This window comes from Varanus komodoensis, unplaced genomic scaffold, assembly GCF_004798865.1.
Source record: "Varanus komodoensis strain SLA01 unplaced genomic scaffold, ASM479886v1 scaffold14_1, whole genome shotgun sequence".
NCBI lineage: Eukaryota > Metazoa > Chordata > Lepidosauria > Squamata > Varanidae > Varanus > Varanus komodoensis.
Genome location: NW_025335438.1, coordinates 10,168,405 through 10,240,493, shown reverse-complemented (window position 1 = coordinate 10,240,493; position 72,089 = coordinate 10,168,405). Strand labels below are relative to the sequence as shown.

The 72,089-nt window shown below is 39.1% G+C and overlaps 2 protein-coding genes across 4 annotated transcripts; one reads left to right on the top strand and one right to left on the bottom strand.

The window, feature by feature from the left end:
• Nucleotides 1-13,897: 13,897 nt before the first annotated feature.
• Nucleotides 13,898-22,396, bottom strand: RPL7 (ribosomal protein L7). The gene is made up of 7 exons (XM_044423940.1): nucleotides 22,317-22,396; nucleotides 20,951-21,056; nucleotides 19,046-19,212; nucleotides 17,848-17,985; nucleotides 15,504-15,613; nucleotides 14,860-15,070; nucleotides 13,898-13,954 (listed from the first exon to the last, which is right to left on the bottom strand). The coding sequence occupies exons 1-6, from the start codon at nucleotides 22,328-22,330 to the stop codon at nucleotides 14,862-14,864; spliced, it is 744 nt and encodes a 247-aa protein (XP_044279875.1). The 5' UTR covers nucleotides 22,331-22,396; the 3' UTR covers nucleotides 13,898-13,954; nucleotides 14,860-14,861.
• Nucleotides 22,397-23,075: 679 nt separating this feature from the next.
• Nucleotides 23,076-59,316, top strand: RDH10 (retinol dehydrogenase 10). 3 transcript variants are annotated; one of them, XM_044423936.1, is made up of 7 exons: nucleotides 23,076-23,157; nucleotides 25,353-25,605; nucleotides 27,599-27,831; nucleotides 51,661-51,759; nucleotides 53,189-53,334; nucleotides 54,905-55,036; nucleotides 58,061-59,316. In XM_044423936.1, the coding sequence occupies exons 1-7, from the start codon at nucleotides 23,092-23,094 to the stop codon at nucleotides 58,182-58,184; spliced, it is 1,053 nt and encodes a 350-aa protein (XP_044279871.1). In that variant the 5' UTR covers nucleotides 23,076-23,091; the 3' UTR covers nucleotides 58,185-59,316. The 3 variants fall into 3 exon arrangements, with proteins under 3 accessions (XP_044279871.1, XP_044279872.1, XP_044279874.1); XM_044423937.1 differs by lacking the exon at nucleotides 23,076-23,157 and adding an exon at nucleotides 24,621-24,695; XM_044423939.1 differs by lacking the exon at nucleotides 23,076-23,157 and having other exon boundaries at nucleotides 24,712-25,605.
• The last annotated feature ends 12,773 nt before the right edge of the window (nucleotides 59,317-72,089 follow it).

The following is a 72,089-nucleotide window of genomic DNA, read 5'->3' as shown; positions in this document are numbered from 1 at the left end:
TGCCCCTAACCCTGCCAAATGTGGGCGGCCAACAATAGTTAAATTAACCTGTGCTAAGACAGTAGATACAGGGTCCTACTGTGTTTCACCATTTTTACCTTCTCCCCTTTTATGGGAAATTCAAGGCAGCTTATATGGACTTCTCTGCCGTTTTATCTTCACAACATCCCTGTGGGGTAGGAAAGGCCAAGAGTCAGTGACTTACCCAAAGCCATCCATTGAGAATCAGACTCTAATGGGGAGCTGAACTTTGGTCTTCTCATCACTCTACCCACCAAACTACACTTGATGATGATAATACAGATTTACCTTAGAAGTATGTACAGCTAACAAACATGAAACACTTAGAATGTTAGTATTCAGTAAATGTCTACTCTGTGAAAAAGGGTCCATTGAGTTACATAATAGGAATATAGAATATCAGCCTAGAATATCAGCCTAAATACATTGTGTAAAAGCAATGCATTAAAGAGAAGAGGTGCTTGGAGCACAATCCTGCCCGGATATATCTCAAGCCCCACATTCTTTTCTTTTTTCTTTTTTGAATAACTGTAATAGTTTTCATTGCAACAGATTGCAAGAGTAAAAACTGACACCAGTGAAAGCTTGGGCTTTTCCTTGAAAAGTAAAAAGATATTGGATAATCCCGAGATGACCCAATAAAGCAAACCTGTAACAGGATAGTGGAGGAAAGAATGGTGGAAGAGGTGATGATATGGCTTATGTGCATTAGGGAGGCAGTAATAATGTGTATTGTACCCATAATGGAAATGGTGTTCTGACTTTAAAAATGGTTAAAGGGGTACACTTTTAAACTTTATGGATTGAACACCTTAAAACTTTAGGGTGTAGTTAGGATTCGCATATAGCTGGGAGTTATGGTGATTATTTCAGATTAGCATGGGTAATTGTGTGTCTTATTGGGCATGGTGCATAGATAGGGTGATTTGGATTTATTGGTAATGAGGAATCTTGTAGGGTTGAAAAAGAGTTTAGAGATAATTGATTGGATTTAGGGAGATTGGAGTGCATGATAGGCAGAAATTATGTATTCAGAATTATTTTAAGTGGAATAAGTGGTGGACTTTGGCCATGGTATGCAGACAGTAAAAATTATAACGGAAACACAGTCATCCAAGATTTGGGTAGTGGTACAGGAATAATAATAGCAAAGGGTTTTGAATAGTAATAGGTTTTGCTACATCCTTTGTGACATTAGTATGTAAATGAAAAACAGTTTAAACCACATTCAGCAGCAGGCTCTGCTTGCATCAGCAACAGGCAGCATTTAGGTTAGATTTGCCCCTTATGGGTGTTTGGGAGTGGTATTACCTTCTGCCAGAGACAAAAGATGGTTATGACTATGCAGCATTTACAGCAATAGGATTTGACAAAAGGCCATTCAGAAGTTTGTGCCGTGTAGACTTGGTCTCCCTCTGCTGTGATGGCAAAGAGATCCTTGATAATACTTGCATGGCAGAGAAAAAATGTTTGGATAAGAGAATGGTAGAGCACATTTATATATTCATGAGAAAATTTGTGATCATAATACAAAATCAAAGTGACTGTTTTATAAATATTTCATTTTGAATCATTCTACTAATCACAAATATATGCTACAGTTAGCTCAAAACAAATATTTGGACTCCAACTGTCCATACTTTGCCAGGGCAGGCTCTGTTCACTATGCATACAGCAGAGTAATCCAACTGAATGCCTGTTTATTAATGGACCATTTATCTGTTTGTTTATCTATGTAAATCATGTTTCATTTAGACTGTTGGCTTGTAATACTGACAACAAGATTTGATTTTCTGTCTGTTAATATTTATTTAGGATCTGAACAGGAAAAAATCCTAAAGTTCTCAGTATTCCCCAACCAGTCATGGGTTGTAGGACTTTTCTGTCTAAACATACATAGGATTGTGCCATCAATGGTGACTTGTCACCCAGCACAAATAATATAAAATGATGTAACTTTAAGAGAATGCTTGATATAATCACTGTGCGAAATTAAATTTCTGATGCTGATTTATGTTTCTCCCTTGTGAACCTTCTCATGAATTAAACCCTTCCTCTGAGGCACTTCTGTAAGTCTAGCCATCATCAGGTGATGAGATGGTGATAACCAGAAACAGGGCTTCTTTTGAAGTGGTGCCTCAGCTCTGGAACTCTTTCCCAAGAAAGGTTCTGCTGGTGCCAAGTTGTCATGTTGGTATCAAGTGAAAGCTTTTTCATTCTGCAATCTATATATGCTCATATAGCACAGTCAGAAACCCTGTTACAGGAAACCTTTACTTGTGACAGCATTAAGTGTTCCCATGAATGGGGTGGGCTGTACTTTTCTACTTTCTCAAACATCTAGAGGATCCTGAAAAGGTAGAATGGAAGAGGACTCTTAAGAGTCTTAGGTTGCCATGTTGTGTGAACACAGTAAATAATGCTTTGGATTGTTATTAAGTAAATGATTTTATTTTTGTTTGCCTGTGTACAAACAGGCAAACAAATGATCTACATGAAAATAGATCAATGAAATAATTCCCCCCCGCCCCTATTTAAACTCCTATTCAAATCTTGATTTGAATAATTCATTCCTTTTAAAAAGGGAGACAGGGAAATAATCTTTGTGTATTAAAGATTCCCCCTCTGGGGATTTTGGTGGTTTTTGTGTTTTTCTCATTAGCAGCCATGCATGTACAACTAAATCAAAAAAGCTTTATTACTGTGAAATATTTCATTGTTTAAAATGCAAGTAACTAGATGTAAATTTTCAAATAAGATGTGTCTGTCAAAAAATGTTATAACATTGTTCTGTTACAGATTTGCAAGCACATGATGGTAAGCTCCCAGAGATCTTGTGGATTCCAGAATGGTAAGTAGTTTACTATGACCTGAAATTAATATGATAAACGTATACAATGAGTATGCATGTGTGCATTTCAGTGTTTAATGCCAAGGACAACTTGATTTCAAAAGAGGCTGTTTGTTATTTTATAGTTCAACTGTACTAGTGCTGGCGCTCCCTAACCAAACATTCCTCCAATAATTTCTCACTCCCAGTGATAGAGATAAACAATTTAGGATACAACTCTAAGCATGCAGGAGCATGCTGGGAGTTGGGGCAGGTGTACTTTGGTCGAAATTTGTATAGGATTGTGTTATGCCCCACCTGAAGGAGGATTCATCAGAAGAAGAACAGGAGGTACCATTCCTCATTGTTAAAATAGACCTCGAGCTATAGGAGAACCAGAGCTTTAGGGGCCAGGTGGCTCAGCTTGCTACTGCAGTTATTAACCTCCAGTCCCCACTAAATCATTTGCAGACCCTACTGCCTCCCCCACCTCTTACTCCAAAGCATAGATGCCCAGTGGCAACCTCAGAAAAAAAAATAATGGAGTGTCTGATAGGTTCTCTGGTTTCTTGGTGCAATGCCAGCTATATATGCTGTTCTAGTCAGAAGACTTCCAACAAATCAGGTAAAGCTGGGGCTCTACTGGCTCAGCAGCCAAATGAGCCAAATATTGTCTCCCCCAGAGTTCCCCACTCCCAACTGACTTCCCAGGTTTTGCGGAGTCGATGTAGACTGTCTGACAGTATCCCCCAAAAGAAGAGGCATCTAGTGCCTCTGCCAAGAAAAGAGGACAGTCAGCATGTATGCCATTACTTTGTGCAGGACAGAGCATGGCTGGTAGATGGTATCTTGGATGAGTTAGCCTGGATCGACCATCCAGCAACTTTGCAGGCCCTGATACAATAATGCTTGTGGCTTAATGGCCAACTAGACACCTGCTGCCAAGCCCGTTGAGCAACGCCTCTAGAATACAGATACCATGGACCAGACCAGGACAATGGGATGTGGGTTCCAGGTATTTGTTCCAACAAAAGAACCCATGTCGTTGGGGAAAATCCTACTCCTTCTGACTCGTGAGGTAAAGGAATGACCTCAACAATAGGTGCTCTGCTTGTACTGGGATTCTGCAGTACATTTCACCAGGAATTACCCTGTCAAGAAAGTGAGACCATGCTGGAAAATAACGAACCCCAGACATAGATAGGCTCCTTGGGCCAGGGTGGTGGCATCTGATCGTCTCCAAAAAGTCCAGTAAGACATCTCAGAAGTCCCTATCTGTGGTAGCCACTGCAAAGGACCACCATAGCCAGCCCTTACAGGAGGGGCTATGATAGACTCCAGGGTCTCTACCAATCTTATGGCTACAGAGTTCACTCACTGCCATCAATTCCCCTCATCCTTGCTGGATATACATAGTTGTGTATACTCATTGCCTATGGAACCTTCTTTGTTGGTGAACTATAAAGAGTATAGTTAGAGCCAACCATTCCTTCTTTCATCCATCCTCTTTATTCCTGTTATGACAAATGGGTGTCTGCACCTCCACCCTTATCATACAGAATAGGATGCATTGGTGTATATTCTGGAGGTGGACTGCCACTGCTTACATAATCAATAACTTCTCTTAGCCTGCACATGCAGGAATCCAGCCTTAAAGCTTGTATTTCTAGAGAATGAGAGGCCTCTTCTGAGTTTCATTTAAAATCCTTAAATCTGTATCAAGTGTTCTTGGCAGGCTGGGTAAGGCTAGATAAATTAATAAATCAACTCCACTTTCCAACTGGATACAGTGATGCAAGAACCAAGCAGAGAGAAGTTCAGAAATGGATCAGTAGCTTTTAAGATAAAAGGAGGAATAGGATTAGCTAACTGAAATGTACTTTACTCATCGAAGTTGCTTATAGATGTGTGAGTGTGTGTGAATGCATAGGGTAGTGTGGAGAGGAGATCTTGCTGGGGCTTTGCAGTTTAGCTTATACTTGTCTTGACAACAGTAGCAACACATGAAAACCTCAAGAGAAATGTTAGTCTTATAAACACTGAGATTGTTGCGATTCTTGTTTTCAAGGCACTGTTTGTGCTAAACAAGCAGGTTAGCATGTAACAATTGCTTTACTAATGAATAGCTTGCATAGGGATTCACTCACTTCAAGGCAACATGGTGATAGAGATTCAAAGCTTTGGTGGTCCTTGGTGGTACAGAGGACAAAGGAAAAGGACAATGTGGTTGCTACCCAAACCTGTTTCAGCATGGCTTCAGTTCAGCCCCATTTTTTAGGAATGCAGTTTTCTGAGGTCAAAGAGCAGGGAGGGGTGGATTTGCAGCAGCTGTCCATTCATAGAATAAACAAGAACACTTAATAAAAGCTATCAGGACATTATCAAAATTAAACACACTCTTTTCTACAATGGCTTTGTTTTTGTTATGCATGGGGTCATTTAATTGATTATAAAAGTGGTTTTCAAACTGTTTCTGGAGAAACTTTGGTTTCTAAGGAGACCTCTTGGATTTCTTTACTAAAAATCACAAACAGGAGACAAGATTCCTTTTAATACTACTTATCCACCCATACTGGTTGTCTCTAAAGTACACAGTGTTGGGAGGGTGCCCAAAGGTGCACTCAGAGTTTATACTGATCAGCAATGAGGACTAAAAGGTTTGGACAGTGTCTTGCATTATACACACTCTAGAACATTTCCCAGAATTCTCTGATATTTCATAGGAGATGTTCAGAAGTATCTCTCAGGTTGATGCGAGAAGAGGTCTCTAAATTTAGAAGGCTTGAACCAAAACCCATTGAGGGTACAAGTCCTATACATGTTTAGACAGGAAAGTCCTATAGCTCCCAGCATTCCCCAGCCAGCATTCAGCCCAGTTATGCATAGAATTGTACCCTTAGTGCAAAGAACCATAGAAAGTGGGGCTTCTGTGGAATGTTTACATAGCATTTGTCTGAAACATTGCCAGGTACCCTGGTGACTCATGTATTGTATGAAAAATCTCTACATCCGACCTCAGTTATTACTTTTATGTATCCATTGTGTTTCAATTTGATATCTGAAATGAAGCAGCAGAGATGGCACTGCTCGATCATCTCAGCAACAAAAATTGCCAGTCCTAGCATCTGACCACAGATTTCCAGAAAAGCAAATCTCAGGAAAATCATTTGGCAGTCACCTGTTTGAGAGCAGTTGGAAGAATGCAGTGATTAAGACTAAAAGGATAAAACAAGGTACGGCGGTTAAATTTGTGATTTTATGGAGTTATTTATTGTAGACTCTTCATAAAAGGAGCTCCAAAACTCGTCATGTATTAATCTACACTTCACCATTTTGGTGTTGAAATCAACATAAGAATTCTATGTAGTTTTTAGCTTTCTTTTTCCGTTTTACATTTTTGTTTGTTTGTTTGATCTTGAGAGACTGATCCTCATCTACTTATACCCAACTGATGTTTAAACCACTGGCTATAACAGCAACAGAATTACCCTTTAACTGCCTTATTGGACATACTGTAGCTCTAAGTTATTCTTGGACCTCTCAGCAGTTTTCAGTACCTTTGGGACAGACTTTCTGGGTTACAAGCTGGAGGTGAGGACTGTTGCCCCAAGCTATTGTATTTATGCTATGAACTTCCAGCATTGTGGAAGGTACTTGCATAAATTAAATAATAATCAATATAAATGTAAGCCAATAAGCATGCATTTTTGTTGCTCTCAAATCAATCAGACCATTCTGGTATGTTCCAAGAAGGCTGCCTAGAAGCCTCTAAATTCAGAGAAGTATGGGCATACTATCTAAGGTGGGAGGAGCACAGAGCCAAAGGTTGCCTCTCTACTTTTCCCACCTTGCAAAAGACTTAGATGGCTGCTTTTGCCATCATTGGGCTTATGCCATGGCTTGTGGAAAGGCTGAGGTGCCATCAGGATACATCATATCCTAGCAGGGCTTCCTTCCTCTCTTCCCTGCCCGTGAAACACTGAGTCAACTTGGCTCAAGAGGCACTTTAGCCATTCATAGTTTGCTGTTCTAGGTAGGTGGGACACTAATCTCAATAGGTAAACTTGTTCCTTCTGACCAAGTAACAGAACAAGAACCAGTCCAGGTTACCTACCTGGAAATGCCGTCTTCCATTAATTTCAGTGGGGTTAACTATTAAGTGGGATGCAGGTGGCGCAGTGGGTTAAACTGCTGTGCTGCTGGGCTGGTTGATCGAAAGGTCACCGGTTCGAATGTGCACAATGGGGTGAGTTCCCATTGCTCCGACCCAGCTCCTGCTGACCTTGCAGTTCGAAAACATGCAAATGCAAGTAGATAAAAAGGTACCACTTTGGTGGGAAGGTAAACAGTGTTCAGTGCACTTCGGTGTTTAGTCATGCCAGCCACATGACCACTGAGACTGTCTGCGCACAAACGCTGGCTCCCCTGGCTAGGAAACAGAGATGAGCACCCCTAGAGTCAGACATGACTGGACCTAACGTCAAGGAGAAACCTTTACCTTTTACCTGTAACTATTAAGCACACATCAGTATCTATGGTATTTGACTTTTTAACTTGATGTTCCATGTATCTTACTAGAATATACATCTGCGTATGGGTTGAGGGACTCCAATGAAAATATTGCAGTGCCAAGCCTTATCCAGGGATCTGAGAGATACTCAGTAATACCAAACTCCTCTCTTGCTGCTAAGAAGACACAAAGTGCTGCTGATCCATTTACAAACAGGTATAATATTGGATTTGTGTTTTTGTATGAAGAGTCTGTACTTTTTCACTCTTGAAGAGCACTGTGCAAGTTAAGTCAGAGAAGCAATACTTGGCATTTCTAATTTTATTTATTTATTTATTTATTTATTTATTTATTTATTTATTTATTTAGAGTTTTTGTATGCCATCCCATCGCTTAACGCCTCGGGACAGCTTACATAAATAAACAAACATTGTACAAAAATACAGATTATACAAATTAAAAACCCGATTCATTCCGGCTGCAAATTAAAACCTATAGTTAATATTAAATGTTATTAAAATATTGTTTAAATAAAAAGGTCTTAGCCTGGCACCAAAAAACAACGACGACGCCAGGCGGACCTCTCTGGCACATCCCACAAGATGTATTGCTATTATTATACTTACTAATGTTGCTATGGCTATTATTAACTTGATTTCTATATTTACTGATAGCTGGCGTTCTCTAAGCTTTACAAAAACATATAAATACAATATAAAATCCAGTCAACAGTTAAAAGCAACATAAAAATTACCATACAACATTTTAAAAACAGATTTAAAGCAAATGTTTAAAATCTACAATAGCTTATACAAATTAAATAAGGAGACCCATTTAAGCCCCAATGATTTAAGCTAATTAAATGCCCTGTGGTAGAAGGCAGCCTTAAAGATATCAAAGTTGGCACTAGTTGGGCCTCAGCGGAGAGCTTCTTTCATGAGCAAGGGCTACCACTGAAAAGGCTCTTCTTGTTGCCACTAACTGAGCCTTCCTTGAAAGTGACAAAGGCACACCACAGATCTTGACCATAGCATTCAGGAAGATTATATTGGAAGAGGAGTTCCATCAAGTATTTACTGATTTTCTATGTATGAATTTATTGTTACAGTAACAATGGGAAAGTAAATGCATAGCATGCCTGTCTGCATCCACAGTCTAATAGATGGACTAGTAACACCACTTGAGTAATGGTATACTTAATCCTTCTGCACAATATTTTGTAAAGATAAAGCAGCAATTCTGGTCCTTCTAAATCTATTTATGTTCCAAGGCTGATTGGCTATGATACAAAGAGATATATCGGTGAGGAGGGCATACCTGGGCAAATGGCTGTAATCATGTACTACCATCAGTGGTCACCACTTGAGAGGAGGGAAAAGCTGGGTGCTAAACCACTCCAAGAGGTGATCGTATCAATGCTTATCAGCGAGGGAACATATGTGCAGAACTACTTCCTTATGTGGATCATTTTGGGGGTTAGTACAGGGATGGGCACTTTTTTCAGCCCAGAGGGCTGCACACACACACCCCTTATCTAGCTAGATGACTCAGAGCTGGTATCAGCAAAAGGGATGGGCAACGGAGTAGCAGAGATAACAATCCTCCTTCCCCCGTCTTCCAGGTGGTCCACATACTAGTGGTTTTTACATATTTTTTATTGTTTTGATCATTTTAGCTCTTATAGTAATGATGACCCCAATTTGCCGCCTTCATACTTACTTCCATCTACTTCATCACAGTATCCTATTGGAAGCTTCTACAAAAGCAAGTAAGCCTTCCCATTCTAGTTGTTATTTGGCTAGTTGCATTTACTGTTACATGTTCTGTTTTCCTGAAAACCAAGTAAAGGCATGTCAGATGGAGCTTGTCACCCTGATCCTGTAGAAAGCAGGCATATGCTATTGGTCCATCTAGCCCACTGTTGTCAACACTGTAAGTGGCTTGCCAGGGTTTCCAGTAGGATTCTTTCCTAGTTCTACCTGGGGATGCCAGGGCCTAAGTCTGAGGTCTCCTACTTCCATCTTCTTCTTCGTTAGCTTCCTCCATTTTTTCCCCCTCCCATTTCGAGCTTTTGAAACAACACAGTCCTCAAATAAATAAGTAGACAGATACTGACATAAACCTGCCAGACAAAACTTGTCTTAGTACAATAGGAATAGCCTGTAGGCTCCTTTTCTTGTACACAGCAGTACAATAATGTGTTTTGCACAATTTTCTAACAATTAAAAAGCAGATACCAATACTGTATTTGCAACTAAAAAGCAGATACAGTATTTATATCAAAATATGAATACGTACTAGGACTAGCCCATAGCTGGACATGTGTGTCATTATGACAGAGGAAGTTGAAGATAGCCGAACTGTGGGACTGATATAACTTCTTTGGGTGTGAGGCTAAAAGAACTTTCCTTATAGCATTATGTGAATAAGTAATATTGTGTTTGTATTACTGCAAAGGCTATCAATGTTAGAAATATTTCTTCCCTTTTTTCTGTAGAGGAGATATAGCATTAGGGGATATTGGTAAAAGAGGAATATGCTCTTGGAAACCAGGCCCTCTGAAGACACCTGGGATGCACTGTGGAGTGAGAGAATTAGGTGTTGTAAGGTAAGGAAATTTGAGTGTACACATACAACCACTTTCTTCATTAGAAGTAGCACTGGCAATTATAGAAATAAAAAATAGTAAGGATTTTTACTAGGTTGTCCTTTAAGTGAATTTTCTTGAAATAAGGTTAAAATAAAGAGAGAACATGCCTTGGTCTTTGAAATTTAAGTGACTATTTATGGGTGTATCAACTGTGTTCATTTGCCAACACAACTTACACCACTTTCATATTTTCTTCCCATCTGTGCGCCTCTAAAATCTGCTCTGGAAAGGTTGGGGTATTATCAAGCAGATTTAGGAGAAGGTTAGTGCAGGGAAAAGGGACATCCAAATATGTGAATCAAGGTCTTCTCATGTGATGCCACTTTTCTTACATTCCACCTTTTTTTGCATGGGCATGCATAGGTAGACCTCCATATCTGCTATGCTTAACTTCAGCAGTTGATTTCATTTTTAGACATATATCAGAGATTATAAATAGAAGTCTGAGCTCTGAAAAGACAAATCCTGTTGAAAACTTACACCCATTATTATACTTAATTACACTTCTGGGATCTACTATATTTCTTGCCTGCAGTCACCAAATTAAAGGTAAAGGTTTCCCTTTGACGTTATGTCCAGTCATGCCTGACTCTAGGGGGCGGTGCTCATCTCCGTTTCCTAGCCGAGGGAGCCAGCATTTGTCCACAGTCTCCATGGTCATGGGCCGGCATGATTAAATGACTAAACACCAAAATGCACGGAACACTGTTACCTGCCCACCGAAGTCATACCTTTTCATCAACTTGCATTTGCATGCTTTCCAACTGCAAGGTTGGCAGGAGCTGGAATGGAGCAATGGGAGCTCACCCCGTTGTGCAGATTCGAACCGGCGACCTTTTGATCTACCAGCCCAACCGTTTAAACCACTGTGCCACCTGCAGTCTCAGTCACCAAATTAGGAGAAAATAACTATTTTAATAAGTTAAGGATGCAATCCTATACATACATACCTGGGAGTGCCACTGAATTCAGTGGAATTTAATTTCACTTAATATGCACTGCTAGCTCCTTTAATATCATAGATTGCATAGGAATATGAAATGTTGCAGATTAGGGGAATTTGAAGGGAATGTTATGGCTTACAAAATTGGCAGAACTAAATTTTTAGTTCTATTGTCCAGTGATGCTGAAAATGGTATTTCAGTATTTTATTTAAGATTGCAATCCCACTGTCTCCTAGCCCTATCAGCTTCAGAACAAGGATTGTTAAAAGGACTAGTAGGCATTTGGATGAGAACTATGAAGAAATACAGCAGTGGGGACAATCCTTTACATGTTCAGGCCAACAATCTTACAACTCTCAATAGTCACTAGCCACCAAAAGCATGATATGTTTTCCATCTTCCTTCACATTTGGGAAATTCCTTTATAAAGTAATAATTGATTGCTATGTAATAAATGTAATACATTTTACATCTACTGCTTAATATGTGTTCTTGTACATACATTTATAGGCTGAGGAAGTATAACCGCTGTTCCAGCCTAATTTCATTTCCAGGAGGGTCCAAATTCAAGTCTGGTAAATATGCATCTTCTACCCTACCTTCACCAGAATGCATCTTTGAGCCAGATTTTCCCACTACTTTACTGTGCATTTTCTTGAATATTTTCTGCTCTGTAAATCCATATCCATTGACATAAAAAGAAATTATAGAAGCTACTTACCATTATTCTGTATTTATTCCTGTTAAAAGATAACTGCTCATATGAACAAATCCAACTTTTTGCTAATAAATGTATGTACTTGAAAATGAACTAAATGAGTCATCTGAATAAAAATTAATAGAATTGCACAATTTTATCCTGACTACAAATATAAATTTGTAACTTTATATGTATCCCTTACTAAGATTATCACTTATGACCATCCAAACAGTAAGGTAAAATAGTACAACAGTCACCATACTGGAACAAGGAATCAATTAACAGCACACTCATATGTAATTTTATTTAGAAGCTCCATTGTGTTTGAGAAGGCTTCCTCTGTAGAATGTTTGTTTAGAATTGCAGCCTGGGTTTGAAGCACTTAAGCTGCTCCCCAGGTATTTGGAACTGCCACCAACTCCAGCCAGCATAACCAGTGGTCAGGCATTATGGGATTTATACTCCAAAGCACTTGGAGGATACCTGCTTGACTTCTCATCATAAACCCATCTACAGTCCACTGTGACTTAATTTCAAAATATTCCTTTATATTTAAGGTATCAGATATAATTGCTGATTGTATTTTATGCAACACTATCTTTTATCAGAGAGGACACACTATACTTTTATCAAATATTACTGTACAATCCAGAGGAGTCCTTTGTTCTTCTCCTAGGTTACCGTTTCACAGATCCTGTCAGTGGAGCTCCTCCTGAATACATTCAACGGCTTTCTGAACTGGCTGCTTTGGAATGTGAAACCATTCATCAAGAGAAAAGCCGAAGAACTAGGAAAAGCAGGAAACTTGAGATGTAGAGAACCTACTAGATGAAGCACAGGCTCCTTTGCAGTATATTGAATTGTCAACAACTATATACAGAATCTCCTTGCACAAATATTATGTTGATCAAAGAACCTCACAATGAATCAGTGATATTTAATAAACATTTTATATGCTTATAATTACATTGCTATTGTCCATGTAAGCACAAATTTAAACTTGCAATTAACAGAAATGTTAATGTACACTTCAAATAATCTTTACAAGTCTCTCTTCACTATGTACAATGCAGCACCCTGAACCCCAAAAGCTTTTTACTCTTTTTATATTATAGAAATTTGAGTACTATTCGGTTATTAAATAAGTTGCTCGTGTTAAAATACTCAAATACAGCAACTTGATTTCACTTAGAAGCAAGCAGGGCATCTTCCTGTTTCAAGGGTAACCTCTTTTAGCAACTGATGCAGAGGAAAGAGGGCCCAGCATAACCTATTATAACTTGACAGTTGCCATGCTGACTTTCAATATAGCTTTCCCCATTTATTGGTCTTTGGTGTTCCCTGCAGGTACATGGGTATCAGTATATGCACCACTACCAAAACTGACATCTTTAAACAGATGTTTCCATATGGTTCCTGTATGTGCTGGAGTATACTTGTTTGATAACCAACATCATGTAGGTTTCTTTTTGAGGAGGGTCCGACAGATACCTGGAATCTTGTTAATGACCGATTAAAAAAAAGTAACTGATGCTGGCAGGAAAACACTAAGATTTGCCCCAGACTGATCTCATTGTGTGGAACACCACCTTTCATTTATCAAACTTAACAATCCAGCAAAGATTTCATGCTGCCAGGTAGTGGTAGGCACTGCAATTTTCCTTCCATTTCTTGATATCCCATTGCTGCTCCTTAACCAAGGGAGGTTTGCAGTGGGGTAGAATCAAACACCCCACATTAACAGTTCTCAATCATACATATTTAGCTGAATGTACTGTTACTAGTCGTGAAATTGTGTCCAACCTCACGACTAACAACAACAGTGATTTAGCATTTTGTTCCAGGTTGTATGCTCAAATTGTAAGTTACCCAACTTAGTCAAGTGGATTAAGTATTGAACTGCACAACTGCTACAGTGGAAAAGCTACTTTAAAAGGTTTTAAATTTTTGGTAGATACAGTACTAAGTTGTTTTGCATGAAGCACTAAATCTTGCTTATCTTCTGTTTATGTAAGTGGAAGCCAAAACTTAGCTGCATTCTTGTGGACTGTGGAGTTTAGATACAGGCATTCCTTATACAGAAATTGATCCAGTTTTTTGGTGCTTGACACAATCAAGCTGATTCTAGGTTAATGTTAGCCTTACCGTTTACTGTAACTAGCTAATCAATTCTGAATGGAATGAATGAGTACTCTGCTTCACTGTCAACCAACGTAAGAGAAAGAAGGAAAAACACACACAATTTGCACAGAAGTTTCTTTTTTATTAACATGAGTAAGGAAGTCATCTTCTGGGCCCCCTAAAAGAAAAGATACATTAACCTATTAAGACAAGTACAGAACATACAGCATAAATCCATTTAACATATACTTCATCAAATGAGTTTGAAAATATTACTTCATATTTGTTGTTTAAAACATGTCATTCTATGAACAGCATTTGTGTTTATTAGCAGAACATTCTTGTCAAAATAGTCATCTGTGCCCTCTAATATCTTACTAGACATGAATTTAAGTTTTTATGGACACATTTTACTTTCTTTTATGCTAAAAGACTGCACAATTCCTGCTTCTGAACAAGAAACCTGTAATTTTCTGCTTAACCTAACAGCAATAAATTCAAAGCCCACAAGACATAGTGAAACACATTGGTAGACTCAAGCTCAGGCAGCAAAGGACAACTGTCACTTCCACCTTCACTTGAATCTACTCCTTTCTCAAACCTAGAGAAATTCTAAATCTTGAATAATGCAAAACTGTTGAACAGATTGTTATATTTTTACTCTCTTCCATTTCCAATTTAGAAATGTTTGTCATATTTTTGTAGAACTGCCATAATGTTATGATTATGTAGAACTCCACTATTATTCCAAAATCAGTGAGATATAATCAAAACAATGAAATTATCAAGTCAACACATTTACACCCCATTAGTTAACAGTTTCCATTCAGGCACTGACCAGGGCAAATTTTTAGTTTTAACAATGGAACAGTACCATGGACTTCTCTATGCTTTCATATGCAAAAAAGGCTTTTAAATTCTGCGGAAATCCCCACTCCCAAGGGCTGCCTTCTTCACACATCATCTCACATGTTAGATACATGAATTCACTAATACTGCATATACACTCCAGAGCAGCTTTACAGGTGGTCACAAGACAGCCAGGGACAGAGGAGAAATCACCAAGTCACTTCCTTTCCTTACCTTTAATTCATCCGCCTTATGAGTCTGTTAATCTGATCTTCCCTGTTTCCTGCATCACCACCTTCTACAAAGTGAGTAGTTTTCTTCTTCATTCCACCCCGTGGAGAAGAAAGCTTAAATGGCCAGAGAAAGTTGTTTGCTGCTTTGAAGTTCTTGCCAACAGTATAGATTTCATGGATCAAGTCTTCCATGCAAATGATGCCATGCTTTTCTAGAAATAACAGCAGGAAAAATTCAAATTACATTGTGTTTGTCCATTGTCATTGCCTCTCCTATCTACCCCACTAGGTCAGGTCAAGAGACTATGATTTGCCTAGTTACTCATCAAGGCTGCACAAGGTGGCTGTACTGCTACTATTCCTTCCAAAGAAAAAGTACTATCTACTTGTATGCAATAGTGGGTAGGCAGAATCTGAAGTACAGCCACAAAAACATGTAAGACATTCAGTGTATCCACATGTGCAGTAAGGCTTGGACTGGTCTATAAGCAACTACTATATGAAAGATAAAACTCTGAATATTCACCAGCAGAATTGCAAATCAAATTACATGTGCTAGAATAGCAACATATGAGTGCAACGGACGTACGGATTAGAGTATACATCAAAATCACTTATCATATACACACATGACTGCTAGCTTACTCAGGCATCTTTTGATCAGTGAGTTATCTGTCAAAGCAATACGCTGCTTGTTGATCTTCCCATAACCACGCTTGTAGATCAGCTCATGCACAGATTTCAAGTTGGGATAACTGGAACAAAAACAAATTATTTACACTGCTAAGAAGAAAAGCATAAGAAAAGTTTGTTGCTGTTTTAAATTACTTACAATTCCCATAAAATTCACATGTCAAATGTGTCAGTCCTTTTGCAGTACATCAGTCTTCCCCAACCTGTTCTCCAAATGTTTTAGACTACAACTCCCATCAGTCCTAGCCAGGATCACTAATGATCAGTGCCAACAGGGGTTTTTAGTTCAAAGCATCTGAGAGGGCACCATGTTAGGAAAGGTTCCACCTAATTAACAAAGATCTGACACCCAACAAGTCATGCTGTCAACAGATGATTACAAGCAAGGAGATTTTAAAATTGCCGCTATCAAAGCAAGCAAATAAGAGATTTGCCTATCTAGTCCCCATTTACAGTCTCAAGCTAAAAGATGTCTAAAAACTATTGTATTCAGGTGTAAATCTGTAGATTCAAATACTAGGAATTCTGCTGCTTTCCCAACAAGTACTAAGAAATAAGCCCACAACCACCAGGCATAGTATGCAGTGGCAAACTCTGGTAAGGGTTAAGAGTTTGTACAATCAAAACAGACCACTGAGGTTTACGTTCTAGAGCATTGGAGCATATGATGGCCCATAAGGGCAAATTTTAAATATTCAAACTTTGCCACTGGCTTACCATATTGCCTGAACTTGGGGAACTCTGGGTTTTGTGAAAGTTAAATAATCCTCGTCTCCTGATCAATCATGTTTGAGTAGCTAAACATAGAGTATAAACTTCTAGAAGTTATTCTTCCAATGCAATTATTGACAAACCCCAGTTCTCAGTTGCCCAGGGGAATGTTATAAGGAATGTCAACCTCTTCCTATGAACCTCTTCCAGTTTGCTGCTGGCTGGTCTGGATCAGCATCATATATAATGTATTTGCCCTGTACTGCTAACATTTTTCAATTAAAAAAACAAAACTGAAACAAAGGCTGTGATTACTGTTTGTTTCACTTAACATAAGAAAAGCTATGCTAGTTGAGCATTCTGTTCACCCAGTGGCCAACCAGTTGCCCAGGAGATCCCATAAGACTTGAGTGCAACAGCAACTGGATACCCAAATTGCCCTGTGCCCACAGACCCTTAACCAAACTTTAGTGAAATAAAATGTTCAACTAATTGTTCTGAATCATATTTTTCTCAATTTGAAATGGAACATCTCAGTGTGCAGAGTGAATTAAGTTGAAGGTACTGGAATTACCTCAGCAGAAGAAAATTCAACAGTTGATATATCTTTTGAGTATATGTCTCTAAGTGTGTTTTTTCAGATGTTTGTTAAATAAGTACATAAATCATAAATGTTATTGCCTTCACAATACTCCAATAAAATAACTTCTACATAAAATTTTAATGTGTTTGAATAGAACAAGTAAGCTATATTGTGTAGTTTCCCCTTAGCAAATATCTTAGTTCAAATATTTTGTAGCTATTGGGGGGAAAACTGATACATTTTTATACATAAAAATACATGAATCAAACATTTAGTTCTGTTTAAATGGGAGATACTACTGTGGGAGAACGTGTAAAGGGGAATAAAACTGAGTCAAACAAATATAATACATCTTCTATTATTTAGGGCACTGGGAAATGTTCCAATTCTTCTACTGCTGGAAAACTCACATCACTGATTCCATTATCATTCTCCAAACAGTCTAGGTCTAAACTATCTATCCTTCTCACAAATTTCCACAATTTATAGTGAGCTTGTCATGATCCCAAAAATCTCAACAGGCTGTTTCCCGAAACTTCTGAAAAGTGGCGGGTTACAACACTCTTTTTGATAATTTACAAAGTAGAGGGCAAGCCCTGCCTCAAGTCATTTACAATTTGAAATATGACAGAGGCAGTAACAGAAGAACAGGAAGGAACAAGAGTAAACAAAGGAAGAATATGTATTTCTACTGTGGTATACAAATAATTAATACGGAAAGCACAAACTTATTTCTTCACAAGTGAAACCATGATCAATTTTTAAAAATTTCTTACGCACTAATGCAGATCATTTATCTTCAGTTTATTTTACAGCTTCAAAAGGCAAATTATCTTCTAAGAACAATGGAGCACAAGATTAACACATATAAACCCCATTTTGAAGCAAAAAGTGGAATTTCACTCTACACAAGACAGAAAGCAACCAAGTTTTGAATGCCCTTCCCCACAGAGGCCTATTCGGCACTCAACCACCAACTAACGTATTCAAGGTTCAACTTACCCCCACGCAATGTAAGGTTCAACAATCCTCAGCATGTTAATGGATGCCTTGTTGAGTTTCACAAATGTGCCATTGAAAATCTGGCGCAGGCGAAGGAGCTGCAGTACTTTGCGAACTTTGGGACTAACACCGTTAATTCTAAGAGGGGAAGTAAAATAAGCTCATTCTCAACAAGCCCACATTTATCAACTAATTTCATTTGATTCAGGAAAACAAAGTATGACAGAAAACTGAGCATAAGGTGTTATTAATGTGAACAGAACTTTTTTCCTAGACAGCTTTTAAGGATCTAAATTTTTCTTACACAGAATGCTCTCCTGCAGAACTCAAAAGCCCATACCACTGAATGTGGTAAAACAAAGATGGGGTGCAGCAACATTAAAGGCCTTACTTGCAGAAAATCTTCCCATGGCTACTCAACTCATATGCTGCCAAATTTATTAAACTCATTTTTTTTTTTGCTGTCCTTCACACTTCTGGGGTTTTACAGAAGTATACAAGTAACAGAAAGACAATAGTAATAAAGCATTAATTATAAAATGTTTTGACCAGGCAGCAGAAACACTGCAATGTTGGTGTCACTCCAGAGTAGACGTCTCAAGTTGTTTAGAATTTTAAACTTAAGTACTACGAATTGGGTGCCAGGTCTTACAATCTCTCAGAACTGAAACATTTATGTCCTCAAGCCTTTGGTAACTGATCTGTATTATCAGTACCAATTATGGTATTCTAAATATTACTTTTGCAAACTACTTTACACAGATTTGTTATTTTAGTTATTAATGAAATATGCTTAAATCTGTATTAGGGCTGCACCTTTCTAACAAAGGTGTCATAAAACAGCATACAAGCTTTCAAGTTCTTCAGAACTCACTAAGCTAGATGGTAAACAAAGCAGTATCAGTAAGGAAAAAAAGCTGACTGATGCAGAAATGAAGGAAATAGCAGATAGTCTTAAGATGTCATGTGGAAGGAAGTACTAGCTATTCAAATTAGGACATACTGCTGTGATGGTTTTTGATTATCTTCATGTCCATTCATAACATCCTTGCATTAAAGGACAACCCCCCCTTCATAAATCGTATCAGGTATGAACTTTAAAATAGATTTTAGTTAAACAGCATCTAACACATTATTTTTAGGCTGCCTTTAAAGGTGGAAACATCTCAAGTCAATGCACAACAGTATTTTTTCTTACCCTCTGATCCTGATCACAAAAGCCAGTTTTGGTTCAGCAGGTACATAGTAATTGCCAGCTTTGCGGGCCATTCGGGCCATACGAATCTCACGTCGGTACATCTGCCTGTACTCTTTGTGATAGGCCTGAGCTCTTTTATAGATAACTTTGCGTTCTAACTTTCGCAACTGAAATGAGAATGATGTGTTGAAATGCATTTATTACAATTTTTATTTCATCCTTCTTCCAAATGGATCAGGTAAGAATCCAGAAAGCATAACACTTTGCTCTACAGGAGGAGAAAGCTGCTCTAAAGTGACAGACATTTTCCTATCTGTATGTTTTCCAGTGTTAGTTATCCTGGTTAAATTAGCCAATTTAAAATTTTCTGGAAACTCCACATCAGCCAAGCGGCCCAAGACAGCTTCAATATAAAATGTGAAATTGAACCTGTATCTTCCCAGGCCTTGTCTGACATCCTAAGCACTACTCTGCACTGATTCTTACTTCATTAGCCAAACTTCACAGGCAGAATTCATTCCAGAAAACAACAAAAATCAAGTACATGTTTGGAAGTTGCAAAGTTGTAAATGTAATTGATCCTGCTCAGGCAATTATCATCAAATATTTGAAATAATGAGTATCTATCAGTAAAATATGTTTCAGTGTGACCACAGTGGAAAAAGGTTGAAACTTGTTGAAATACATGAGCAGTTGTCAACATATCTGACAAAGTTCTTCAGGTTGCTAAAATGCATTACAGTGCCAACTATTTTCAGTATTTCTGTTATTGTCTTCAAACTTTTTACAAATATTTTAAGAGTGCAACCCTATGGCCTGCTGAGGTCAGCCACCTTTATCTTTGGCAAGGTAGTAGAAGTACGTAGGCAAACCTCACCTCTGGACTCTTCTCATGTGTGAAGGGAGGTCCACAATCCTTTATGTGTAGAGTTACAGACAGCTGTACCAGATTATGTACACTCTGCAGCTTGGGAGTGCTCCTCGAGCCAGAGCTGTCCTTGGAAGCCCAAGTGACAGTGGTGGCAAGGAGCGCTTTCCTCCAGCTTTGGCTAATCTATCAGCTGCGTCCCTTCCTGGAGGAAAGTCTAGCAACAGTAACACACGCATTGGTTACTTCCCAGTTGGATTTCTGTAACGCGCTTTACGTGGGGCTGCCCTTGAAGACAGTCTGGATACTTCAGATGGTTCAAAATAGAGCTGCCAGGATGCTGTCAGGGACTGGGCATTATTCTCATATAACCCCAGTCCTCTATCAGCTCCATTGGCTTCCCATCGAAGTCTGGGCTCAACTCAAGGTGCTGGTTATTACCCATAAAGCCCTAAATGGCTTGGGACCAGGATACCTAAAGGAATGCCTTTTTCCCTATTTGCCCTCCCGTCCTCTGAGATCGACAACAGAAGCCCTCCTCCGGGAACCCTCTTTGAAAAACATTAGGAGACAGAGTACCTGGAGGAGAGCCTTCTCTGCGGTGGCGCCCCGACTATGGAATGCGCTCCCCAGAGAGGTCCGCCTGGCGCTGTTGTTATTTGTTTTTTGGCGCCAGGTTAAGACCTTTTTATTTAATCAATATTTTAATATGTTTTAATATTGTATTTTATTGTTGTATTTTATTAACTTGCAGAGTGGGTTGTCAATTTACTTATGCTGTAAGCTGTCCAGAGACGCAAGTAATTGGACAGCATACAAATTTTATAAATATATAAAGTCCTCCAAAAAAGACTGACATAACACAAGTGAGTGGTTGCTATTATACACATTCTGTTTGCAGATTTCCCACAGGCAGCTGGTTGGCTATTGTATCTGATCCAAGGTGTTTCTTCTTTCTGTAAGACCAACCCCACTAAACACAAAAGATCTTACTTCTGAGTAAAAATGCATAAATTGTGCTGTTAAGTCACATTCACCTTTTTTTGGGCTAAGAGCCTCTTCAGACGCTTGGCCTTTATATCAGCGAAAGCCTTCCTTTTCTTCAAAAGGCTTTCTGGAATGGAAGGCACCTTCTTCTTTGCACTATATTATTAAGCAAAATAAATGTTTAAAACATAACTATGTATCAACATCAGCTAGACAATTTAACTTACAATGTAAACAAAGCACAGTTACTATACCTGTGCTAGTTTCTGAATAAACTGTTTATCGAAACTTATTTTGGGGCAAATTTTTATTAAATGGACTTAAAACTTTAAAGTATAATTCCAAGCTATTTCCCCCTTTTTGTGGCCATATCTTCCTATATTTCTAAGTAATAATCACTGGTAGCGTGCAATACTGCCTACACTAGTGGGATTTTTCTAAGCATTGAAGAAAATTTGGATTTTTGTTGATCTTATTCTTGCCTCTGTGTTACCTGATTTTCAGCATTTGTTTCGCTTATTTTTATGGATTTTTTTTTAAAAACTGGTTTAAGTGTCCAAACCAATCTCATCCAGAAAACTCATGTTGCTGATCACAAAGCTCTCAATTTTACCGCTGCACTTAACAAATCAAGGATCTAAGCTGCCTTCAAGCTTTTTTATGGATGTAAAGCACATGCCACATCTTTATACAAAGGGCCAAAAGAAATGCTGCTTATACCATGCCTTTTTCCCCCTTCCCAAAATGGTCTTTAGAAATATTCCCGTTTCCATTATAAGTTAATAAAACTTAAACTCAAGACTTGGAAACCTCATTCAAAGCTCCCAAATTATTTTACTAATCTCAGCCATGGGTTATAACCAAGGTTAGCCAAGTTTTAATGATGCTACTCTAAGCAGAACAACACTGGTTACAAACACAACATTTGCAAAGCTGGACATTATAGAACTTCACAGTCCTAAAGAGAGTTATTTGCATCGTGTCAGCACAGGCTTCCAGACTCCCGTGTTCTCGTTAAAGACAGCAACCATTGTACGCGTGTACCGGAAGGCAATAGCGGGGCCTAGGCTGTACCCTACAGGTTACAAAGCCTGTAAACCTGGGAAAAAATGCAACTAGTTGGTAAGGCAACGCCAAGTGATAAAGTCACCTCGCCGCTGGGATCAACTTGGTATCCTCAGAAATTAGCCTTTTACCAACTCTCAAGGCGACTCATTTGAGCAGAGGCAAAGGCCAGTTGCCAGCCGCATCTCTCGCCAATCGTCCTCCAGCCAGAACTTGACAGAGCGGTATAGTTTGAATCTTTACAGACCATGAATCCGTCAAGGGTGAACCCAGATTTTTAAAACGCTGCAAAACGTTCTCTTAAACCCACGGATGACAATGGATTGTGTCTGAGAAGAAAGAATTACTTACTCTTCGCCCGCCATGGCTCCCGCGCTTCCGACCGGAAAAAGAAAGAGCTAGCGCATGCGCACTGAACATAAAAGCTTCGGTTAGCGGCCTAATGGATGGGACTATCGAGGATAAGGCCCTGAGTTTAGTTGTCTAACGTAATGCCTGAGCAGAAAAAGGAAGCGAGGTGGCTCGATTAGTGCCAACGATTTAATATGCACGTAATTATGGATATCTTTAGCAATAAGCAAAGGAGAAGAATACCTATAGCATTATGTATATGCTGAGGGTGCTGTTTATGATATTTTTTCCCAAAAGGTAGAAACTGTTACTAAGATCGTTGCAATCAGGTCAAGTGTATGAAACAATTTTGGAATTTCGTTGACAGCCACGCATCTATCAAATCTCAATTTCTTAGCGATAAAGATGTTTTACTCCTAAGCAACTACGCGCTGAATTTCAGTCTGGAAATAGGAATACGGTATTTATTGAAACTTGTTTGTGATATAAAAGGTGCATAGGAGGCAAACTAAGACTACAGGGAGTAAGTCCAACAGAGTAAGCATGATTTGATTACATTCTAAGCACAATGACATTATAATTAGTTCAAAAAACTGGTAAGAAGAAAACGAAGCTGCAACGTTAAACTACATCTCGGAGCATACACTTTCAGATTCACTAACTTTAGGAGTGGATGAAAGAAAAGCGCGCAATGCATTTTGGGAATTGTAGTGTTTTGGAGATCACTTAACAGGGCGCCTTAGATGTTACGCAAGACAGTACGACCAGCTGCGCTATGTATTCTGGAGCATGTAGGCAATCATGTCTTCATGTTCTTCCGCGGTTTGCTGGATGTCCACAGGTATGGCACAAGAACGATACTATTTCCTTTCCGAACCATAATGTTCTCCGGCGCTTAGAGTGATGCATGGAGCTGGAGTCTTGTACCCATTTGCCCAGGAATAAACCCCATATTCAGTCTATTCATGCTATTATTTAGGTTGCCCTTCGATCAATATAGGAATGCAGTCCCGTAATCCAATCCTACACATTGGTATGCTCGAATAAGCACATTCAAATCTTAGGGGAAAAACAAACGTTATTAAATGTACATCTAACTGTTACCGCCCCCATTTTTAGTCTAGAGTAAGTGCGGGACCTCAATACGGATCAGGATCCTAGAGAGGGGACTTTTAAAATCTGGATCGCCCTCCAGCACCTACCGGACCGAAAAAATGAAACGACTAACTGCGATTCTGTAGATGCTTACTCATAAGTCCCATGGAATTCAGTGGAACTTACTCCCAGTTGCTAAACACAAAGTAATATTTCTTTTAGCCTTGAGGATGCAATCCTATGCAAATTTGGCAGGAAAAAAATGTACAACTCCCAGCGTTGTTCACATGTCTGGTTGTGGAATTCTGGGAGTTACGGGAATTTGGGAGGAATGGGGGGACAAAACATCCTAGGATTGCATCCCTCGGACTGTCCAAGTGTCCTTTATGGGTAGAGCTGCCAGAGGAGCGAGTCAAGTTTTCGTCCAGCTGCAGGAAAAGATGGAGAAGGGCTCACGTGGAGGTGAACATACAGCTTGGCAGAAGGTATCTCAGGCCAGGCAGACAGCAGCAATAGCTACTCCTATCCTTCGAACCCACTCCTCTCCACGGTTTCTCAGCGGTGTTTCCAGAGGATTAGCCGCGTTGCAGCAAAACCGACAAAGACTTCAAGACTAGACCACGCGCGCAATCCTTCGCCTGCTTAGGCAGGAGGAAAAGTCCTACAACTCCCAGTATTCCCTAATCACCCTTGCTGGGTGGAGAATGCTGGGAGTTGTAGGACTTTGTTCCTGTCTAAACAGGAGTAGGATTACGCCTGTCAAATTTTATTAGGGTTTGCATACACTTAAGCGTCCAGATGTTGAAATAAAATGGGTTAGTCTTCGACGTGCCGCAAGACTCTTTGCGGAGTTAAACGGCCCTCGCTCGCAAGTAAAGCGCGCTTTCTGATAGCCTGTGCCCACCTAGAGGTTGTTCCAGGAGCAGAGCAGAGCAAAGCAGAGCAAGCTGTCCGAGGTGTAGTTCGCATACAGCCTGGGCTGGCCTAGCAGTGCGAAGACGTTCCGCGTGTAGCTGGGCTGGGCTCTTCGTTAAAGAAAAGAAAAAAGGTGGCGCCGCTGGGCGGAAATATAATGGGGGAGGACCTAGGAATGCAAAGTGGCTAGGAGGAGGAGGAGGAGGGGCTGGGAAGCACGGAGGATGGTGGGGTTGGGGGCGGGAGGGTTGGCGGAGGGGGCCTGGTTCCCTCGCACCGGGGCTATATAGAGCTCCGAGCGGTGGGAAAATGCTCACTTTCAGGCGAGAGGTGTTGGGTTCTGGCGCGGCCGCAAGGCAAAGGGCACAGGTAGGGCTGGGCAGGGACGCGCGCGGCGGCAGCGGCCGCTCAGCCTTTTCTGCGTTCCCCCCATGAGCGGTGCGGGTGGCGGCAAGCGGAACGTCCCTCGCTCGCGAGTGCCAAGCGGCGAGCGCCAGAGAGAAGGCGTGTTAGGCGAGGGCACTGGCTGGTAGCGGCAGCCGCGCTTTCCGCGGAAACTTGTTCTCCGCTCTCGTTAAACTTGCCTGCCTCCCCGATCGAGCCGCGGTGGCCTTGGCTTCGCCTCTGCAGAGTCAGGGTGGTCATTAGGTGGCAGGGCGCTGAGCTTTGCCCTTCCTTTCCGTGCCCGCGCCAAGAAGCTGCCGCCGAGGGCTCCCAGGCGCGCGGAGAAAGCGGCGTTTTGCTCCCGGCCAGGTGGCCGCAGGCTAGCGAAGAGGCTCTGCCGGTGGGTTGGTGGCTCTTGCCTGGCTTGTTCTTGAGCGGGGAAGCTGTTCCTGGCTATGCTTTGGCGCGCTGCCGCTCACTGAATCGCTGAGGCTGCACTCCCAGGATTTCTGCGCAGGGAAGCCAGAAAGTAGCCTGTTAGGACCAGCGGTCGCTCCAGGGGCTCGCAAGTTGGTTCCGTCCGCCTCCGCGAAGCCCGCAGTCATGAACATCATCCTGGAATTCTTCGTCGTCACCTTCAAGGTCCTGTGGGCGTTCGTGGTGGCCGCCGCCAAATGGCTCATGCGCCCCAAGGAGAAGAGCGTGGCGGGGCAGGTGTGCCTGATCACCGGGGCTGGCAGTGGGCTGGGCCGCCTCTTCGCGTTGGAATTCGCCCGCCGCCGAGCACGCTTGGTGCTGTGGGACATCAACACGCAGAGCAACGAGGAGACGGCGGGCATGGTGCGGCACATCTACCGGGAGATCTCCGAGGAAGACGTGGCCGCTGCTCAGAAAGGTAAAATGCGGTTGCTGCTCGGCGTGCGTGCGTGCGTACATTCTCCTTTTGTGGCGACCGCGAGGCCCGGTAGACGCGCTAGCGCCCATCTCATTGAAGAATAATGGAGAAACAAGTGCCTCTTTCTTCTAAGAAAGAAAGGCCAGGTGTGCATGGAAATACCTATGATGCATTAAAATAATGTGTGCTGGTATGGAGAAAAAGATTAAAGCTTTCATGAGCCTCCGTAACAGAGAGAGAAGAAACTGTAGCTTCATGGATAGTACTCTTGAACAGACCCTTCCTAATGCACCTAGAGAAGCTTCTTTTTCGGCTTAACCTTGAGCTGTTTATTTGTTTTAGAGCAAAAAGATGGGCCTGGTCAGAACAAGAACTGGAGACAATTCGTGCTTATACACGTGCTTTGCAGAAGAGGAATTTTCTTCAAGTTGCTTAGAGAGTGGGAAGAAAAAAAAACTCTCACTAGTATATTGTAACCTTCTCCAGATTGACTGAACTGAATTATTAAAAGCTGCTGAGTTAAAATGTTTCAAAAGTCACCAAAAACAGTGTTAAAAACCTAAGGGCCATTTTTAGATCATGGCCCGTGGAAAATAGACTGCAATTCTTACCCAAGAGGTTCAGAAAGAAAAATGATTGTTTTTATTTTTCATTTTACTAAAATAAAATAAAAAATTAACACACTAGAAGGGTAGTTGCTGTCTTGAACTCAGCATCTGTCAGGTTAGAATGGAATTGAAGTTCCTTTGCTGTGATGTTTTGAGTTGGAATGGGATGGGCTATACATTTTAAATAGTGCCCAGAAAGAAATGTGATCAATACATTCATAAGAATCTAAGAAATCAAAGTAAATAATCCTAGGTTGCAGAGGGAGGTAGAACTGACCAAATGTTTAATAGTCTCTGCCTTTCTTTCTCTAGGTGTTTGAAATATGTTTTAGGAAGGCATTGAAATGAGCAATAACACATTTCAGTAACATTAATGATTGTTATATATAGGTGACAAAGTCTGCAAGTATTTAGTTATATTGAACAACCCAGAGAAAATAAGTCTGTCTGGAAAAGCAGCAGTCACTCTTTAAATGGTGAAATGTGAATCCTCTTAAAAGCCTATTGTGTGGAAATCTGGGTTGAAGGTTGGACAGTGTAGTTAATGTAGAAAGGGTTTACCACATGAATTTAAAGTTCAGTTTTATGCATGTTCAGACAGAAAAAGTCACACAACTTCCAACATTGTTGGAATTTGTACCAGCTTTTCCCTTTAAATGTGTACACAATTGTGCACATAAACTAACAGAATGATAAATGTTTCTAGGCAGGTCTACTTGGAAGTAAGGCACTTTGATGTAAGTGGTGTCTACTTCCAAGAAAATAGGTTTAGTGTTGCAGCATTTGCTGCACATGGGTACATCAGATTTTACTATGCTTCATTTAGCTGATTTGCACCATTTATACAAACCAGTTAAAATGGAGTAGTTCAGCTTTTTAAACCTGTTAAGTCTGAGTGGAGTTTCCATTTGAGGGTGAATCCACTCTACTCAATAAATCTTCTTTCTGATTAAATATGCATGGACTCAAGAAGCATGTTTTTGTTTTCATTGACCTCACATTCAAATATTCCAGGTGAAGTGGTTTGTGGATGGAGTACTCTGTTTACAGTGGTGTTGGTCTACTCAGTAGTCCTGCTTTTAAATAGTGATCAGACAGAAGTGTGATAATACATTCATATGAATCTAGGAAATCAAAGTAAATAATCCTAAGTTGCAGAGGGAGGTAGTCTTCTATTTGAGCATCAGTAGATTATAACTAAAGATAAACTCTACATGGCTTGATAGCTCATTATCTTGGCACCTAGTGACGTCTTTCAGTTTTCTGCATCCTTTGGAACTGGCAAGTAGGTAGATTAACTTACTTCATACTTACTGATATGTGCACTTTGAAGAATACCTCTAATTAGACTCTTCCTCTTTGCTTCTCTGCATTCCCATAAGCAGCTGGACATGGTGAAGAAGTACTACCTCACTACAACTTGCAAGTTCACACATATACTTGTGACGTGAGCAAAAGAGAGAATGTATATACAACTGCTGAGAGAGTCTGCAAGGAGGTTGGTGAAGTTTCGGTCCTGGTTAACAATGCCGGTGTGGTTTCTGGGCACCATCTCCTAGAATGTCCTGATGAGCTTATCGAGAGGACCATGATGGTTAACTGCCACGCACACTTCTGGGTAAATATCCTTATTTCTAAATAGATAATTGTATGGGACTGTTACAGCAAAAAAAGAAAAAAATATTATGGATCAACTTTTCATGCATCTGATATGGATGAAATGTGCACAAAAGCATATACCATATATGTGTCTTCCCCTTACCTTTAAAATGGAATTACAAGTTTAAAAATCTTCAGCCACTTTCTCCCTTAAGGATGCATCTGTGTTTTAGGTTTCCATCATTACAAATTTGTGCTTGCTATTTTCCCTGTTGCCTTAGTGAACCCCTTCAAGAGAAGATTAGTGTGAAATGTGCACGTTAACATGATTGGACATGTTAGTCACAATTTTGTCCTTGTGGTTTGTATCAAATATTAGCCTAAGTTCATTCAATTCAATGTGTCTACTCTAAGTAGGACTATGTTTGAGTACTACCCACTGATTACAGTCGGGCTTCATTGTGAGTCTCTGGATCAGAGCTGCTAGTATAGAGACATCAGTGGGTCTTCTCATACTGGTAATATATTAATATGGTTATGGAAAGTAATCACTTCATCATGCACAAGGCCATCAAAAGTTTATAAATAGCTTTTAAATTGGTTGTTAGCTCTTTGTGAATGACTTCATGATGTCTCTGGAAGTTTCAGTGTGTTATTTAGTGTGTTATGGCAATAATTCTTTCATTAAAAAAATCAAAGTCTAGCTCATTTATCTCATTGGAACCTATTCAAAAACGTCTTCATCTTGAACATATGAAAATGCCTTACACAGACTGAGACCATAGGTCTATCAAACCCAGTATTTTCTTCTGACTAGCAGAAATATTTCCCAGACTTGCAGACCATCACAGAGCTATGGAATTTTACTTTGAATTTTGAATATCTGTATTCTGTTGTACTGCTTCTAACAGTGTGATGTATCTATGCAGACTCTGCAGACTATTGTTTTAATTGCTAAGAATGCAATTCTATATATGTTTAAGGTAGAATTAAGCCTCCTTTCGGTGGATCTTACTCCAAGGTAAGTGAGTATATCAGACTTCTCCAGAGGTATTGTGCTATACTTCCCCTCATCCCAATCAAATGACTGATAACAATGCTGTAATCCAACACATCTATAGGATGCTCAGTTTGAGAAAGCTGGTGTGTAGAATTGTAGCCTAAAACATGCCGGGTAATGCAGTTCTCTGGAAGCAATCATCTGTAAAGCATGATTTGCACTGCTGCCTGCAGCACTCATAATTCTATTTGCTTGAATAACGTTATCAGATTTGCATTAGACTGAAAATACAGTGACAATAGAAGCATCTGTAGGGTTGAAATACTTTGCAGACTGTGTGTGGTTCAGACCTTTACTATTAGTTGAGCCTGCCTTAAGATAGGCGTGTACAATACTGGTTCATGAATCTTGCTCAAGCATACTGTTAGATCCATGCCACATACTATTGGAAGAGTTAAAAGGATGATCAGAAAGGAAAAACCAGTTTCAGCACACACTGGTTGGATAATTCAAAGAATCTAGTCTTAAATATATACAGTAGAGGTGACAAATTGATTTAAGGAATTAGTTGTGATAGAGTGCCTGAAGAACTATGGATGGAGGTTCGCAACATTGTACAGGAGGTAGCAACTAAAACCATCCCAAAGAAAAAGAAATGCAAGAAAGCAAAATGGCTGTCTGAGGAAGCTTTACAAATAGCTGAGGAAAGAAGGGAAGTGAAAGGCAAGGGAGAAAGAGAAAGATTCACCCAATTGAATGCAGAATTCCAGAGAATTGCTAGAATAGATAAGAAGGCCTTCTTAAATGAACAGTGCAATAAGTAGAAGAAAACAATAGAATAGGGAGGCCCAGAGATCTCTTCAAGAAAATTGGAGATATGTAGGGAACATTTCATGCAAAGATGGGCATGATAAAAGACCAAAATGGCAGGAACCTTACAGAGAGATTAAAAAGAGATTAAAAAGAGGTGGCAAGATTACATAGTACTATGCAAGAAAGATTTTAACATCCTGATAACCATGATCGGGTGGTCACTGACCTCAAGCAAGACATCTTGGAATGTGAAGTTGAAAGGGCCTTCGGAAGTCATAGCAACAACAAAGCTAGTGGAGGAGACAGTATTCCAGCTGAGTTATTCAAAATCCTAAAAGATGATGCAGTAAAAGTGCTACACTCAATATGCCAGCAAATTTGGAAAACTCAACTCAACAGTGGCCACAGGATTGGAAAAGATCAGTTTACATTCCAATTCCAAAGAAGGGCAATGCCAAAGAATGTTTAAACTACTGCACCATTGTACTCATTTCACATGCTAGCAAAGTCATGCTGAAAATCCTACAAGCTAGGCTCCAGCAGTATGTGGACCGAGAACTACCAGAAGTACAGGCAGGGTTTCAAAAAGGCAGAGCAACTAGAGATCAAATTGCCAACATATGCTGGATCATGGAGAAAGCTAGGGAGTTCCAGAAAAACTGTTTCATTGACTACACTAAAGCCTTTGATTGTGTGGATCAGAACAAATTGTGGCAAGTTCTTAAAGAGATGGGAGTACCAGACCATCTTATTTGTCCCTTGAGAAACCTGTATGCAAGTCAAGAAGCACCAGTGAGGACATGGAACTACTGATTGGTTCAGAACTGGGAAAGGAGTTCGGCAAGGCTGTATACTGTCACCCTGCCTATTTAACTTGTATGCAGAGCACATCTCGTGAAAGGCCCAGCTAGATGAATCACCAGTTGGAATTAAGATTGCAGGGAGAAATACCAACAACCTCACATACTGTATGCAGATGATACCACTCACATGGCAGAAAGTGAAGAGGAACTAAAGAGCCTCTTGATGCGGGTGAAGGAGGAGAGTGCAAAAGTTGGCTTGAAACTCAACATTAAGAAAACTAAGATCATGGCATCCAGTCCTCTCACTTCCTGGCAAATAGATGGGGAAGAAATGGAGGTAGCGATAGATTTTATTTTCCTGGGCTCCAAGATCACCGCACACATTTCTTGTTTGTGGGTTTCCCATGGTCAGCTGCCTGGACAATGTAAAAAGAAAGCTGGGCTAGATGGACATTTGGTCTGATCCAGCACAAGTCTTACACTCATAGAACTGGATCTTGCAATCAGAAAAGCCATGGTGCCCAGGTGCAGTTTGTCATATTGTCTGAACCAGGGCATCATGCCTTGTTGGAGAGGGAAACAATCCTCCAATAACTCTGGAACAGGCAATGATTCTGGATACTGTATCCAGAATGTACTACATTAGAAATAAGTCAGTTGTTTATTCTCCATGTGAGCTTGCTCATAGTTGTTCAGAACTTATGTCATCAAAGAATTTCTATGTTCAGGAGAAATACTTTTTTTCAGTACTGGCTTTCTCAATCCATTGAACTTCGTTAGAACAATGGCCACTTTCTAGGATTGTTTGTTTCTGCTGTTTTTTTAAAAAATGGCAAAGCTCTTTGGGCATGGTGGGCATGCAGCCATCAAGTATTCCTTTTCTATGTACAGCTGAGTAATCTACACAAATGACAAACAGCCCTGCTTCTCTCAGAGAATGTTATGCCAAATTATGTTATGCTGTTGACCCACATGATAAAACTTGCAATGCTAGCAAAACCAAGCATAGCTGGTTATCTCTTTGTCCTCTGCAGACAACAAATTCTAGTCAAGTTATGGATGTCAAAACATCATTTTTAGTGCCTGTATAGAAGAATATTGCTTAGGATTATCTTTTTCTGTGCCTGCCATTTTGTGATGCAGGTTTGAGAATATGACCAATTTGGCCACCTTTGGCACATAGATAACTAGAGTGTGCATGCCAGGAAAATGACACCGTGTTGTCACTCCTATTATGATGTATGCTCAAACAGATTCATCCACATCTTGTTTATTTTAGACCAAGTTCATTAGTGTCTACTGAGAATTTCCACTATATTCAGTAGCAATTCTTGGTAACAATCTTATGCTCAGATGCTTAACTCAGTGTAAGCTTGGGCTATCTGGTATGTTTGTTTTACATTCCAATTTGAGTAAAAGATCTTTCAAAGATGAGCAACAGTGAAGTTATACTCATTTTAAGTAGAGACTAAACTATTACCTTGATACAGGGTGCAACTTGGCTCTTTTCTTGTACTGTTGGATGTTTGCTAAAGTCAAGTGGTTCCATTTAGAAGGTAAACCATTGCTGTAGGAAAACAGCTAGAGGAGCAGTTGAACTATAGGACAATAATGGAATTACAGGTATACTAAGGAGGGAAGAGGAGATTTCAGAAGAAGCTAAATGAATTATTTTCATCTGTTGTCTTCACAACAGAGAATGCAGTGCATATTCCTGTTCCTGAACTTATGTATTCTAGAAGTGGGTCTGAGGAATTAAGGCACATCATAGAGACAAAAGTTCTAAACATTATTGAGAATCAGAAAGTCAGCAGCTCATCCCATCCTGACAGTATCCATCCTAGAGTCTTTAAGGAACTAAGATCGGAGATGGCTTACTTTGTTATCAAGACGTTCCCTAGGTCCCAAAAAAACAGCCCTTGTACCGGAGGATTGGAGAATGGCCAATGTAACACCTATTTTTTAAGAGGGATCCAAGAAATTACAGTCAGTTCTGGGTAAGCTGGCTGAAAGCAACATTAAAGATAGAATAAGTAAGCACATAGAGGGACAAGCCTTGATGGGGAAAAACTCAGGATGGCTTCCATAAGGGAAAGGCTCGTCTCACTAAAATTTTGGAGTTCTTTGAAGAACTTCTTTGGGTCAAAAAGTACATAGGCAGAGGTGATCCAATAGACACTGTTTATTTGGACTTTCAAAAGGCTTTTGATTAAAGTCTCTCACCAAAGACTTCTGGGCAAACTAAGCAGTCATGGGAATAAAAGGAGGGAGCTCCTCTTAAGGATCACTAACTGGTTAAAGAACAGAAGCAGAGGGTAGGAACAAATGGCAACTTCTCCCAGTGGAGTGACGTAGCACATGGATTCCTGCAGCGTTCTGTGTTTGGATTAATTCTTTTTAATCTATTCATAAATTATGAAGAATTAGGAGTAAGCAGTGAGGTGACCAAGTTTGCTGCTGACATCAAACTATTTAGTATGGTAAAAACCATGAGGGATTGTGAGGAGCTCCAAAGGGATCTCACCAAGCTGGGAGATTACTATCAGAAAGGAAAATGCAGGTCAATATAAGTAAGTGTAAAGTAATGCACAATGGAGTAAAATCTCCCAAGTTCAATATACACTAATGGGATTGGAGCTAGCAGTGACTGAGCAAGAAAGGGATCTTGGGGTAGTAGTGGAAAATTCAATGAAAATGTTGACCCCTTGCACAGCTGCTGTGAAAATGGAAAACCTCACACTAGGCACAGTTAGGAATAAAGCAGGAAAAAGAACTGTCAAGATTCTACTCCAATTATGCAAATCCTTGGTATGACCACTCCCTCCTTTCAGACTGCTTGGTTGCATATAAATAAATAATAATTGTGTCCAGTTTTGGTTGCCTCACCTGAATAGAGATATTATTGAGTTGGAAAAAGTATGGAGAAGACCAATTAAAATGATCAAGGGACTGAAGCTTCTCCCCTATGAGAAGAGGCTATAACAACAAGGACTGTTCAGCTTCTAAAAGAGGCATGTATGGGAGACATAATAGAAGTGCTTACACATGGAATGGAGAAAATGAAGAGGGAGACATTTTTCTCCCTTTCCTGTAACTCTTGAACCTGGGGACATCCCAATAGCTAGTTAAGTGCTATCTCCTTTACAGAGGTGACATGCCTACGTATACCAGTAGCTGAGCAGCTTGGGTGGGAGGAGGTCTTGCACCCATCCTGCTTGAGGGATCCTGTGGGCAGCTGGTTTGCCATTGTGTGTGTGGAGTACTCGACTAGATGGACCCTTGATCTGATCCAGCATGACTTTTCTAATGTCATAGCACATCTAGATCTTATTTTGCTGGCTGGTTTGCAACCTGTGACTTGGCCTGATCAACTTTTGACTGGCCCACTTCTACTGCCTTTGCTGACAGAGGTTGATATCAGTGTCTTCCCTGTTTAAGTAAACACTTGCAGGAGGCACAAAACCTAGCACAGAACATGACCCATGAACTTTTCCAGTGGACCTAAGAGCTATTGTCTGCAGCATGAGTTATGTTTGTCCCAATTTGTTTAGCAGACCTCCCATGAGAAATCAAATAGGCTTAATGGTAGGGCTGGCCCTGATTCAATTATTTAGGATGCTACTGGATGCTTGTACACTATCTATAGATGACTTCTATCAAAGTCTACAAACATTGCTCTAACTTAGATTCAGTTTGGGGTTTATAATAACTAATTCTCCTTGAATTAGGAGAAAATCTTTTGATCAATTTCATTTTTATTAGTATATTTAGTATCACATCAAAGTATAATTTGTATAAAATGTCATGTTAAACAGCATTGCTAATGATTCTTAGGGTTTTTTGTTTTGTTTTGTTTTGTTTTTTAAGAAAAGTGTAAGAGGGGATGTTACCGCTTCCAGATTTCTTGTTCTTGGATTTCTGGTCTTAACAGCTTAAAAGGAAAGATCTCATCTATGTACTAAATTTTCTATTCAGCTCTGATAAGTCTTTTTAGCTGATGGGCATAGGCTAAAGAGCTTCTCTCTAGAAGCTGCATTATTGCATGGTTCAAAGAGCAGCCCTTCCTGTTGTCCATGGTTAGTATCAGTGCATATGTTATGATACACTGTGGTTAAAGCAGTCTATAGAAGAGATGGGTAAATCTGTATCGGATGGAGGGGAATGTAGGATCAGTACACTCTTGAGGTCTTAACTTACTATCTTATGGAAACATTTAGGCTGAACTAAAAATAGCTTTAAAATGTCATGTGTATATCTTCTGTATTTAGAGTGAGCACAGGGCCTCTTTATCCCCTCCAGAGAAAACTTAAGATGATGCCAGGCAGGATTAAATTTAAGAGTATTATAGACTATTCTATATGTATGCAGAAGGATTGTGTCCTATGTTAGTGGAACTGTTATTATATATTCTAATACAGCCATTTGAGTAAGTGCATGTGCTAGTTTTAATAATACAGCACAGATCTATTTCTCTGCAAAAATCTAAATATATACCAACTGTATTCAACAGAAGGGGCTTGCTTTTAAGGGCTCCTTCAATGCACTTGCCCTAAAAGATAAGCTTAAGACAGGTAGGAGCATAATCTGATGTATGTTCAGGCAGGAAGAAGTCCTTTAACTCCCAGCATTCCCCAACCAGCTACACTGGGTGCTGGAGCCCTTTTTAAAGCTAAGTTGTGCCCTAAAAACCATACTGAACATGGATCTCATTCTGCATGTGTATTCTTTTCTACCATTCTGTCCCAAGTTCCATTTCTTTCAATTATAAACTAATCTGAGTTTGGAACAGTTTCTATTACCCCCCCCCCCACCCTACCCCGGTTATGTTTCCATTTTCTAGATAGTTTGCTTGGTTTTGCCCATATTCTCCATCAGATATATTGATTCTTTCACTCTAGTTTGAATGAAAAGATGCCATCTTTAAGAGATCCAGTGAAGCCCATTGGCTACTACTGGGTCAGTGTGAAGATTCTGAATAGTAAAGGAAGGCTATGGAAGTTGAGTGTGGGCATAAAAGAACCTCTTCTTTATTGAATATGAACTTGGACATATTTTGATAGTTCCTTATGACCTTTGTATTTGAACAATTCTCACCCAGTTCTCCAGACTGGTGATAAAGTAGCTCAAATGTAAAGTAAAAGAGTGAAAGTGGAAGTCCCAATGTGTAACAGTCCCATGCATGAACTGAAAGAGAAATTAGCCTGTCAGTTCAACCCTCTCTTCTTGTTACTCTTTGGTCCAGAGTTCTTGGCTTTAGCTTCTTCAATAATAAGTCATTAGAAATGAAAGTGCTGATTATCGGAAACTCTATTTATTTCCTCACCCTTTCATTTAACTCCTAATTCAAAGCATCCTATACTTACTGCTCCCTGTACACATAACTTTAAAAAGCTATTCTGTTTTTCTGCTGGTTCAGAATATTTGGAGTTCAATTAGTTTACAAAGGATTGGTTTCAGTTGACACATGCAGTATCTGCTTTGTTCTTATAGCTTTGTTCTTGAAAGATAACTCTCACTTGTGCGTATATGGACACATGAAACTTCTTTGTTCCAAGCAAGGGTATTGGTTCATCTACCCAGCCAAGTATTGTTCGCCATGACTGCTAGTGATTCTCCAGGATCTCAAATGGAGGTCTTTTCTAGCCTTATCCTACTTCTTTTCACTAAAAATGCCAAATTTGAACTTGGATTTTTTGCATGCTAAGTAGGGATTATGTACATAAGATCATAATCTGCTAATTTAAACTTTGCATGGCTTTATACCTAGGATGGGTGAAATGTGGGCCTCATGCAATCATCACTGTCACTCCCACACCCACATTAATGGTGGCAAAAATATTGCTAGTGTTTGACCAAAAGTTGACAGCCTAAAATTGTCAAATCTTGCTTGTTCTATAGCAAGATTTGGTAGTTTGGAGTATCCATGGCAGAAGAAACCACCATGGAAGTCTAAACTAGCTAAATCTCTGCTAAAATAAGTAGAATATGGTTACATGAGCCACTTACACCAGATTTAGCTATTAGATACCAAAGGTTTATTTTTTATGGCATAGTTGAGGAGGAGGAGGAGGAGGAATCAAGATTGTATAAATGGGTTCTGGACCCTCCACAGCTGCCCATCCACTTTATAGGAATATACTTTATAAGAACATGTCGGCTATCTCTACATCTTTATTATGATCCATTCCATGGTCCCACAAAATGGACATTTTTTTCTAAGCTATGTACCAAATATTGTAATCCTTCATAAGGAAGTTGCTCCAGTCCCTAGATCATTTGGTATATTTCCCAGCTCTACAATAATTAGTTTGAGGTGTGGTGACCAGAATTCTTGACAATATTCCAAGTGTGGTTGCACCTTAAATGTATACAAAGGATTATGATATTGGCATTTTATTTCTGATTCTTCTCATAGCTAGTCCTACATGGTTGTTTTGGTTCCCAGTCTCGCAGTTTGGAGAGATCATTCTGAAGTGTTCCTGTGTTTTTAAAACACATCATTTGGAAATGTTTTTAATCAGCCTAAATAATTAAGAGTCATATTCAAACTTTGACATCTTGCCACTCAGCCCTAATTCTGAATGGTTTATGAACTGGTTAAGGAGCACAACTTCCAGTACAGCTCTTTGGTTGATCCTACTATTTATGTCCCTCCGCTGCAAGAACTATCAATTTATTACTACTCTAACCAGTTACTGATCCATAAGTTCACCTTTCCTCTTATTTCATAACTACTAAGTTTGTTCAGGACTCTTGAGACAAAAGCCTCTTGGAAGTCCAAATAAAAAATACTACAGATCACTGGTACCCACATGTATGTTGATAAGTCTTTAAAGGTTTAATGAGAGAGGACATACTTTTGTAGAAGCCATGCTGATTCTTCTTCAGCAAGACTTCACAGTGCCCAGGGTGGTTTAACAACTGTTTTAAAACATTAAAGTCAACCAATCAATCAACAAACATAAACAGCAGTAAAGTAGAGATGGGTGCAGCCAATGAAATCAAACTGAAAAGAAACCCAAGTTCCTATCTCTTCAGTATGGAAGTAAAATTTGCATTTTCTCCTGGGGTTTGACCTTATGATGCAGTTTTCAACTAATAAAGGGAACAAGTTAAGTTGTGTGCCTCATTAATATTGCACAGTATCCCAGGACCTTGCTTGCCACATCATATTGAAACAAATTGCTACAAGAACACACTGTGACATAATATGCTTGTCAGCAGGGTTGATCTCTTAGATGGATAGCAAAGGAAGCTCACTCTGGACAGTCTGCATTATAACAAGGTCTGAACAGCTTGCAGTCTCACTACAATGGGTTTTCTCAAATATCTAATTTTTAAACAACCTAAAATGTTCTCTGTCACTTTGTATATGCTTACATGGACCTATACAGGCTTTCAAACTGATATAGGTATGCAGATTTATACTTATTTGGTGTAAAGTTCCTTGAACACAATGAGTTTTACTTTTGAGTAGACAGGTATACTTATATAATTGAGAGAAACGCTATTTGAAGTAGAAACATTTTTCCATATTCTCATTAAGCTCAAAATTTTGCTGCATGCATATCTTTGACCTCTTAAAATTAGTTCCTAGCATGAAATTTAATTTATTCTGAAGCTTGTGGCTACTTACAATACTTATAACTCATGTATTTTATTTCCTCTTGGTTTGCATTTCACAGAGCCTTTTTATCCATTTCTCAATTGAACTTCCTTTAGCCTTGCCACCTATTTGAGGGAGAAGTCCACTCTGTATTTGTATTATTGTAAGACTTACCTTGCTTTTCCACAGAACAGGACGTTAAAATGTGTCCTTTGTTTTCCCAAACTTGGTCCATTTAAACATATCTTATGCTTGTGGGGTTGGGGAACACAAGAACATCATGGAAAGTGGTATTGGAGCCTTCAGAAGGAAAAGAATAGAGAAGACTGCTGCCCAGCCCCCTTCTTCCAGAAAGAAGTCTTCTCAGCACCCCAGAAAGGCTTGTCAGGATCCACCTAATATGCTGGACCCTTTTCATTTCCACTGCTAGAGCTTTTCTGTAAAAATGCCATCTCTCTCTCTGGGGAAGTGTTCCACACATTCTGTTTCCTTAATCAGACCAGCAAATCCGCCCCACCCACCGGTCCCCCACACCACCTCAAGGTGCATGATTCCTAAGGTAGAAATAAAACTACTTTGGATTCTAAGGCAGAAAGTCCAACAAGCAGAAATTCCAGAAACATCTCTTCTCAGCAGTTAAAAAAGCTATTATATTCAATTATAGTGCTACTTAGAATAACCCTATTTAAATAAAAATGGCTTAAGTTGAACAAACATGTAATACAAAGTATAATTTCAGTAGCTAAGAGCATAATCCAGTGGATATGCCCATAAACCTCAGAACATGCAGGAGTACAGGTATCTTTTTCATGGCAGGAGAAGCAGTGACAGTCTTCACCTCTGCACTCCTTCCACCTTGCAGATCAGCTGTCTAGTTGTGGCATTTCAGCCAGGGAGCAAAGGAGACACTTTGGGTTGGGAGGGAAGGTACGCCCAATTTCTTCTCTCCTTCACACCACTTGTAGTTCCTTCTTTACCCTTTCTCTGAGACTGCAGGAGGGACAAGGAGGATCTGTGTGCGTATTCCCAGATCTGAATTCAAAGCTCTTCTTTGACCATGGAGCTGGGGATCTGAATGATTCTGTGGCCCTCTAAACATTGCCTTGGGACCAGAGGATCACTCGGTGGGCATCTCCTTCCCTTTCATGACCCCCAAAATTATTATCTTGAGGCAATTGTCTCATGCTGCCTAACTGGTAGGACCAACTTGTCTTAGTGGTGCAAAGGAGTCCTGGTACCTCTTAAGTACACTTAAAAGGGAAACTGATCTAAGAGTAATGAAACTTGAGTTGGTGTCAAGTCAAAAGGGAGATAATTGCATTATTCATTTATCTCATAACCAAATGGGCAGTATTGTTGGCACTGAGGTGAAGAATTCTCACAACTAGAAATGGAATGCTTTAGTAAGTGAGACTTAGAATTTAGGTGTTACGAAGCTTCTGATGTAGTATGAACAACTGTGTAAGGCAAAAGGTAGCTCCTTTAATGGGCCTTGGGTTGGATTCTAGGCGTAAATGTTAACCTTTATGGGGTTTTCTTTATTTTCTCTTCTCATTAAAGCCTATATCAACTTCTTTGCTTCCTGATGATCCTGAATCAGGGTAGGCTGTGAATAGACTAAATAGACTAAATAGCTGGAAAGTAATGGCTAAAGCATTTGGAGCTTGCCACTGACATTCAAGTGTATGTTTCTGAGGTAAGAAAACATGACAGACTGTTGAGAAAGCACCCATCTTTGTATGTTTGGTTTATTATAGTTATTTGGTACAGTGCTAAGCCTGGCTGGACGGCTGGTGGGATTGGGCATTACCATAGACCATAAAAGCTCCATCTTGGTCACCAGGACACTCCTTCACCCTGGGATGAGCTATGTGAGCCTGTATCGCTTGTTGGGCCAAAAACCACAGGTGGAGAATGCTACTGGTATTTCTCTCATGCTACTGCACAATAGCCTCTCTGACTGAGCTGAATGAAGCAGTCTTTGATAAAGGCTTTGGTTCTGAGGGGCTTTGGCATTCATACTGACATTTCCTTAACAGGACAAGTTCAGGGTTTCATGTCCTCCATGATAGCCACAGGACCATTTGTCATTGGCTCACCACATTGATCAAGGCATAGCCTTGGCTATATGAGACTATATATAGTCTCATATAGCCAGTACTTCTCCGTAGGGATGGGGCATCCATTTAGTTGGTCAGTCCCCAGAGACTTATGGAATCAAAATGGATTCTTGGATGGTCTGGAGGATTTTCCAGTACCCAAAGCTAGCAGTTCTGTAAATGACCTTGACATGCTCTGGAATGATGAGGTACAATGAGCTGTTGAGAGCAGAACAAGAGATTCTTCTTGATCTCTCAGCAGCTTTTGCTAGCTTTGATCACAGTATCTTCCTGGGCTTCCTCTATGAGTTGGAAGATGGAGGAACTGCTCTATTATAGTTTGGCTTGTACTCTAGAATACCATGGGGTGGCTATACCTTGCAGTTGAACTATGAGGTACCTCAGGGCTCTATCTTGTCCCTGAAGTCATTTAATATTTATATGAAGCCATTGGGAGTGGTTGTTGAGAGATTTGGGGCAAGGTATCAACAGCATGCTAATAACACCCACTTATATCCCTGCATGACATCTGACTTGGGAGAGGCAGTGGACATTCTGAATGGTACTAGTTTCAGTTAATTTTCAGTTAAGAATTACAGAGGAGTCCTTGCTGGTCATTCTTCAGCCAACAGAATTTCACTGCATAATATCATGAAGGTAGGCCTTCTCACTGGCAACACCCATCCTCTGAAAAATTGTCCTTTTTGCAGTGCAGGATACAGAAAATGATATGTTTCAAATGCATCCAAAAAATGTACTTGTTTATTCAGCAATTTTCTGGCTTGTAATTAATTGCAATTAATCATATGTCACTCCATCTTGCTGCTGCTTGTTTTGTTTTGTATTGTTATTGTTACCTGAAACATACTCCCTCACAACACTTAGGCTAACCACTTAGCCTGAAATCTGCAGCCATGCTGTACTTCCTGTCCAGGGGGGAGCGGGGAGGTATGGAGAACCCTGTGTGAACTCCTGGGACAGGATGACTGGATGTCAAAGAGGGTAAATGAGAAGTATCTTTGCAGCCAGAGTTGGAATCCGGGTGAAATTCCAGAGTTGGAATCCGGGTGAAGCCTCCATAAAAGTAGCAAATGGCATTATAAATTACTAATAGTTGAGAAACATAGAGCAGATGTGAATAATTCAGAGATAATCAACAGACACATTAGAAAGGGGAGTCTCTGGATAAATAAATAGTTTTCTGTAAACTAACAAATAGAACAAAGAATAATAGGGAAAAGAATTTACTTTGTATCTGGACAACATGTTATGACGTAAGGTATATAATGTATGCTCTCTGTACCTCTTTCGAGACTCTGATTTGGGAAGCATCTCCCCTCTGTCTCTGTTTATTCTATAGTGCACCAGAATAAAACTGCAATTAGCTCTAAGTCTTGTCTCAGGCTCTGTTTGGTTTTTGGGTCTGGGGTCCATGCGGGGTTTGCCCCAGCTGTTAACTGGTTAGAGTCTGCTAACATTATGATAGATTAAATTCTTTTTAATTATAAAAATATGACATGTATTGTTACTGGGGTTGAAATTGTTTTTAATTGTGTGTTTAAATATGATCTCTATGTGCTTATTTTGTTTTAAAATATGATCTATTTATATGACAACCATTTAAAGAATGTGTTAAGCAGAATATACGTACTACTAATAAATACATGGTGAGCATGCTTCACTAAAGGAGAGTTTGCCCATCTCTACCTATTTCCACCTACAGTGTTTTAGTGTAGGGTGTGTATTCTAGGGTGTGCTGTCTTATCAGCTCACTTTGGGCAATGGTGTGTCCCAACAGCGTGGACAGCTTTCTATCTTAAGCATTCTTTCAAGACCTATAAAATATATGTGGTGTACATGACAAACTGTTCATGTGGAAAGGCTTCTGTGAAGACAGAAAGAATGAAAACCATTAGTACATAGCATGAAAGCAGCAATATTGAGCTAAACTCAGAATTTGTCAGGCAACACTTTCACCCATTTAACCTTTGGCAACATCTTTGGCAAAGATTTCACATTCTGTAGCACACAAATAAATGCCTCTGTCAATTAAAACCTAATTTTTTTACTCCATGTTATAGTTTGAGTAACTCATTCTAGTAGAGATAAACTAGAACATCATCTACTTCTTAGCCTACTCCCTAGAATCTCTTGAGTTATCTTTCCTACTTCTGTGAGCTCATTAGCAAGATTGTATTTCTCTTCTCCCTCTCCTTTCTGCCCTGCTTCACTTTGAGTACTTGGATAATTTCATGTCCTACCTCTTTGGCAAATGTAGGTCAACAGTTGATAACCTATCTGAAGATTATTTTACTATAGCACATTGTAGAAAAAACTTCTCTAGTTCTCGTATTAGTAGTAGAGATGAGTAGGGATTTTGTGCAGTCTCTTGTTATAAGAAATAACCAACTTGGTTGAATTTCTCCCAATCAGGACAGAGAGAACATGATTTTTTTTTAAAAGAATGCAAAACTAACACATTTGTTCATCCAGGCATAAAGCGCTGTGAATTCTTAGTTCTTAAAGGTCTATGTGTGGAACTTCCTATATAGTCAACCATATCTGTCATACAGAATCGGGGTTACCACCCCCTCCTGCCCCACCCCCAAACAGGTTTCTTCCTTCAGCAGCCACATGGCAAACAGGTGCAACATGGTTCTCTCTTGGCTGGAATCAGCTGTACCTGTTCGTCGGACTTGCCAGAATTTGCAAATTTTCTCATGAATGGGATGAAAAGAATTTAAGATTTTTAAAACTTGAAATTCACAACAAAGTAACATTTACAGATTTATTCATCTTTCATTTATTCATTTGTTTTATTTCTATACTGCCCATAGCCAAAGCTTTCTGGTCAATTTACAATAAAGTGTATGTGCAGTATACTTAAATATTCTACAAATTATACAATATTATTTTTATTCCATTGTATTATTCCATTTTATTTATACCCTACTCTTTTCCCCTTTCTTTCCCCAAGGTGGCTTGCACAGATCTACACTTCATATTATCCTCATAGCAAGCCTATGAAGTTATGTTGACAGTGAGTGACTGGCTCAAAGTCACCCAGTAAGCTTCATGGCTGAGTGGGGACTAGAACTAGAAACGTAGAAACAGAGCAAGTCAGAAGGGGTCTCCCGGGCCATTTAGTCTGACCCCTGGCTCCAGCCGGCTCCACTCATGACATGCCCACCATGTGCATGTCTAGCCTATCCTTGAACGCACTCACCGATGGGGCCTCAACCATCTCCCATGGAAGCCCATTCCATACCTTCGGGGGTCCTAGCTGTCAGGAAGTACTTCCTGGCATCTGAACTAGTTTTCCCCAGTCCAGTTCTCTGATCGTGATACCATGCTGGCTCTCATATTAGTTCATCCATTTAATGAACATATTGTATATGCAGGAGAACAAAGGATGGACTAACCAACCATCATTGTTAACTCCCCATGTTAGTGCTCAAGAGAAGAAGGCAGGAGTACAGAAACTCCAGCCTGTGGGTCTCCAGCCCTTGAGGTATCCCAAACCTGGTTTAAGACATTGGGGAAAGAGACTTTCTAATCAGCCATTTATTCCTCTTGCACAGAAGAAAGGAGGAAAATACATGGTGGTTAGTCATGAGATGTTTAAAAAATATAATCATATTTATGTTTCAAGGCAATGTATAATCAACTAAAATTAAAATAACTCTGTAAAATAAAGCAACAATAATGCAGCAACACCACCAAACTGCTTTTAAAATGCAGGAAAATAACAAGAGTGCTTTATTCTGCCTGAAAATATGATATGAGAGATAGGCGACTGGATTTTGCTTAAAGCAGCTGCTATTGTGGTGAAGGCAGAAAGAAAGGTTACATTTGGACAGGGCTGCAGATGGAAAGGGATAACCCCTCCCCCCATTAATTAATTCTTATTAAGTGTGGAAGGTAAAACACAAAGAAATTGGTGTATTTTCTCTATGGCAGCCAATAGCGGAGGGGTGGGAGTGTGCAGGAGAGTGGTTTTGCATCAGTGAATTCGTTCATGAGGTGGGGGAGTCAAACTCCTCCCCTGTACCCAAGCCAAATGTCACCACTCAACTTGCAGCAGCTTTTAGCAAAAAAGAATCTCCCAGACTATTAAGTTTTGCCTTAACAGTGTGGTGGCTTGACAGGTATCCTTGGGAGAATGATTCTAGAATTGTAGGATCATCATGAAGAATGCCTTGCTTCAGGCCCCCACAAAATTTTACTTAACATGGTAAAAGACTCCTTTACAGTCTTGCTTTTCAGAATTAAATAATGTTGAACTTCTGGAGAAATGTGAGGCTTCCTTGCTGCAAGTGCAGGAAAGAGATGTTGTGCAGATAATTAGCTGCCCAAGTCCATAGGCACCGGAGGCAGGACACTTTGGGTGGTGCTGAGAACAGGGTGTTTGGCCAGCCATTTAAAATGGGGAAGGAAAACAATACAAAGCAGGCCAGTATCTGCTTATGTGTGTCTTCCTCCTTATTAGGCTCTAGCTTAGCTATGTGCATTCCCCTTCTCTAGCTCTGGATCACACATCTCCAATTGGAGAAAGAAAAGATAGTATCGCTGTTATAACCTATCTGCTTCCACACACCTTGCAGCAATGTTTTGTATCATCCATCAGCTTATTGGCAATCCTGGGACTCCGTAGAAAAAGGCTTTTAAAATGAAGTCCTCATCTAGCCCTTTCGGGGATATGAACAATGTTCCCTACTCAAATATTGGATCTTCTTTTCTATCACGGAACTTGCAGACATCCCATTCTTATAATATGTTGTGGGTTTGGTGTGTGGTGTCTTGCAGCACTCACCAATGAGCCTATCCATGTTGAGATACATTCAGAATCTATACATGTAGTTTCTTATCTCCAACACCCCCTCCCCACTTTTTTAAACAGGAAGTTTTATTTCCTTGGCTATTACAGCATGGATTGCTAACATTCTTGAAACTCTGCATATCACAGCAAAAGCTAGAACAGTATTTCTGGAGATACCTTCCCTTCTCCATTGTGTGAATACTTCCCTCCCCCAGTGTCGGAGCTTATTTCTAAATCTATTGCTCTGCTAATGTTGCTCCCAAACCACTGCCACCATTGTGCTGAACTAGATAGGAGGCTACTAATGCAGAATGGAGCTAGCTGGAGCAAAATGCAAATACTTGGTATAACTAAAGGTACCATTAGACCAGTTTGGCAGAACAGTCCAGAAAATGACAGCTTATGTCAATGATCAAAGGAATATTATTTGCTAAGCAATGAAGTACAAGTGGTCAACCTGTCTCCTGTATTTCTAACTGTAATACATCTTACTCCCCATCAATAATCTCACTAGTACTTTGAGTAAAATTGCTCAAAGCAGATTTGATTTCAGTGTTTCTTTTATAACATTTTCTGGATATTTCATTTATATTATCTTTGTGTAAACTTAGCAATTCCATTTAAATGTGGCTATGCCCTGTCTTTCTTTCTAGGTTCTCAATATATGATGCACATGATTCTGTCCTCCATGCAGAATTTATATTGTCTTCACCACAACTCTGTAAGAGATTAGGCTAAAAGAGTCTGGTCAAATGGCTGTCTGCAACTGACCTTGCTTAAAAGAATTTCAAATCTAAAATTGAATGTGAGGCGGATAATAGAGGAAGAAGAGGGAAGAAGTGTGTGTGTGAGAGTGAGAGAGACAGAGACAGAGACAGACAGAGACAGACTCAGTCAGTTTGGGGCACAGTCAGAGCATAATATGTTCCGTATCATTTGCATTTCACAATTTTTTTGGCTTCATAGATGAGAATTTTGAATGTGGGTAGTACCAGTTGAAGGCTAAAGTGGGACTCCATGTACTTAACATGTCTGTTCCTGCTGATGTTATCTCACATGCGTATCTCCCTTTATTCTTGTCTTTCACCAAAGCTGAAGTATTCCAGATTCTTTTAAAAAAAAACTCAGTGTAGAGTAAATACACATTTTAAAGCTGATTTGTAGTAAATGTTTTCTGTTTATGGAAAAAAGTTGGACTTCCCTGACACACACTTTGGCATTTTTTTGGCACAGTATACTGAGTCCTGCCTATCCTAGAGTCATCAAGAGTAACTACTATGTGCATATCAAGGGAATTCCTTTTATGGCTGTCAAACCAGTTGAACTAGTTCCTTTGTGCTGTCTGCATGGTGCAAAGTAGCTGGTTAACACTCTTCCCTATTGCTTCTTTAAGGTATTGCTGTTCCTAAATGCTCTGCTTTAACATTTATTTTTGAAAGCTGGGGTGTGTGTGTCTGTGTTGCCCTGGTTTTGTATATATTTCCATGCTCTCTGTTTCAAAAATTTGTTTCTTCATATGTTGTACTGTGTCCAACATATTTTAAGGGAAGATAAGCAATTATACATTATCTTTTCTCATTCTTGTACTTTAAATTATAAAACTGTTCAACTTCTTCCAATTACAGTTTTGAGAAGAGAATTCTTCATGCCCTGCAAACCATCTAAATGGCTGATTTTGGCTGTCTAACTGCGGTGCTCTGGATGGGAAGATAGCTAAGGCTTCATTGGGATACCTCATATCTTGGCAGCACCATTGTCCTCCCTTCCCTGCCCCACAAAATGTTCCTTAAATTTCAAGGATGCCCCTTGATGTGCTCTAAGCACAGAGTCTCAACTCTGACATTGGAACTGGGACACATAAAAATCACATGACCTATTAGATGCAGTCTAGGGGCCATAGGATAATTCTGTAACACTACAAATGACAAGCCATTAATTATTTGGTGGCTCAAACCTGTTTTTAAAAAGTCATTGCAGCTTTCCTTTTTCAGGAAATGTAGGACAGATAGCTACTGTTGAAGTGCAACTTTCATTGCAGTATCTTGTATACCCCATGACATATGGAAAATCTTAAGGTTTTTGTAATATCATGTCTGTAGTCTTCAAGATAATTTATGTTAAATAGGATGAAATTGCCTACAAATCACCTAGAATGCTGACATGTCTTGTAATTAAGATAGGTTTAAAAAAAAAAAAAAACACTTTAATTCCCAGCTTGCCTCTGAATCCAGATTGGTGTTGCTCTTTATAAATTAATTTCCATTTTCTTACAAATTAGGGCCAACACATGAATTGGAAACCAGTAGTGTGGTTGGGGGTATGGTGAGTTGTACTCTTCTGACTGCAACCTAAGAAAGCATTTCTGGAGGAGAAAATCTCCTTGCTCTAGAATGTCAAAGAACTTTTTTTAATTTAATGGACACATATTTATCCATCCCTCAGGGAGATAGTTGAAACCTACATGGATGGTATGGTCTAGGAAAGATGGCACCATGATTATTTTATTCCATAAGTGCATTTATTGTTGCTACTCAATCTGACTTAACTAAAACTTCTCTCAGAGCTGAATAGAGTAGGCAAACTTAGCTGTCAAGATCAAAACATTGATGCTAAACTCTTATAACTCTGTTCAATCAACTCTGCAGGATGTTGATTGCAGAACTTCATCTTAGCCTATTAAGATTAAAGGGCATTCAGCTGTAATGCATACTTTATACATCCAAATGATGTTATGATTGGAGGAAGAGTACTATATAGCCATTTCTAGACTCCCTCAGTCTAGCTTGATAAACACATTATCCACTTTCATTGAAGAATTATAAGTTCTAGACTGAATATGAATATGTGGAAAAGGTTGTAGCTGAGTGGATCTGCAAAGTGAATTTTTATTGACTTATGTAACAGAGCCCTTTCTAGTTGGGCTGCATCCACTGGTGTCATTCTTCTAGCACCAATACTATTGCGCTGGCAGAAACTATGCTCCAAGCTATGTGCAAGTGAGAATCCAACTCAGCTTCTATTTGCACAGTCATTTTCAGATCATAGTCTTACAAAGAATTCAGCTAGCATTTGTGCAATGGGAAAAAGCAGCAGAGTTCCTTAAGGACATCTTTCTAGCTTGAAGGGATGGAAGAAAAAAACAAGCCAACCAAGTTAATTCTGTAGCAATATTCATCTTTCTGATAATCATCAGTAGAGGCAAGAATGGGTAGAGGGAACCTGTTAATCTTGTCATTTCCCAGTTGTCCAGTGAAACATCCTCTTTTGTGTAGTGTTCAGAGGTCTGAGTCATTTAGCACCTGCAAGGAAAAATGCAGAACACAACCATGAGAAAACGGTTAAAGCAAAACTGTTCTGACAGCACAGATTAGAAAATGCAGAGAAGCAGTAAGAATGGCACTGAATCAGTTGTAGTCTTATTGTACAAATAATGAAGCTAAAATTCTTCAGGTCATCAGTTACACAATGAACAGTGAATGGTTAAGTTAAAGGAAATTCACTTGAAGGCTGGCTTTCAGAACTTCAGGCTTTTTGTAATCCACCGGTATTGGTCTGAATATGGGGGCTTTCATTGTGCAGAACTGATATGTGACAATTTAAAATTGATTCCTAGCTATGGTGTACAGGTGGAGCCAATCTGGCAGAAATACAATTCTAGCACATTGTCACTTCTGGGAAATACATGGCAGCTGTAAAGTGACTGCTGTAAAGTAATTATGGATGTCCTAATCTTCAAATGAGTTTCTGCAGGTGGAATCTGCGAAAAGTCCATGGAGACTTATCCAGGTGTTTCAGGATGTTCATTAGAGGAAAAGTGAATATACCTATGATTAATAATACTAAGCTTCCAAACTGTTTCTGTAGCCTTGAGGATCATAATATATGATACTATTACCTTAAGACCACCTCCTGGAACATTTCTAGCAGAAAGATCCTTCCTTCACATGGCTAAAAACTGGATGGGTACTGATGCAGGCCTGCTGATATTGCTAGTTAGTTTTTATATACTGATTTATTAAAACATTTGTGTATCTAATGAGCTTCTCTTCACAATTTTTTCTGATCTGAAGGGGATATTACTAAGATAAACAGGGCAGGGATAAGCAACATGAGGCTCAGTGGCCCAAAGGCCTTCCATAGCCTATGAGCATAAGGTCTTGTGCTATATCTTAGCCATTTTTCTCAAGTGCTTTAACCCTCTCTCTTCTAATGCAACCCTAACCCTTGTTATGCATTGCAGCTGCTCAGTGCTATTCAGTGACATGGGGAAAAGAAAAGGCGCAGCTGGGGTTTGTTAAGCATGGCTTCATGTCCTACTTTATAGAGAACAGTTCTCTGTCTGAAAGGCCTGGTCAGTTAAGTCAGCATAAAGGGAGGGAACCATAAGAAGAAAAAGCAGAGATCATGAAATTGCTTGTCATGATTTAACACCTAGATATCAGACTGAGCAGGCAACCAGGTCAACAGATCAGACCTCCCTGTGATGAAGTGAGATACATTAAATTATAATAGTAACTTCTATACATATATTCTCTGTACATATTGCATTGGATTGCAGTTATGGACTGCCTTTTTTCCTCTTGCATGGAACCCAAGACAGCTTACATATACCTCCTCTACTTCATTTTGCCCTCACAACAACAACCATGTGAAGTAGGATAGGCCAAGAGTAAGTGTCTGGCCCAAGGTCACCCAATGATTTCATGGATGAGTTTTTCCAGGTCCCCAGTTCATCAGTGTAACCATCATGCTACAGTGGTTATACTTTGTGGTCTCTGTGCATCACACATATGAGGGATGAGCTAACTAGTGGGAACTAGAACCCTTTCAGGTCCCCATTCTTGCATTCTTAACCATAACACCACACTGATTCTGCTGAAATTTCTTCTATGCATATTAACTTGCAAGCAAATCTGTTTTCCCTTTTGTCTTCTATTTGTTAGTGTCACCTTTCTCTCCCTCTGGTCTCTCCGTGAATTTAAGTTGCATCCTCTAGCACTTACTTGCTTTTCCAAACAGTTAGCTGTTAAATGATCAAATTTATCAAACACAGAACATCTGAGTCTATGACATCTACACAAGACAGTCAAGCTGCCAAGGGTCTTACAAAACTAGCTCATGGAGCCAACTGGCAGAGGAAATAGTCAATGTAATACAAGCAGCAATTCAATGTATTTCATATGTGTAAAGAAATTACTCTTGCCAAACTGTGAAGATCTTGGATGCAAAGTTGCTTTTATATAAATACTACTGTTAAACCAAGGTTTTAATTAATATGTGTAGGATTGCAGCCTCACATTAGGATTTTTCATCTGGAAAAGATGGGAATTAGCAAGGTGACATTTAATGAAGCATGATATGAAATATGGAATATAGATTCTTGGGATGTCTCTTAATCCTTTTATAATGGGAAAAATCTGGCAGGAGGTACAAATTAAATACTTGAGTTCTGATTCTAATAGTTTTGCCCAGACTTAGTAACATGTGAGAGCAAATACATGGATATCAGTGGGACGAGTTGCTCTTTAAACTGTTACTACAATTAGTTATGGTTTTCTGGCCAGCGGCCTGAAAAATATCTGTTCAACCACATGGGTTACCATTAGATGAGTTCCTGGTGCTAGAATTCCCGGTGCTATTCAGACTTGAGGATGATTTGATGGAATGGAAATCTACTCATTGGTGGGATTCTGCACTTAAGAGACCCCAGTATATGTTGTGTGGTGGCTAATTGAGAATATTATTAATAATACATTAGTGTTTGTGGTCCTTTGAAAGATTGTGTGGCATGTGCAAATGTGCACTTGGATTAATGGCTGGCGGCACATGGCCAGTAAAGAGGTGCAGAGAATAGCATTTGTAGTAATGCAGCATTCCTGCACCTCCGCCACTCCTTTTTCTTAATCTCATCTTTCCTGTCAACAACTCTGTGGGATGGGGTAGGCAGTCTGAAATGGTATATATTGAGAAGGCAAAATCCTATGCATGTTAGACAGAACAAAAGACCTACAACTCCCAGCATGCCCCAAAGGTTCTAGGACTTTCTCTGTCTAAACATGCATAGGTTTGTGCTGTAAAGAACTTCAGTTTGTTAGATCATGAGAGCTGAGAGTTCATCATTATAGTGTATATTGCAGTTAGATTTTAAACTGCCAATAGCTGTAAGATTGATTCAAGAGATAGATGGCTTGAGAAGAGCTCCATTTTTAAAAACAGAACGTTCTGAAAAATCATTTTTATAAGCAGCAGATGCTATAAAGTGGAACTGGATAGTTTGAATCTGAAAAAAGCTGAGTGCAGTCCTGGTCATGGTGTGGGCCTTTTCTCCGTCTCAATATGCCCAGGATTGCGCGCATAGTCAATGGTGAGTTTTCTGGCCAAGTAAAGATTTGAACCCAAATGTTCCAGCTTGATGTCTGGCTTTCTAACAGCTATATTGGCTATCAAATAAAGATCAATAGATAAAGTAAATATAGTAGCAGAAGTTGCTAAATGACCTTTGTTTCCTGTCGCAGTAGTTTAACTTAAATGGAATGTTTGTACTTAAGCAATTCTTCATGGAAATTTCTATTAAAATTATGCAACTAGGGCTTTAAATCTCGTTGCTATTCTGATTACATATACGTATTCCTCTATGGTCTTGCATTTTAGCTGACAGAGAAATAACACTCTAACACGTAAGTAACTTATGACTGTGTTCTTTTGTAGACCACGAAAGCATTCCTTCCAAAAATGCTGGAACTGAATCATGGACATATTGTTACTGTTGCAAGCTCCCTCGGCCTATTTAGTACTGCAGGAGTGGAGGTTTGTTAGACTTCTTAAAAATATTATTGTCTTCCAAAGAAATTCATGTCACTGCCAAACTTACTACACAAATTTACAATGCAAGTATACTGTATTGAGTGAAATTTTTGATGGGAGCTCACACCTTAGGAGCAACAAAACTATTTTCTGTTGAAAATCAAGGTATAAATGAGTTAAATTATAAGTAGCAATATAACAACCAGCCACAATTATTTTCTTTCTAAAAATGGTTAAAGCAAAAGCATCACTACTGAGAGAATGAGAATAATGTGTTATAAGATTTTATATACATATCTCTGACAGGTAATTAAATGTACTAGAGGCAGAGGCAGGCTGTTTGACTAAGCTTACCACAGCTTGACGTGACTTGTCCATTTTCCCCTGCAAGTACCTCTTTCCCTCTTTCTTACCAGTAAATGAAACATCTGATGTCAGAAGGATGCAAAGCATGCACTTCTGTGTGTTCTATATTATACTGTGATCCCAGAATAGCTGGCATTTCCTCTTGTGTTACGAGAGAAGTAAGGTTCATTCATCAATAATGCATTTTCACTCATCACTAGATAATGCTAAAATTGCAGACAGCAAGAGATGATTTCAGTTAATTCTCAAAATAATGGATGAAATAATGGCCAAGTCAGACAGCTTATTAAGACAAGATATATATGAGTCTTGTGTCTTCATGCTGCTTCTCATACTGCCTCTTTCAGCCTCCCTTCTTAGCACACTTTCCTTGAGGACTTCCTGGGTCTTGATTAAACCATCCTTTGCTACTGAATCTGAAATAGTAAAGGATGGTTATAAAACCAGAACCCTAAACCAAGTTTAGCTCTGGTTTAAGTTTCTTGTTTGTTCAAAACTAGGCCACAGTGTACAGATGCAACAAGCATATCTGTTAATTACAGTAACGATAATTATAGAATAAAAACAACTATGAAACATTTCGAGAAGGGTGGACAACCCATTTTCTGTCAATGGGCACATTCCTTCATGTGTAAGATCTGCATGTCAGCGATAGGACAGACCGCAGTCCAAAAGCATGGTTTACTCCTTCTTCTCTCCCTCCTTACTTCCCATGCAGCAGACTCTCAGGGGAAGAGCCACATAAAATTAGGATTAGGACCAAAGGTTGCTCATCCTTGCTTTGAGTAAGAGGTAGAAAATAGTGATTCGGCTTCAGATTTAGTTGTTTTCTTAATTATCTGAGGCAGGAATCTATTATTCATTTCAAGATACAATCCACAGAAGCAGAATTCTGGCTGGATTGACTATCTATTACTTTGTGTTACCACTTGAAATACAGAAATATTTCTATATAAAGACAGACTGAAACAATGTTTTGCTTTCATTGAGGGATGTAGCTGAATGGTTCACTTCTTAATTTTGTTATATGTTTTTTTCATGCTCACTTCTTGTGTTACCAATCTAGGATTATTGTGCCAGTAAATTTGGAGCTGTGGGTTTCCATGAATCTCTGAGCCATGAACTGAAAGCAGCTGAAAAGGATGGCATTAAAACAACGTTGGTCTGTCCTTACCTTGTAGACACAGGAATGTTCAGAGGTTGCAGAATTAGGTAAGTAGGCCATCTAGAGTTTTCTCCCCTCTTCAGTCTTAACTAGAAAAAGATGATACAACTATATCAAATACTGTTGAAACAGCATGTTTTTGGTTTATTGCAATAGGAGGTTTGCCATGTTAGAAACATAATCATATATTTTTTAAAAAAATCATAACCTTGTTTATTTAATGGGGAAACAAATACAGGTAGTGCCTGGGTTACAAATGTCCAGGTTATGAACAATCCATGGAGAGGTAAAACATATACATACACTAAGACAAACTTTTGGCTTACTCATCCAATTCCACTTACATACAAATTCAACTTAAGGACATTGTCAGGAATGGAACTTGTCTATAACCTGGGGGCTACCTATATTTTATTTATTTATTTATTTATTTATTTATTTAAACATTTTTAGCATCGGGGCGGCTTACAACAATAAGTTAAAATAATTATAATATAAATCAAGAATATAAACATTAAATTAAAAATACAAAAATACGGTATAAAATAAGCTGCCCTATCTTTAAAGTCAAGTTGCAAAAATAGCTTGTATTGGTTAATGTCAAATACATAATTCCTCTTGAACGCAGTGGAAGAGTTAAGCACATACATCTATTTATTAGTTATATTTCTATGCTGTCTTTTTGAAGCCAACCAGAAAGTTTACAGAGATAGCAGCAAATTTAAAAAACGTAATTAGATTAAAATACAGGAAAACATTAAAAAAAGTTCTAAAAGCCCTAACAAGCATTTAAACAATCAAGTTAAAAAAACTCATTCTATAAGGGTCTCTTTAGTTAAAACAACATTGCAGCATTCAAGTGCTTGGGAGCAGATGCCCTCAAATTCCATGAGATGCTGCAGGTCTCAGTTTGTCTAGTTGTTTCTAAAACTGAGATTCTGACTCTTCAGAACTTTTACAGGAAACACATTAGAATGTAAACTTGCAATAGTGAAAACTTTTTAAATTTCTGTTTCACTTCTTCCGTATTTACAGTCAGGCACACATCCAGCCTTTTAACCTAAGCAGTTATTTTAGCATCTGTCTTGACCTTCCCAAATACAGAGAGACTGGGAACAGTCAGAACTCCAAAGGGGACTTTCCAAAGTTTGAGAACACAGAAAAAAAGCCTTTCCTGGATGCCTGGTCAGTGGGCCTATGCAAGTGAGGGTTTCTTCACACTGATCTTAATTAACTGAACAGGTGTATACAAAATAGGACAAGAACTGCATCATTTAAACCTTTGAAGTTTGAGACCAGAATCTTGAATTTAACCTAGAAAGTAGCTGGTAATCAATGTAGATCTGTCAGTGTTAGGATGATGTGTACCAGTTAGTAGCCTAACCGCTGCATATTGCATGGATGGAAGGTTTCGAAAGTCCTTCCTGGGTAGCCCTGTGTGTACAGCACATTGCAGTAGTCTCACCCTGATAATAACCAAGGCAGGGACAACTGTTACCAGATCTCTCCCTTTGGAATCAATGGGTCGAAAATGCTTTTAACTGTAGTGGTATCTTGTATCTACATGTACTTTTCTGTGAGTGTATTTCTAAAATGAGTTTGATGTACTTTTTTCAGAAAAGAAATTGAGCCATTCCTTCCACCTCTGAAACCAGATTACTGTGTAAAACAAGCTATGCGAGCTATACTTACAGACCAGCCAATGATTTGCACACCTCGCCTGATGTATATGGTCACTTTCATGAAAAGGTACTTATCAGGAAATACTGAGTTACAGTACTTAAACTGTGCAGCTCTCTCAGAGAAATGGGTAGACTGAATTTGGAGCACTTAACACTGAGACAGCTGTGTGAGTGTCATGAATCTGGACACTCCCAAGTTATTTAGAAGTACCTGTTGATATAAACAAATTGATAGCACAGGAGAGGCTATATAATCAGAACTTACATAGAAGGGGGGAACTTATTTAAAGAATGTCTCCATCCAGTGCACAACTGGATTCATGTCAGGATCTGTGTTACAAGCAGGGCTAGGATTCAAGAGATATTGGTGCTATAAGAGCACACGTAACAACATGGCCTAAACTGGTACAAGGCTTTTTTATTTCTGTCCATTTAGCCTAGTATTGTCTATTTCAGTCAGTAGCACCTCTTCTGGGTATCAGGCACAGGTATTTTTCATCAGCTGCCACATATTTATATCTATTGCTGACAAGCAATGAACCTGGGACTAAAACCTAAATCTGAATGAAAAGTATGTGTTTAATGATCACGCTATGCCTTGCACAACTCTCAAGCAGCATTTCCATAGAAACATCACTGTAGCAAAGTTTTGCTGTGTGAACAGAAACTGTTTCTTGTATTCACATGTTTCTTTCTTTGGAGAAACAAAGGAAGCATGATAGTCTGCATTGGTAGGATATATCTAAAATGGCAGGATAGTCCCAGCAAGAGCTGTTTGTTAGAAACAAAGAAGTTGGAAGCAGTATACACATTTGAAAGATTTCTAAACCAGGGACTTCCCATGCTGTAGACTGAAGCACAGAGTAATTTGCATCCAGAAGTTAGTGTGCTGTTAAAACATATTCACAGAAGTACCCTTCTGATTAAAATAATAATTTACTGATCAAATAGCTCATGCATGAAGTCATGTTGTATGATTAGAGTAGAAGAAACTCCTGTACCCCAATCCCGCAGAAATGAAGTCATTTCTGGTCCTAAATAAAGAAATTATTCATCTGGGTTTTTCAGGGGAAGGAGGGAGGGATTTCTTTATCCATTCATTTTCTGCATCCTAATTCTGTTCATGACAAAATACAAAAGTTTAAATCTTTTGACCTGGTAGTGGGGAGAAGAGGTTATTTTAAAAACAGCTACAGACCCCAGTTCTTCAAAAACAGAATAAAACTTTAATATTCATCCATATATGAAGAATAAGTGCATCAGATCCATAAGGTGTATGCCATAAGACACTATCAGCCTCCCTCAGCCTTGGCAGTTTTTGTGTGTCCAAAATTTTATAGTTCATGGAATCCCAGATGGCACCCATATTTAATAAATGGTCCCTTTTAAATATTTCACCCCTCCCATTCCTGTCCAGCTGCTAAGTTCTCATCATGTGGAATCCACAGTTAGGAATGGGGTGGGGAGCAAATATGCAATCTTAATTTGGGATATAATTTGGAGTTAATCAGTACTTCTTGCACTGTAGCATCGAATCTTGAACATTCCTCTACCCTGTGTCTTACCTTTTGATGATACGCATAACTTAATTTAATTGGCACAAGCTTCTGTGAAATTAAGCTAGTGGAGGTGATAGCAGCTGCATCCATTACTTCGGTATGACAGGGTCAGCTTTGACTGAAAATTCCACTGCCCAATGACCTTCCCCCTACCTTTGATGTCTTGGTATGCAGAAGCAGACACATTTTAGAGTTCATATGCACTCCCTGCATGAAATGTGGGTTGGCTAGGACTGAGAGCATTCTTGCTTTTCAACAGATGTTATAGATTCATAGAGGATAAGACTGATTGGGTACTAGTCATGATGGATATATATTACTTCCAGTACTGGGGCAATATGCTGCAGTTCAGTAGTTGATGGGGAACATGAACAGGAGGTTTCTGTAACAACTCATGTCATTTGCATGACCTTCCTGCAGGCAGCTGATCAGCCACAGTGTGAATAAAATGGCAGACTAAAGCGATTGTTCGTGTGACTGAGCATGGCTCTTCATAATTATGTTCAAATCTTTTGATGCTTCAGACTTAAAAACCTCTAAAACCGAGCAGCTATGGAAACAGGAGGTTTATTATACATTGGTTTTAAACCTGATAGTGATCAGCTTGAATAGTTAACGTTATTTTGTAATTATGTGGCATCAATGCCCTAGAAGTTTAGAAAGGTCTGGAGTGGGGGATAAGTAAGAGTAGATCTTACTAGAAGGGTTTCAGAACGGCAGTGCAGCACTCAAGTGCTTGGGAGCACATGCCCCCAAGTTCCGTGAGATGTTGTAGGTCTCCATTTGTCTAGTTCCCTCTAAAGCTGAGGTCTGACTCTTCAGAACATTTGTGGGGGACATGGTAGAATGTAAACTTCCTGTAGTGAAAATGTTCCTCATTTCCGTTCCACAACTTAAATATTTACTGACATACATGCATTCAGCTTTTTAACTGAAACAGTTATCTTTACTTGACTTTGTTTACTTGTGGAAGAGAAATTGCCACTTCAAAAGTAAATAAGCTGAAAATATGAGTTTCCATGACTACTTTGTTGCTTTGTTTTCTTTACTGCACCTGCAAAGAGGATAGTAACTGTAGGCCAAGGGTGAGGAAAGAGCCTCTTTTCCCTCTTTTTCCCTCTTCCAGCCTGGGGAAAGAGACCAGTTTCAGAGAAGTGTTCAGGGGCAACATTCCAGTGATGGGCAGGACCAAAGGCAAATGTGGTGCCAAACATCCCAACGTATTTTACTTAAAGTTGTCATTGCCAGTAACTAAGATGGAGGAGATTCAGTTCAATATATTAGAAAACAAGATTGAGGATAGACTGAGCAAAAGGGAAATCACCAGTTAATGGTTGGGGAAAAGATGGTGGAACATGGTAGAGTATGACCCTATGGCAGAATCCTAGCAGGGCTGGATTAGGATACCACCTCTGCTGTAGGCTGTAGTTCAACATTTGTTTTTGTAAAACGGAATCCTCTTTACTTTATCAACCATCTAATGTAAATTAAAGCCATCTAAAGTAATAGTTCTTAATGTCTTTCTCTTTTAGCATCCTGCCTTTTGAAGCAGTTGTGTGCATGTATCGGTTTTTGGGAGCAGATAAGTGTATGTATCCTTTCATTGCTCAACGAAAGCAAGCCACAAATAACAATGAAGCAAAAAATGGAATTTAACATTTTTCAAAGGACTGGTGTTTGCAGCTGAATTATGGTCAAAACTGAATGACTAAATTGTGAAATGCACTTGCGTTTAGCAAATGCAACTGTTAACATTGTACTGTGGCATTCTCTTGGATCCTATACCTGTATAGTGAAAAGAAAATCAATGTTTTTTCATACTGTATATAAAGTTATTAGAATTCTTGGAAACTATGACAGACAAAGCAAATGTATACATGTAGTGCTCACCCTTGTCTTTTTGAAACTTACTAAATGTACAGTAACATTTGCTACTCCTTTGGGGTTTTTTGTAGAGATAAACTATGTAAAGGTTGTTGTTTTTCCTGAGATGGTCATTCAACTAGAAGATACAATTGTTTCTGAATTCTTAATTTTCTTGTGATATTTTCTGTGTAATCATTTTATACAAATATGACCTAACAGGGCTGTGTTTGAGGGATTCTCTCAGCCTATGTGGAGCAGATAAATTTTAATGAAATTCTCCTGTGTAACAACTTCATATATTGAATCATAAATATTTCTTAATTCACCAAGAAAGTGTATGCTTTTAGGAAGTTTTCAGAATGGAGTTATATGGGATACATCTTGACCACAGCCCCTAGCCCTTTTAAAATTAACAGTTTTTAAAAGCCAGCCTTTGCATTTGGATGGGAAAGATGTACCTACATTATTATTGCAGTCTTTCTACATTTTAAGATAAAAATATTTCCCCCTTCATCATCGTCTATTACTGTGAGATAAGATAGATAAAAAAAATGTAAATCTTCGTTCTCATTCTAAGAAATGTGAGGAAAAATAATGCGGAATGCAACTTGAACATCGGAGTATGGAAAACAGTGTAAACACTTCTTTTTCTACCAAAAAAGTGGTGGGGGGGGGGGATTTGCAATGTAGAACAGAAAAGAAATTTTTTTACATTTTTTGTAAGAACAATTTTGTGCCTTGAATTTGGTAATCTGTATTAGTGGAATATTGTAAAGGTGAATTGCTACCTCTGTATCTAAATGTATACCATCCACTTGTAAATTTACTATAAAAATGAATCCTGTGGTGACTTTTTTAGAATGTCATGTTAAATAGTGACCAATTTTTGTGGTTATTAAAGTGAGCCACCTTGTTCTTTAAACCATGAATTGCACGTGTTTTAAATGATGCCAATAGTATTTAGGGGCTAAGCAGGACTGCCAAGGGGGATCTTTTAGGGGACATTTATTCATAGGGTCACCATAAGTCAGAACAACTTGGCAGCATATTAGAACAACAGCGAATACCTAAAATTTAGCTGGGTGATATTAGGCAGAAAATCTGGAGTCAAAGGTTTATCACTCCATGGCAAAACAATATCCAATGTCTGCTTTAACAAAGGAAGGTCATGGTGACTCAAATGACTGCTCTCAGCAGTCATTTTGAAATTGAAAAGGATTGGAAATGGGGATAAATTTCAAGCTTTTAGAATGGGAAAAACCTGCACAAAAGCAACAAAATCACTAAATAATTGATGGCTGGGGAAATGGAGTTGTGGGACCACTAGAAGAAGCCCAGAGGGCTAGATTGGGATTCCAAGAGGGCCAAATTGGTTCCCTTGGCCTGAGACTATCCCGCCCTGCCAAATACAATTGCATTTGTGGGAAGTGTTGGATAAACTACAAACAGCACTGTTAGCTTGTACAATGAGAATAGTAACACAACATTCAGTTTTAGGAGCAATGCATGCTAGTTAGAGGCAGTTTGACTAAAAAGAAGTTCCAAATCAGCTTACTTTTTTTTTAGTCCTTTCATACACATTGTTAGAGAAGGCTAACTAACACAGTTTAGTGCAAGCACCTTCTAAAGCTTGGTGTATGCAAAAGAAAAAATATTACCCATGGTTACTTGCTTTTATCCTGGAGGAGGCCCACCTTGTTTACTTCTTGGTTACGAAGAGAGACTAAGCAAAAGGAAGAGGAAAAAGGAAGTGAACCAAGTCACAGGACGCTTAGAGGATGAGCTTGATATTCTCTGTCATCCCCTAGTGCCTAGAAACATGAGGCATTATTTCTCTTATTCAACAAGAAGGACCATTGCTCATTGATAGGGTGCAGGTGATTTGCTTTGGCTTCAGTCTCCAGATGAGGTTCAGAAAGGATACTGTCTGAAACCCTACCAGTGTAGAATATTGTGCTAGGTTGGCCAATTGTCTACCTGCTAACTGCAAGTTGCTTTATTTCTATGAATGGTAGCCAGTCTGTTACAAATTCCTCTGCTTTAATAGCAAGCAATATTACAGATCAAGTACAATGTAAAGTCCAATGCATCTGTATTGAGAAGTCAGTCCTACTGAGTTCAGTGAGGTTTATTCCCAAGTAAATGTGCATAGTGTTCCTTCCTCAGGCTGCATATTAATCTGTAAAGTGGCACCTATTCCCATGCCTCTGTAAAATGGGAATTAGGACTTGATTTGAAGTAACAGAACTTAGTGACTGGGAAGGGTACTTTTCCTATTACAGAAGCCAGTTGCATAAAATATAATAATAAACATTGAATATGCAGTGTTTCAGAGACAGTGAAAGTAGATATGTAAATATCTGCTACAACTAACATACTTCAAAATTAAATGTATTGGTGATATCTTTTCTTGGTAATTGTTTGGCCCATTCTTTTTATCCAGTTTTGAAAACTACCAAAGATACATCTACTAATTTATGAACTTGCAAACACCCAATAGGCAGTTTCCTGAAAAGAGAAAGAAGAGGGTAGAAGAACTGCACTGTAAATTAGGCCTATTCAGTTCTTTTAACCCTTTGGAAAACCAGATATGGAAAGTGTGTCTGGGGATAAAAGAAAACAAATGCCATTAATCAATAAAAGGACATAGTCAAATGTTTCAGCACTTTTGAAAAATGCATACCATAATATAAAATTGTTGCCACATTTTACAGTTATCATGTTTATACTTGGATAGTGCCAGCACGAGGTGGTAAATTACCTGAAAGCACCTGTAAACCCACTGAGTAACTTTCTCAAACCCCTTGATTGGAGGTGCAGCGTGAGGCAGGGAAATCTCATGAGCCAAACGCATGTGGCACTTAAACAAAGATTACTGTGTTGCCCGAGTATTCTGTATTTGGAACTGGAGTCAAAGTATGTGGTTGTGGGTATACTAAAATTCTGTCTAAAGACAGGAACATTACCACAAATTGGTATAATTTCAGACTTGATGGCTAAGTTAACAATGGGACTACTTTAATCACCACATCTTCCCCCAATGAGTCATCATGCATGTTTGTAGACAATCTTCCCAGCCTTGGTCAATCACCAATTCAGTTCAAGCAGAAAAAAACACCCTGCCCTGTGTCACAAAAAGCTGTAGTACACATAAAAGGCAAGAAATAATTTCTAAATGATTGCATACATGATTATGATTTGATACAGGTAAATGAGTAAGCTATAAATGATTGAAGTTGCAGTCTAATACTTCAACACATTGAGCCTTACATATGAGTAGACATGTGCAAGATTGTGCTGTACATTTTCCACTCTTGCTGCCCTGTTTGGAAAATGTAATCCTTTGTTTAAAGATAATCCAACTGTAAATAGATTTGGAACTTAGATTGAACCTCCATAGTAAATGAACTCACTAACAATATTGAAAATTACAGGCTATATAGTACCCAGTTAGTCTATTACCAATTTCAAGGGGGATTACTTGCTAAAGAATTTCACCATTTGTATACAACTACTTACTGACTGAAAATAGGCAAATGAATGCAACAAGTTTTGGAGATGTAATAATAAAATATTTATCTCAGTAATTAGTTCATCTATATAAATGTATATTGGCACAAATCTATTGTATAAAACCAAGAAGAGTTCTACCAGGTGAAGAACCTAAAGGAAAGATCAAGCAGAAATAAGAAGCAATGTCAAGATGTAATCATCAAGGTGCTAAATGACAATGTATACAAATTCTGAAGAATTACATCAAAGAAAAGAGTAAGAATATAAAATTATACAAAAGTGGATTATATCTGCGTGCTAAAATCCATATATGCAGCCAGTTTTCCAATTACCTTTAAAATGCAATGAGTGTTAGTCAATTTTAGATAATAATTGCATTTAGATAAATGTGATGCATTTAGATAAGAAATGCATCACAATGTACTGTTTCTTTTCACATATATTGGAACCTTATTAGTGACCAGTAGTCCCAAAACTGCCTTGAGTTCTTTGCAGGAAAATGGCAGGATATAGATGTTATAGATATGCAGAAATTATCTGGATTGGGTCCAGTCATATTTAGTCATGTTTTGAATAAACTTATTGAAATGAATGGGATTTACAGAATACAGATGGACCCTTTTTATTTGAGTGGCCAGCCAAATCATTTCGCATGGAAAAGGTGTGCACAGTCACATGAGAGTTGTTTGTTTATTTTGCCAGGATTCTATGTGTATGGCAGCTGTCATTTGCTAAATGTCTTGGTGGATTTAAAAAAAAAAAACCACTTGCAGCTGTTTAAAAACACCAGTGGTTTGACTATATCTTCTGTTAAAAAAAAAACAACGCATTTGACGTAGAGTTCTCACAAGTCAGAAGAACAACAAAAATTCATTGAACTAACTGGCAGTGAAATTCTATGCATCTCTAGGCAAAAATAAGCCTTACTGAATCCAATGGGGCTTACTCCCAGGTAAGTGTATAGGATTGCAACCTATGTGTTCTTAATTCTCAGTACAGAACCCTGTTTACTCAGGTTGGCCAAACAACTTAGCTAATACTGTTTTAAAATAATGATTTCTGCTAAACCTGTCATGGGCTTACACATTCAGGGGCCTGGATAACTGGATCCTTTGTTTTCTTAATCCAATTAAGATCCTGTGTATAGCAGCAACATTGGGGAAAGAACTAAAGCTTAGTGATGAGCAAAAGCAGTGGTCTGCAACTAAGAAGTCAAAGAGGAGCATTAGGGGGTCTAAAAATCTGCAAGACATTCTCAAAATAGTAACGTGCTCTGAGTTCTTTGCTTCATTAGCCACTAAGGCTTCTGCATTTTCTGAACATCCACATTCCCTGTTACAGTTGACATTTTACTGTTCTGGAGGGAGCAGTGGGTGGACAGAGTATATTAAAGGGATAATAAAATATGCCTGCATCAAAATCTATATTGGTTTTATATGAGTTAACAGCATGATGTCCCAGATTCTGGAACTACAGTTACATGGCTCTCTTTCTTTTATTCACATACGCACACACAGTGGCAGTTCATTGCCTGAGCTCTGTGAAAAGAAGCAATGACTTTTAAACCTATTATCACTAAACTGGATATTCACAAAGAATCTGCAAAGTGATGGCGGTACATATTTCAGCTGATCTTTCTTTGATGTATGCTACAGTGGTAATCACACACAGGATTAAAAGGAATGGGTGGAGACCGCAGACATTCGCCGGGGTGTGGACATAAAGGATGGGTCTTTCCATAAAGGATATCTGTTCCTGCATCCTGGAAATAAAAGTTCTAATATGCAATGTTGTACACTCTTACTGGAGAATAACCGTTATTGAACTCAGTTCAACTTATTTCTGGTAGATATGCATAGAATTGCTCTATTAGGAACCTATCATCTGTCCATCTATCAGAAACGTGGTGGATCTTTGAACCAAAGGTCCATCTTGTCCAGAATTCTGTTCACACAGTGGCAGCCCAGCTGCCCATGGGAAACCAATAAGTGTGACATGAGTGCTAGATCGACTTCTTGTTTATGTGCACTGGTGTACACGGGCATATTAGCTCTGCTACTGGAAGCAGCATATAGCCAGTCATCATTGGTAGCCTTCTCTTCTATGAATTTACTAAATCCCTTTTACAGGCATCCAGTCTGGTGGCCACCTCTACATCTTCTGGAAGTGAATTCTATAATTTAACTATATACTGCATGAAGAAATGCTTTCTTTTATCTGTCAGTAAGCTAGCTTCATGAGAAGATCCTGCTATTAAGAGAAGGAAAGAAAAACATTTTCCTACCTACTTTCTCTATGCAACAGATTATTTTGTACACCTCTATCATGTCTCAACACACGCAGCCTTTTCTCAAGCTAAACAATTCCAGATATTCTAACTTTTTCTCGTAAGAGGGTTGCTCCAGCCCCTTGATCATTTTAGTTGCCCTTTTCCTGCATTTTTTGAAATTTTATAACTGTGGTTACCATAACTGTACACACTACTCAATGTGTGTTGCATCATGGATTTGCATATGGGGGAGTATGATATGCCATAGTTTGCCACAGCTCCACATTAAGCTGCCTCCTTACTTCCTTGAAGACCCTCTATCTCAGTGGTGTGATTCACCTGGTACCTGTGTCAGGCCTTCTTTCAAGGAAACCTACATTCTAGCATCTGTACAAGAAGAAGAGACCTTGGGTGTGATCTTCTCTGGTGTCTTATGTTAAGCTCTCCTACTTCTGGAGACTTTCTTTTAGCACAAGGAGTTTCCTTGCCTGGGTGGAGATTTCAGAAGAACATCTGGTTTGAGTCTTTTGACTGTCCCATATTTTCTCATTCCTAGCTCTGAGGTGGTTTCTTGAGCTTTTCTTATTGTTTGGGCATCTGGGCAAATTTACCGGACACAGGTTTGGGAGCTCTCTAAAGGGGTTTGAGAGTTCTCTTTTTGTATCTGATAAATAGTAGCATTCAGATGACCTCAGCCAGGTCATCTGCATCTTAGAACCAGAATCCAGATGACATGGCATTTAGCAGAGACATGCAACTGATTGGAAAAAGGAGGTTTCCTTCCACTGGACCTTATCTAGGATGGATTTAGTATGGTCCAGCTGAATGGGCCACTGTAGGCCAGCTATAACATCAAGTGTTTTGTTCTTAAAGGCTCAGCTTGCCATCTGCAAGGTAAAATATTTCCTTGAAAATACCATTTCATCTTTTGAGAGAAATAGATTTTTTAATGGCATACTTGCACTTTGAGAAAATGAAGAAAGACAACTCCTCTGCAGTTAAAACATTCCAGGGCATGTATTTTATTTGCAAATCTAGCACAAACATGAAATGTATTCAGTCAAGACAAGCAAACTTTTGTTTCAAGGAGCAAATCTTCCATAATCCCTAAATGATTGCTCACAGAGTCTATACTGTTTGTATGGGCTCCCCCCTCCCCCACTGCCCAGCAAGTGTTATTGTTTCCTTTCCTGTACTCCATCTGATGTCAAAATGGTGTTGGTATTCCTGGGATCCGTGTTGGGAGTAAGATTTTGTGACTGAATCTCCGAACCCAGAGCTAAATTCACATGAGGCACACAAAGCAATCTGCTGTGCCGAATATTCTCAGACTAAGCTAACTGAGGGACAGAAATGCCTGGGAAGTACAAAACCTACAACTGCACAAGGCCTGGGAGAATGAGCAATTGCTGGAATCCCTTAGGGATATGTCTTCAGCTGCTGGTGCTTCCTGTTCTACGTAATCTAGTGCTGTGATGTGTCTGTATGTCTCATTTCTCTGGTTGCTCTCCTTATTCTCAATTGCATGCACTGCGGACTTCTACATATTCCAATCAGCTTCACTCATCTAGCACACCCACCCCTCCATAATTCATTCTCATAGATTGAGAAACCAAGCAGAGCTCCAGACTTCTATACATGCTTCATGGGTTCTTTTTGTGTCAGAGCATTTCAAAATGGTTCTAGCAGCAACCCCTTCAAGTTCAGCTCCAGGCAAGCCATGCTAATTCTGAGCAGACATCCGATGAAGGAAAAAGAAAGCTGGGTGGAATGGAACCAAAGAATAGAGCTGCTGGCCCTGACTCCTTGAAAGAGGAGGAGGAGGAGGAGCAGCTTTCAGGAATGGGGAAAAGGGATTCACCATATGTACACCTTTGAATAGCCCATTAGAGTTGGGAAAGATACAAATAATGCATAGACATCCCATGCTGGGAAACCCCATCTTAAACTGGGAACAAACCTCAACTGGGAATTCCAAAAGAGCCATAAAGAGAGCATACCAAACACATCTGTCAAAACTGCAAGCCAAGCTCACTGGCTAAAATTTATAGACTGTAAAATAATGCCTATTTGTTTCAAGCTGCTTCACATTCATCAAAGGTTAGTGGCAGTAAGTTCCTGTGACGCTACTCCAATTCTGCAGGTGTACCGTTTAGGTTTCAGGTGGAAGAAGGTTAGGGTAATCGCTGTATATGTCTACTGAGGAATTCTAATCTACTTCACTTGATCTAAGTTTTCCAGTTTACATCCCCAGTCACCTGAAAATATGACAACAGACATCATTTTTCAACAGACATCATTTTTAATATGCTTCATTCTTCATGCATTTATGAAATTTCTGGAAATTTTAAGACTGGTAGTATAAAGTTCAGTTCATTTTATTATAATTTTTAATGTTCATTTTAACTGCCATTATATATTGTTATTAAAAAAATTTAAAGGTAAAAAATTAAAGAAATCTACAAACAAATATTAAAAAATTCAAATTCATTCTGCATCTGTAATACAGTCAATTACATTCTAACTAAAAAGTCTTGTACCTTGGTTTTTCCACCATACAATACAATTAATATTACAATATAATATATGCATACAGAATAAAATATACATCGATCATAAGGCATCCCTTCTTAATCATTGATTAAAGTTAAGTACATTTTCCCACTAGTTTATATATACATTATGTTTCTTGTGCATCATCCAAAGTCGCTGATAAACAATCTCCCCTCTTTATGTATCCTATCCTAAAAAAAACCCTTTAGAAATCCTATTTTATAAATTTTATTTATATCCTCTTTTGTTTATAGTTCTAATATAACACCTTAGCATAATACCAGACTCCTATAGTTTCTCCTCCCACTTCTTAAAAGTTATTTGTCTTCTCTGCTTTTTGGTATAAAATACTGCCAATACCTTCTATTGTTGACTAACAAATTCAGTTATATAATTAAGAAAATGGAACATGGTATCCAATACAGTTTTGAAGCCTACTGTTCTTTCCATTTTTTACTCTACATTCTGCAAAAGAAAATATCAAAAGATATTCTCAACACAAATGATAAAAATATCCTATTTATTTCTTCCATTTCCAGCAATTAATTGAAGAATTCTTATTTATTTCATTTAAGTTGTGTTTTTCTATCACCTCATCATCAGTTTATTCAGGGTCTCTCCCCTCCCCCTTCCCAACAGGTGGAATGAGTAATTATGATTTTTACTCCACAAGTTGTCATCATCAGAATATTTTTTCAGCACTCTTTTCCCAGTCGATCCTATCATCTCTAAGTTGGTTTGGTTGCTTCCGTTTCATAAGGAGCCAGCTAGCCAAATGTCCATGGGCACCCATTGTGACACAAAAGCCCCTAGGATTAAAATGTAGGAGTAAAGCCATGGCACTACCATTAGAGCTCTATTGGTCCCGTGTTACACACAGAGAGACAGGTCATCTGTGTGTAAGGAGAGAAGCAATAAATTTAATGGAACGTCATTTAGCTTCCTTAACTACAGTATAATTTCTGAGTGTATTTTCAGAATAGTTTGTGTTTCTGTCAGATTAGTTGCAACTCTGACTTCTCCAGTTCCTGATTATACTATTCATGCCCAAAGCCATATTCTGATGTGCGTAAAGGGTAATATGGTTATTTATATTTCATGAACAGGAATTAAAATGGCACCTGATCAAGCTGTTCTCATGAAGCAGCAAACCAATGGCAACAGAGGAGCTAAAAGGAAACAGAATTAGGTTTTTAATGTTATACTGCAGTTAAGATTTCAAAAGCTAATTTATAAGAAAATCCACAAAAGGGCCCTTAATTACCAAACTGCCCCAATATAAGATGATTTAGCAACAAATCCATGCAACCACAGCTTTACAACAAATCTGAGGAGAAATTCAATCCAGTTGACAGGATTATAGTAAAAGGAATGCTTTGGATTGCCTTGCTGGTGATTCAGAAAAGAATATCCAATACACAAGCTTCTGGCAGCACAGCACAAATGGAACTTGACCTCTGAATAAGCAGTGACTATTTCTTCCAACTACAGTTTGCAGGGGAGTGCTGTGTGCGTAGGCTGCATAAGAGAGAGAGCACCTCAGTTGGGGGGTTTCTTTTGCATTACTGAAAATGATGCAAATTCATGAATGAGCAGAGAGCAACAATATTGGAATGTTTCCCGCCCTGCTAGACAGTCTGGTATTTTGTGAAGTCATCTATCAGTTTCTTTGTTATCTCTGTATACAGTGACAAATATACCTCAATATCTCAAGAATATTGCCTAGTGAAGTCTCATTTGGTTGAGTCTATTCCCATGTGGTGCTTAACGTTATGACAGGATGCCAAAATTAAGATAAGCCCCAAAGACAAAGAAATTTATCTCCAGTGAACACTCCAAACAGGAATGCAAAACGGAAAAGCCATTTATAGAACTAAGTGAAGATACTGCGTTCATGTCACTTTCTGCCAATTGCTCAAGAGACTTCCCCAGATTTTCCTCAGAGAGGAAATGTGTCAGAGAAACTGGCAAGCAAATTATTTAATGATGGTAAGAGGGTGAGGGATTGAAGAAAGTCATATTTAGAATTACAAGAAACAGAGGCCGCAATGCCTAACATCCAGGTTTTGTGTCCATTTTGCAATGATTAATTTTTCTGATATGCAGACATGTGTAATTGTAGAGAAAAAAAACATTTCTAAGGCTATTTCCACATCACTTTTCTCCACACAGGTGTTCATCTTCAACAAGTGACCTGTGAAGCCATCCTCAGAGGCATCATCCAGATGATTTGCCTGGAACTAGGCCAGGCGACTCATGTGGATCTGCTTTACACATCCATTTTGCTGATATGAAGATTAATACCCGAGTATTAATGGCCTGAAAAGCAATCCTGACCAGAGGAAAATCCTGCTGAGATTTTGTTTGATTATATATGTGGCAGCAGATATTTCATGCACTTGTTTTGGTCCAAACCCGTGTCTCTTGCAATCTAGGAAGGGCACTAGAAGGGCATTGCCAGAGGTTGTACACTCATGGTGCTTTAAATAAGTTAAGGTAACTTTATAAATGAAAAGCTCTATCTTCAGTTCAGTGCATTTATTGTGCTGTAATTTATTGAATCATCCTTGGATGTGGAAACATGTGAATAAACAGTAACTAACAGAACTAGTTCTGGCAGTTTTGTTCATCAGAACTTCTCACATTGATTTTACCTTCTGTGATTCACCTGTCAAATCATTGGATGGATTTCTAGCTGCTATGAATAATAGCACTTTGTTTATCTCTTACTAATCATTGCAAATGTCATATGTACAATGTCATTGGCTCACAACTAATAGCTTTTTTCAATATTACTTTGGGGATTTGCTGAATTGTTTATAAAGCCCAATCCAGCTGCAGCAGCAAAGGCAATTTCCATTTTATAAGCTAATAAATATATTTCACAGGTCTCATTATGTTTTTAAACTAATGTATGGCATTTAAATTTTTGGTGTATTCTTTGCAGAATATAAAATGCACTGATGTGAATAGCCCCTATCACTGACTTTACAACTGAATCAGATATATTTATATGAAACAAAATATTGTGATTTCTTTTTCAATTATTTTTTGAAATAATTGTAATAATGCTACTTTCCTCATTATTAGCCTCCTTATTCATTATTATTATTATTATTATTATTATTATTATTATTATTATTATTGGTCAAGAAACAATGTTCCCTACTTGGTATCTGCCTCCAACATTTCCTATGTCACCAAGGATGAAAGACACTAGAGCTCTAGTTCAGATTTTGAGGAGGGCTGCTATTTCTGTCAGGGACAGGAAGAATATCAGCAAATTTTTAATAGACATTATTCCATATATTCAAGATGAATCTGTTAAAAAAAATTCCTTTGAAGAGCAGTAGTTGTCAGATATTGTTACACCTCAAATTGGCTAAAACAGAAGCATGGAACCACAAACCCTAGTTTGGCCACTGGGCTCTCCAACCCAGGCTGTACAGCTTCCTTTGGTTCTCCAGAGGTTGGAGGAAGAGTCACCCCATTTATCGCCATTTGGCTGAGGCAGCAGGGTTTGTTTTCACTTATTTTCTACTATAATTCCACCTTCTGACTCTAGTGGGGACTTTACCCTTTTTAATCCCCACACAGGTGGGTTTGGAATTATAGGGTATAGGTTGGTGAATGAGGAGCTTAAATCTTCCTCTCCAATCTGAATCAGGACAAATATTTTATAAGGAACGTTTTTTAAAAGTTCAGCTACCTCAAAGTAATTATTAAAGTATGTTGTTTGGTCCTTTGTTACTAGTAGTAAAAACTTTCAAGTAAAATATGCTGGCATTTTGGCCCCACCTCTTCTGTCTTCCCACCCACCACCGGAATGTCGCCTCCAGGAGCTTCTCCTAAATTGAATTCAGCCCTCTGCCTGAAAGAGATTAGATAGCTCTGCATAACAGCAACACACCAGAGCTTTTTAGAACATAGGGACATAATTTGGACTGGCTTCTATTCAACATTAGCCTGCCAGATCCTTCTGGAAGCTCATGAGCAGGACATTATAGTTATTGCCAACCTGTTACTTGTCATAAGATAATGTTGCTTAAAGATAGACAGACTCTGAAAGGGGAGGAGGCCTACTTCCATTTACAGTTGGGGTAATTCCAGGGTACCTAGCTAAAGTGGGGCAATTTTATATTTTTCTTCTTACCTATTGTTTCATAATTATATTGTGCATTATATCATTTTATTAAAAAGAGAAGCACACCATTGTTTCATAGCAGTTGTGGTTTCTGAATTTCAGTTCATCTGGTGCTTCTCCTTCTTCTTTAACTTCCTTACTTTCTTGCCTTCTTAGATCAACAGCCTAAGAACAGCCCTGCTTGATTAGATGACAGACCTATGCAGTACAGCAGGCAATTTCCCACAAGATGCCCATGGGAAGCTCACAAGCAGGATGTGAGGGCAGCAGCCCTTTCCCACTGTTGTTTTCCAGCAACTTATTCAAAAGCATGATGTTCCTGATCCTGCAGCTTGCACTTAGTCCTCCTGGACTAGTAGTCATTGATAACCTTATCCTCCATGGATTTGCCTAATCCTCCCTTTAAAGCCATCCATGTTTGTGGCCAACCAGATGCTTATGGGAAGCCCACACACAGCCCATAAGCATAGTAGCACCCTCCCAGGCTTCTTTCATAGGAATGTGTAACTGTTTAAACTTTTAGAGGCTATATAAATAAGTAATTAATTATTATTCATTCTTATTTTCATTTGCACAGCATAATGGCATGCATGCATAAAATCTCTGTCTACAGAAGGAGGTCAACAATCCAGTGACCATGGAATATTTCCCACTCCAAAATATTTATCTATATCCAAATTAACTTGTATTCTTGAGCAATCTTGGACTGACCTTCCTGGCCAACTTTTCTACTGTTTCTCAGTCCTGTTTAGGTCATGTAATAATGAGTAAGAGTTGTAACACTAGAATCTTAACTGTATCCATTTCCATAGATTAGTAAGAAACACATCCTAAAATCCTAAAAGGACTAACTTTGAATGGTTGTGGTACTGAGGACTGTTAAACTCATTTTCAAGTAATATTTTCCAAGATTATTTTTCAGGAATTTAAAGTTTTAAGTTTGCAGAAAGACAACAGGAAACATATCCCCTCTCCAAATAGAGAGAAGCCAGATGTCATGTGTTTGTTGACTGGAATATGGGAACTTGGATCACAGATCCTGATGCTGAAATCTTCATAAGAAAAACAAATATGATAATTGGAAGTAATTCAGCTTCAGTTACTGTAAAAGTGCTTTGTGGAACTGGGCGTTTGTTGGAAAAGAGCAAAAAGAGAAGGTGAGGCACAGAAGTAGGGTGGGCACTTATGAATAGCCAAACAAGAGGAAAGGTATTGG

What these genes read in the sequence shown, in the direction of transcription:
- RDH10 (XM_044423936.1), top strand. Translation starts at nt 23,092, where the DNA reads ATGTATTCTGGAGCATGTAGGCAATCATGTCTTCATGTTCTTCCGCGG. An exon ending in GGTTTGCTGGATGTCCACAG is followed by an intron (nt 23,158 to 25,352) that starts GTATGGCACAAG and finishes GTCACCTTCAAG; the next exon opens with GTCCTGTGGGCGTTCGTGGT. An exon ending in ACTGCCACGCACACTTCTGG is followed by an intron (nt 27,832 to 51,660) that starts GTAAATATCCTT and finishes GTTCTTTTGTAG; the next exon opens with ACCACGAAAGCATTCCTTCC.
- RPL7 (XM_044423940.1), bottom strand. An exon ending in GGCTCTTAGCCCAAAAAAAG is followed by an intron (nt 19,213 to 20,950) that starts GTGAATGTGACT and finishes TTCTCATTTCAG; the next exon opens with TTGCGAAAGTTAGAACGCAA. An exon ending in TTTGTGATCAGGATCAGAGG is followed by an intron (nt 17,986 to 19,045) that starts GTAAGAAAAAAT and finishes TTCCCCTCTTAG; the next exon opens with AATTAACGGTGTTAGTCCCA.